At 62.3% G+C, this 66549-nt stretch overlaps 4 protein-coding genes across 4 annotated transcripts; all 4 read right to left on the bottom strand.

Annotated features, from left to right (window-relative positions):
* Nucleotides 1–2762: 2762 nt before the first annotated feature.
* KLK4 (kallikrein related peptidase 4) lies at nt 2763–4987 on the bottom strand. Its single transcript, XM_062175906.1, has 6 exons — nt 4921–4987; nt 4497–4589; nt 4194–4398; nt 3760–4007; nt 3543–3676; nt 2763–3088 (listed from the first exon to the last, which is right to left on the bottom strand). The coding sequence occupies exons 1-6, from the start codon at nt 4985–4987 to the stop codon at nt 2936–2938; spliced, it is 900 nt and encodes a 299-aa protein (XP_062031890.1). The 3' UTR covers nt 2763–2935.
* An 11521-nt stretch (nt 4988–16508) lies between these two features.
* LOC133747576 (transmembrane protease serine 9-like) lies at nt 16509–46912 on the bottom strand. The gene is made up of 17 exons (XM_062175905.1): nt 46792–46912; nt 46342–46389; nt 45911–46067; nt 43963–44210; nt 43069–43205; nt 42284–42434; nt 37315–37398; nt 35126–35393; nt 34486–34742; nt 34272–34405; nt 32658–32800; nt 19407–19459; nt 18884–18974; nt 17952–18098; nt 17478–17728; nt 17240–17376; nt 16509–16812 (listed from the first exon to the last, which is right to left on the bottom strand). Exons 2-17 carry the CDS (start codon nt 46379–46381, stop codon nt 16660–16662), a joined length of 2451 nt encoding a protein of 816 aa, XP_062031889.1. The 5' UTR covers nt 46382–46389; nt 46792–46912; the 3' UTR covers nt 16509–16659.
* On the bottom strand, nt 32639–37700 carry KLK5 (kallikrein related peptidase 5). Its single transcript, XM_062176561.1, has 6 exons — nt 37643–37700; nt 37315–37401; nt 35126–35393; nt 34486–34742; nt 34272–34405; nt 32639–32800 (listed from the first exon to the last, which is right to left on the bottom strand). Exons 2-6 carry the CDS (start codon nt 37385–37387, stop codon nt 32648–32650), a joined length of 885 nt encoding a protein of 294 aa, XP_062032545.1. The 5' UTR covers nt 37388–37401; nt 37643–37700; the 3' UTR covers nt 32639–32647.
* A 7611-nt stretch (nt 46913–54523) lies between the features above and the next one.
* Nucleotides 54524–59716, bottom strand: KLK7 (kallikrein related peptidase 7). The gene is made up of 6 exons (XM_062176562.1): nt 59658–59716; nt 59074–59179; nt 57861–58023; nt 57506–57753; nt 56302–56438; nt 54524–54991 (listed from the first exon to the last, which is right to left on the bottom strand). Exons 2-6 carry the CDS (start codon nt 59141–59143, stop codon nt 54836–54838), a joined length of 774 nt encoding a protein of 257 aa, XP_062032546.1. The 5' UTR covers nt 59144–59179; nt 59658–59716; the 3' UTR covers nt 54524–54835.
* Nucleotides 59717–66549: the final 6833 nt, after the last annotated feature.

Below are 66549 nucleotides of genomic sequence, written 5' to 3'. Positions count from 1 at the left end.
GAACTAACTTCTGTTTTGGTTGGTTTTTTCTACTGATTTCTTGTCTTTGGTTTCATTCACGTATGCTCCATTTTGTCATTTGTTTTCTGCTGCTTGTTTTGGGCTTAAAGTGCCCTCTGAGGTCAGGGGAAGTTGGACAGGAGGCTGGAGGCAGAATAGGCGGCCGGGGCTGGGCCCAGACACAGGATGCGGCATCTGCTTCCGTCCTGGGGAGGGAGAAGATCCAGGGCAAGTGGGCTGTGGCTGGGGTGGGACAGGCTGTGGGGTGCCAGGGGGGTCTGTCCTGGTGCGTGGGGGATGTGGAACCCAAGACCAGTGGCAGGTGGGGGACGGGGAAGGACAGGAGTGGTGAGAGGAGGCTTCTTAAGCAGCAGGCGGCGTGACTTTGTCTCTGGAGGGGAACACTGGGAGCTGGCAGGGTTCAGCTTTGTCCCCAAAGTGCCGCTAAGTTGTGGTCCCTCCCCCACCACCTGGCTCTGGCCAGCTGGGTCCCCCTCCTACCTCTGACTCCAGCTGGCCAGGGGCAGCCTCAGTGCCCGAGCGTCTGTCAGCGACTCTGAAGGGTTTGGGATTCTACTGATGTTTGACCACATCAGTCAGCCTGGCACAGTTTCCTGAAGGCTGCCTGGACACGTGAATGCCTGGGGGCAGACAAAGGCCTTGACTCCTGGCAGGGCAGGCTGCATGGACTTCATGTCCACGGCCGTTCCCCCGGCCCCCAGGTCCTTCGGGGTGCATGTTCACATCGGTGCACCTGCCCCTCCAGTCACTCGGGGGTGACCAGAGCAGGCCAGCGGGAGTCTGCACACCGCGGGGGATTTTTAGTTGGGAATCCTCAGTCTCACAAAAGGGTTGCCAGCAACCTTGCCCAGCCATCGTCCCCGAGGCGATGCTGTCTTTATTGTCCCAGGCCGCAAACAGAGCTGCCCTGCAGGGAGGGATTTTATTTCTGTTTGTTGTCCAGGACATTAAACAAGTGAGTTCTGGGGACACGCTACCCTTATTATCTTGGACGGTAAACCAACCCTGCCTGTGGAGATAGCTATCTCGCCAGACTGCTTTCCGGGCAGCTCTCCGCGGTAGACACCTTGAGCAAAATGGTGTAAGGCCTTGTTTCAGAAGTCACGTCAGAAGGCAAGAGCCCCGTGGAGAACTGTGGCCCCTTCTGACCCTCGGGACCACCCACGGGCCTGTCTGAGTCACTCTGGCCAGAGTTGTATCCCAAACCTGAATGTCCACACCTAAGTGTCTGTGAACTCGTTATATAAATTACTTACAATACTTGATATTTATTAGCGGTGTCCGGATGTCAGTCCCCCCTTCATCTCACCTCTTCAGAAGTCTCCAGTTTACCCACAAGGCAAGGGAAGCGCACTGCGAAATAATTTGTTTAGTCAACGCGGGTGTGTCTGAGCCCGGGTGGGCAGGCTCTGGATACCATCACCCCACTATAGACCCCTGTCTGTGTGCCAGTGTGGGGCCCGAGTGCCTCGCCCCGTGTGCCCTTATTAAGGCCCCCACCTCGTCTGCCCAGGCCCTGTGTGCAACTATGTTCATCTGTGGCCTTGTATATCCAGACCCACGCTGGAGAGTATGAATTTGGCTGAAACTCCTGTGTCCCAGTGTGTGCATGAGTGTGTGTGTGCACCTGCATGACTTACACACGCATGACCACGCGTGCCTTCGCTGCTGAGGCACACCCATGCCCATGTAAAACCTAAAAGGAGAGAGCTTAAAAACACCAGGGACTTCCGGACAGACGGTGGACAAACCACGCGTGAATGACACGGAGGTAGAGACGGGCACGGGGAGGGGGGGTACGGTGGTCCCCTGGGTCTCTTTCCTCTCCCAGAGGCCTAGAACGGTGACAAGGTGCTGGGAGCTGAGGCATGCGCACCTCCCCCCCCAGCCAAGGCTGCTGACCCTCTCTGTGGAAACACTTGACACGTGTTTAGCTTCTCAGATCTCCCGCCAAGGGGCTGGCATGGTGGTGGTGTCCCCAGATTCCCAAAGGGCTCGGCAAACCTCAGGCTACCCACTCTCCTACCCATCTGTCTGTGCCCTTGCAGATTGCCGCCCGCCCACACAGCTCCACGCAGGTGCGCCTGGGCGAGCACAGTCTGCGCGTGCGCAGTGTCTGGGCCCACGGAGCTCTCTCCACCACCTAGCATCCACCGCCCTGACGTCATATTGATGAGACTGGCCCCGCCCCCGCCCTCGCTCCGCGCCAATCAGGAGCCTCCCTGGCGCTGCCCACGTCTGCGCCGTGGTGGGTGTGGCCTGGTGCAGGATAGGAACCTTGAGGGTTTCCGCATGGTCCCCGCCCCCTGAGGGGCAGGTGCTGGGCCTCCTGGCGGACCCTGTCCTAGAGGGGTTCAACTTTGCTTTCCCTTTTGGCCCCTGGTTCTCCGCACCGCGTGCTCCCCGGTGCCGCCTTCTGGGACCGCGACATCCGGTCCCCTGACATCCGGTCCCCTCAGTCCCGCAGGGCCAGGCCGGGCTCAGGGCGGGGTGGGCGGCGGAGGGCACGGGGCTCGCGTGGACCCTGAGTCCGAGGGCGATCGGGGCGGAGCAGGAGGACTCCCGGAGCCCGAGGCGCCCTAGCCTTGGGAGGGGGCACCGAACAGGCCTCCTGCGAGCAAGACTTTGTGCCATCCCCACGGGAAATACAGCTCTCCCGACAGACCGCGTGCTAGCTGGGCGTCCTTTTCAAGATTTCATTTATTTGAAAGGCAGATTGACGGAGAGAGAGACACAGAGACACACACACACTCCCCGAGGGCTGCAGCAGCTGCAGCCGGGACCCCGGAGCTCCTCCAGGTCTCCCACGTGGGCGCAGGGGTCTAAGCACTTGGACCACCTTCTGCTGTCCTCCCCGGGCTCACGAGCAGGGAGCTGGGTGGGCAGTGGAGCAGCCGGGACTTCACGTCTGTGGTTAATTGTTCTGGATGATCCGCTGGATCCACTCAGTGAAGAGACAGAGGTTGGTGTAGACGCCTGGTAGGTTGAGTTGGCCACACGGGGTCGGTCCCCAGGACACGAGGCCCTGCAGGGTCCCGTTGCAGACCAGGGGGCCCCCAGAGTCTCCCTGTGGAGGAAGAGAGAGAGAGAGAGAGAGCTGGAGACAGATCGAAGGCAGCAGCCCCAGGGCGGGAGTGGACACGTGGAGGCCACCGGCCGGCAGACAGCGCTGACCCCTACAGTGAGGCCCCAGAGCAGGGAAAAACCCAGAGACTGGTGGGCAAAACTGGAGACACACCCGCGCGCACCGCCGCTGGTAGCCAGGGCCCCCCGAGTTGGGCATCCGGCTGGGGCAGGGATGCAGCCCCAGACTGCGCCCCCAAGCGGTGCTCTTGAGAACTGCACCCATTGACGTTTGGCTTTTGCGCGGCGGCTCCCCAGGGCTGGCTCCGTGCCCCCATCTTCTCTCTGGGGCTCCCCGTGTTTCCGAGTCTCAGCCGCTGCCCCCTTTCCCGTGTCGCCCGTGTGTCCCCTACCCCTCAAGGTCCATTCTGGTTCTCCTCCCTGGCCCCGTGTCTTACCCGGCAAGAGTCCCTGATGTCCCTGCCGCCCGCACAGAACATGCTAGGGTGGTACAGGCCGGGGAAGGAGTTGCGGCAGAACAGCTCGGACACCACGGGGATGGTCGCACACTGCAGGACCTGGGGTAAATTCCCTGTGACAAGGACACTGGGTCAGAAACACCAGCTGGGCCGCGACAGCCGCGGTCGGAGGCGGCCCCCCGCCCCCGGGACTCACCGTCCGACAGGCGACCCCAGCCGGACACCAAGCATTTGGTCCCGGGGACCGGGCACTGCGAGGCGACGGGGATGGTGTGGACGGTGTCGGATTCCACGGCCGCCTTGTTCAGCTTGATGAGCATGAGGTCATTGGCCAGTTGGGGGTTGTCGTAGTCCGGGTGGAGCACGGAGAGCTTGGCTTCGATCATCTGGCTGCCCGGTTCTTGGGCTGAGAGGTTGTGCAGGCCCAGCCCGATGGTGTAGGACCTGAGGACGGCGGGCAGTCGGTAACCATAGCGACCGCCGCCTCTTCTGCACCCCCAAACTGCTTCAGGCCCTACTAACAGCAGTGCCCCGCCCCGGCCCAAGGCCCCGCCCCTCTCGAGCCCCGCCCCTCGCAGGCCCTGCCCCCTCCCTCGAGCCCCGCCCCCACAGGCCCCGCCCCTCGCTCACTCCTGGAAGCAGTGGGCCGCCGACAGCACCCACTGCGGGTGCACCAGGATGCCCCCGCAGAACAAAAAACTTCCGTCGAACAGCGCCGCCTGCCAGGGCTGCGAGTGCGGCCTGCACGCATGGCCGCCGGAAATGAGGATTTCTTTGGCTTGGGAGAAGGCACTGGAGGCTGGCGCACCGGCTTCTCGGAGAGGAATGACAGCTCCTGGGGCGGGGCCAGGACGGGGCGGTGGGGGGGAGCGGTCAGGCGGCGGCGGGAGCAGCGGCCCGGGCGAGGCCGGAAGGGGCGGCTCCAAGCCTCACCCCTCTTGCCCCGCAGCTCCCCCGACGCCGTGCCGGACCGCACACTCCGGTCATCCCGCGCCCCACGCCGTCCCTGCAGGCGTCCGCGCGGTGCTGCGCACCGGGGCAGGTTCACCTAGGGCCCAGCCACCGCTTCCCGGAGACCCCACAGCGCCCCAGCAAGGTCCATGCCCCCCCCCGGTGCCACACCTAGCACGCACCGCACACAACAGGATACGCACCACGGCACCGCACGCACACGGCGCATGCATCACACGCCACACACATGTCACACGGGCGCACGCACACATGTGCGCTGGGGGCTGCGCTGGGGCCGCTCCCAGCCCTCTGAGAGAGGGGAAGAGAGAACCGAGCCCGGCTGCGCCTGCGGCTCGGACTGCGGCCTCCAGGCTCCTCAGACACGCACAGGACACACACTCGGTACCTGAGGCCAGGTGGACGGCGCAGCCCAGGAGCCAGGCCCCGAAGGCTGCTGCTGCTGCTGCTGGCATCGCTGTGGCTGCACCTGCAGGGACGGAGGGGGTGCCGGTGACTCCCCGACCTCAGCCGTCTCCGCCCCCCCAACAGACCCTCCCCATCCAAGCCCCGAGAGACCCCAAACCAGGAGCTAGGGCAGCGCTTGGCCTCGGCGCTGTGATGGGAGCGGCCCCGGGTTGCACGCACGCCCTGCTCAGGGCTCTGCCCGCTGCCTGCTGGGACCAACCCCCATCTCCCCGCGAAGAGGCACTCAGCAAGCGGCTTCCCAGACGCACTGAGAGGTTAAGCGACTTGCCCAGGGTCACACAGCCTGAGCCCCGAGACCCTGGTCTGAAAAACCTCACCACACACCGTGTGTGAAAGAGAGACCCAAGAGAGGGATCAGCAGAGTGCACGGTCCGGGGGAGGCAGTCGTCGGCGTGGGTGTCGTCGGCGTGGGCGTCTCTGGGACCCTGGGTCCTGCACTGCACTGGGCTGGTCTCCTCCTTCCGCTGCCTCCTAGGGAGCTTATGAGCACCCCGGGCTCGGCCCGCCTAGCCCCGGGCCGGCCGGTGCACATTCCATGACACTCCCCCAGGCTGCCCTGGCCTGATCAGAGGAGACCCGCAGGGAGACCCGGGGTGCATTCCTGGGGCCCCGGCCCTCAGCCCGCGGCTGTCTCTCTACCCTTCCTGGAACTCCTGTCGCCCAGGCTCTGTCTCCTGTTGCCTGGTTCTCTCTGACCCTCTTCCTCTGAGCCTCCCCTCTCCCTGGCTTTCTCTGCGCCTTGGAGACTCTCTGTGCCTCTTGGCTCTTGAATCAGAATGGCTTCTGAGCCCCCGCAGACCCCCCTGGCAGGCCCCCCCCCCGGCTGCCCCCCGTTCTGCACCCGTCTCACGGCCTTTGCACCAGCCCCTGTGCCGGGTACCCTGCCCCCGGAAGCGCACCTTTCTTTTCAAATCTCTGCACCCAAGTCCCTTTCTCAGCAAGTCTCCCTTCGCCATCTCATTCTTTCCTTTAAAAATAAAACTGTAATTTCCACAAAGTTCACCTGCTCTGCGGATTTTGACAAACACAAGGGGTCTCCAAGAAGTTCGTGGAGACACCGTGTGTGGATCCCAGAACTTCCTGGCACCAAACTACACGCGTCTTTTAATTCCGCTCCTGCACACATGTTTTGAAATCTTCTCCATGTGCGGCCGAGTTACCACTGTCACCCCCACATTCCGCGGGCCAGCCCCCAGCCCCTGGTGGCCACTGGGCTGTGTTCTGGCCATGGCGGTGTGAGTGCGGTGTCTCCATCCCGTTCGGATGCTGGGTAGGATTGCGCCGTAGCAGGTGTCATGGTTGACTTCGGTCCTCCCCCTCCCCCACCCCGAGCCCCCTTCCTGTTTATTATATATTATTTCTATCCACCCATGATGGTTTATCAACGGCATAGATGGAGGTCTCATAGGTGGTTTATTTTCATCAGACGGATGTGCTGTCCTTCGTACCTGTCCGTTCCAGCAAGGGTGAGAATCTTTGCCAGTGCTCTTATTTGTATTTTATGTTTAAAATTTATTTATTTACTTCTTGGAAAGCAGTTACGGGGGGGGGGAGATCTTCCATCTGCCAATGCACTCCCCCAAATGGCCGCAACAGCTGGGGCTGTGCCAAGCTGAAGCCAGGAGCCTGGATCTCCTATCTGGGTCTCCCACGTGGGTGCAGGGGCCCAAACACTGGAACATTAGCAGGCAGCCAGATCGGAAGTGGAGCAGCCGGGACTCGAACCTGCACTCATGGGGGATGGCGGCGTTGCAGGCTGCAGTCTAGGCCCACTGAGCCACCACGCAGCTTATTCCTGGATTTATTCAAAGCCCCAGGAACCACGCCGAGCACAGGGTAGGCGCTTGGTCAGTGCTGCGTGGGTGACCGTGAGTGAAAGGTCTCTGGCTCTTGGCCGTTGTATGCCTCCGTCCGGGTTTCTGATATTTCGGGATAGTGTGTGTCCGGATCTGGTTCTTTCAGATAGAACACACACTCGCACACACAATTCACACATACACAGAGATACACACACGGACACACACACTCACACACACTCCTGCACAGACACACAGACACACACCCCTCTCCATCTCCTCTGTGTCTCTATGGCTGGCTCTCCTGCTGCCTCCCCGCCTGTGTCAGCCTGTGGCTGGGGTTGCGCCGGGACTCTGGGCTGCAGGCTGGCGTCTCCAGGCTGGGTCTGAGGTCCAGGGGCCCCTGGGAGCCACCAGCCTGTGCTGTGGCATCCGCAGCCTGGCCCCCCTCCCACCCCCGGGGCGGAGTGCGATCTTGGGGTTTGGAATGCAGACCCAAGCTCAGCACTCACTTACGGTAAAGGCCCGGAGAGGAGTGACGTCAGCGGTGGCGGGTCAGACGCTCCCGGCCCCAATTACGCTTCTGCAGCCGCAGATAAGGCACCAACGAGCGCGCGTGCCCAGAGACAGGGGCGCTGGAGGCGGCCTGCAGGTGCGGCGTGCGTCCCCCTCCCCCACCCGGTCAGGCCGGGCCCCCGGAGCGGGACTCTCACATCAGGGAGCGCAGGGCTCAGAGTCTGGGGGTCTCGGGGCACGCGGGGGCTGCCGCGGCTTGGACGCGATTTGTCTGGAAGTCCCTGTGCTGCAAGCGCACCCCTTCACCGGCAGGTGAAGCCGAGGGGAGGAGGCTGGGTCGCTGGGGTGCTGAGCTGGTTCCCGGGGACCCCAGCATTCCCAAGGGAGGGACCGCCTGCGCGCTGGCTGCCTGTCTCCCCCTCCCGCACCTCCCGCACAGCCTGAACCCCTGGGCTCCAAAATCCCCCCGAGGCCGAGCCTGAGCAGCCTCCTGTCTCCACACGCCTCTGCCAGCCACAGGTGCCTTAGCCGAAGCGGGGAAAGCCGACCGAGCCGGGCACTCTGAACACAACAGAGGGCCAGCGAGGCCACGGCGGCCGGCCTGCCTGCCCCCTCGGCTGGGCGCGGAGACCCTTGGGGATGCGCGGGCTGTCCGCCTTTTCTTCAAGGCAGGGGGTGCCACAGGGACCCAGGTGTCACCATTTTGTCCTTGTGTGCCCCTTACGCTCAGGAGGCCACCTGTGGAGGATCAGTTGGGGAGCAAGTTCATGTCCATCCAGGTGGACGCAATAATGAGAATAGGAAGGGACTGTCGGTCCGCCCCCACGGTCCTGTGCGGTGTCGCTGGCTCATTTTTCCTCTGTTAAGCAATAAAAAGTAGGTCTCCTCCAAATTACCATATTAAGGTTGCATATTTTATTTCTATATCAAGCAGAATTAATTAAAATTTTATATGCTTCAATTAGTCATTGAGTTTTTTAAAAAAAATTATTTATTTGAAAGAGTTGCAGAGAGGCAGAGAGAGAGAGAGAGAGACAGAGACAGGGGGAGAGAGAGGTCTTCCATCCGCTGGTTCACTCCCCAGATGGCTCCAACGGCTGGAGCTGAGCTAATCCAAAGCCAGAAGCCAGGAGCCTCCTCCGGGTCTCCCACATGGGTGCAGGGGCCCAAGGACCTGGGCCATCTTCTACTGCTTTCCCAGGCCGGAGCAGAGAGCTGGATCAGAAGTAGAGTAGCTGGGACTCGAACCAGCACCCATATGGGATGCCGGCACTGCAGAAGGCGGCCCTACCCGCTACGCCACAGCGCCGGCCCCCGTAAACTAAATTACGAACTTAAATCTAACAATTATTCTAACTTAATAATATCAATTAAAATTTGTTATACTTTCAACATTTATTAAAATCTAAAATTCATATTGTAATTTAAGATGATACAATTTGCAGTTTAAAAAATTATTAGATAACCCCGATGGAGACTCAGAGTGGAGGCTCCAGGCCGGGGCTGGGCGCAGCCCGCAGCGCGCACCGCAGCGAGTCCAGCGGAGTGCGGGGTCCTAGGGTGGGGGCGGCCGCCGTGCGCCGGCTCCACCATCTTCGTCTGGGGCTGCACAGCCGTCCCTGGCTCCCACCTGCGCAAGCCCCACGGCACCTTGGGGTGGGGGCGCGCCCTGCGGCTCCTGGGAGAGGGCGGAGGCGCCCTGCGTCTGCGCAGTGGGCAGCAGCTGCCTCGGGCCTCCGCTCCCAGCGGCGTCCTGCACCTGCTATGTCGCCTCTCCCCTTGCCCCTGGGGCTCTGGGTGTGAGGGCCATTTCTCTGCTCCACGGCTCCTCTCTGGCTTCCCGTAGAGGGGCCTGGGGCGAGGAGGCTCCCCTGGTCTTCAGAGGCCAGGCCCCAGCCCACTCCCCAGTGGAGGGCGGTGCATGGCCCCCGGGACACCCACCTTCCTTCCGCCCCTCCTCTCATCCTGCCTGTACCAGCCCTCTTTGGGGTACAAGAAGAAACGGCCGGTGTTTGAACCCCTTGGCCCTCACGCTGGGAGCTGAGTGTGTATAGGCAGGCGGCAGGGTCACCCGTTGTCCGGGTGCGGCCGGGCTCCCCCTGGGGCCACCTAAGGGGGGCTGGGGCTGCACCCCCAGCCCTGGCGGCTTCCCCCTCCGCACACCGGCCCTGCCAGCCCCCTCCACGGTTCTGGTCCCGGCTTCCCTGTGCTCACACGCGACCTGTGCACAGCTGTGTGTTTTGTTCAGTGCTTCGGTCTGCTACGTTCCTCTCCACTCGAAGAGCCGCTGGCAGAGTGGGGGCGGGGGCGGCCGTGTCCATGACGACAGGTGTCCCTGTCCCGATCCTCCTGTTCTGTCGGGGAGGGGGCAGTCATTTTATGTCCCAGGCTGTCCCCCTCTGGTTTCCCATTTGCAGTTACTTGCATAAAAAGTATCTTTTTCTGGTTAAAAAATGTATTACAATGAAAACTTTATACTAAAACATTTAATTTAAAAGTTTATTATCCATTGTATATACTTGGCTTTAAAAATGATTTATTTATTTATTTGAAAAGCAGAGTTACAGAGAGGCAGAGAGAGAGAGAGAGGTCTTCCATCTGCTGGTTCACTCCCCAAATGCCAGAGCTGAGCTGATACAAAGCCAGGTGCCAGGAGCTTCTTCAGGTCTCCCACGCAGCTGCAGGGCCCAAGGACTTGGCATCTTCCGCTGCTTTCCCAGGCCATAGCAGAGAGCTGGATCGGAAGTGGAGCAGCCGTGCCTCGAACCGGCGGCCATATGGGATGCTGGTGCTGCAGGTGGCAGCTTTACCTGCTATGCCACAGCGCCACGGTCCCCCTTTTAAGATTTATTTATTTACTTGAAAGTCAGAGTTACACACAGAGAGATCATGAGCGCTTTTATTAAAACTGTTGACTTAACAGCATGCGATGTGGAAGAAGGCTAACTTCCGGGAGCAGGTGCGTGGGCTTTTTCTCAATTAAGCCGACCTCGGGCACCAGGAGGCTGTGCTACCTGTCAGGGGTCAGCGCGGACCCCAGAGGCCGCCCCCACCAGAAGTCCTGGGCGGGCCCTGGCCCCTGATGGGCTGGCTACAGGTCACTCCCACCGTCCTCTCCTGGAGCCTGGTCCCTTGACTGGACAACTTGCAAGATGGCCTGGTCGGCCAGGGCCCCGAGCCTGAGAGCTTCTGTCCCCATGGAGCTGGGGCCAGAGGTCAAGTGCTTGTTTCTTAACATTGTACCTGACAAATACGTGAAGTGATGCAGGTGTGTGTGCGTGTGTGCATGTGTGTTCATGCGCGTGTGTGCGCGCACCTGTGTGTGCGTGTGCACATGTGTGTGCACCTGTGTGTGCATGTGTGCCTGTGTGTGTATGTGTGCATGCATGTGTGCACGCCTGTGTGTGCGTGCGTGTGTGCACATCTATGTGCGTGTGCATGTGTGTGTGCGTGCGTGTGTATGTGTGTAGGGGCTTGCATTTTCCCACTGTGGCCGCCTGGGTTCTCTGGGCAGGGCAGGGCTGCAGCCAGGGCCCCTGCAGCTCTGAGAGTCTGACCTTGGGACACTGAGCCTGGGGACGTCGAGGCAGAGCGAGAGACAGTGGAGGGCAGTGTCAGTTAGAAGATGGGGTGATGGGGCCAAGAGGGGGAGAATTAGAACTGAGAAGAATCAGGGTGATGGAGACACAGAGTAGAATGTGTGAGAGCCAGCAGGGGGTACAGAGAGAGGAGAGAGAGAGAGAGAGAGAGAGAGAGAGATGGCACAGGCATCCTCACCCCCATTCACGCACCTGCTTGACCCTGGCTGGCTGGGTTCCCACCTATGGCTGCACTGCTGGGAGCCACACCGGGGCTTATCAGCGGCTCTGGCCAGAGTCCTGCCCTCGGGCTGGTGGACACACTTTTCCCAGCAGGCAGACACAGCAATGTCGCAGCTCACATGGCCGCAGCAGGGACCAGGAAGGGGGGAGATACGGACACACGTCCCAGCTGCCCTCCCTCAGGCTGGCCCTGCAGAGGTCGTTTCCCGCTTGTGCTGGGATTGCTCTGCTGTTCTCAGATGAGCGCCTCCTTTCTTGGAATATCCTAAAACCCCCGATCTGCTGCTCCCTGCGAACGTAGCTGTGCACACTTCCCGTGTGTCTTTCCGTTCTAATGATTTTGATACTCCCACTTGGATGTCTGGATTCACTCTTCCTATTATGATCCAGTTGTCATCATGGAGTCCTGAGATGGTGTTTTGGAAATGTTTAAATTTATTTATTTCAGAGAGAGAGAGAGAGAGAGAGAGAGAGAGAGAGAGAGAGAGAGATCCCTTCTGCTGGTTCTCTCTCCAAATGCCCACAAAAGCTGGAGCCGCACCAGGGCCACAGCTGGAGCCAGGTTCTCCATCCCATTGCTCGAGCTGCCACTGCTGCCTCCTGGGGTCTGCACTGGCAGGAGCTGCAGGTGGGAAGCCCAGGTGTGGGCCGTGGGCAGGTGAACCTGGCGCCTGCACCCCTGAGCTGGACCCCAGCCCTGTGTCTGACTTCTGATCACACTTTTTTCTGTTCTTTTTAAAATTTTTTTGACAGGCAGAGTTAGACAGTGAGAGAGAGAGAGACAGAGAGAAAGGTCTTCTTTCTGTTGGTTCACCCCCCAAATGGCCACAATGGCTGGCACGCTGCACCGATACAAAGCCAGGAGCCAGATGCTTCCTCCTGGTCTCCCATGCGGGTGCAGGGCCCAAGCACTTGGGCCATCCTCCACTGCCTTCTCGGACCACAGCAGAGAGCTGGCCTGGAAGAGGGGCAACCGGGACAGAATCTGGCACCCCGACCGGGACTAGAACCCGGGGTACTGGCGCCACAGGCGGAGGATTAGCCTAGTGAGCCATATCGCCGGCTGCCCCTGATTTTTTTTAAAAGGATTTGTTTATTTGTTTGAGAGGCAGAGTTATAGACAGAGAGAGGGAGAGACAGAGAGAGAGAGAGAGAGAGGTCTTCCATCTGCTGGTTCCCTCCCCAAATGGCTGCAGTAGCCAGAGCTGGGCTGATCCAAAGCCAAGAGTTTCTTCTGGGTCTCCCCAGGACTTGGGCCATCTTCTACTGCTTTCCCAGGCCACAGCAGAGAGCTGGATCGGAAGTGGAGCAGCCGGGACTCGAACTGGCACCCACATGGGATGCTGACACTGATTTATTTATTTATTTAATCATGCACGTTCATCTTAACCAAGTCGAGAGTGAAAGAACTCTTTACTGCTTGCTTGCTTTGCTCAACAGTCGAGGACCTGAGAATACATTAATTTTTTAAAAGTTTTTATTAATTTGAAAGGCAGAGAGAGAGGTCTTCCATGTGCTGGTTCCCTCCCCAGATGCCTGCAATGGCCAGGGCTGGGCCAGGACTCCACCCTGTCTCCCATGTGGGTGGCAGGGACCCCCATACCTGAGCCGTCCACGGTGCACATCGGCAGGAAGCTGGAATGGAAGCCGAGCTGGACGGAAGCCGCCCCCGCCCAGGACCCATGGCAGTCATCTCCTTGTTGACTGGCGAGCTGCTGCTCCCCAGTACAGACTGACATACTTATTGCTTTAGAAATTCACACAAGGCACCCTTAGCCACTGTACAGCCAACACTTGGGTGGCGTTTGGGGCACTCATAGCACTGAGAAATGGCCACCGTGGCCGGGCTCCTGGTGCAGGCTGGGAAGCTCACGCCTTGGATGTCGCAGGGGCAGCTGGGAGTGCCCAGCGCCTTCCCTGCTCTCGCTCGCTCGTGCATTCCAGACGATGCTCTGGGGTTTACGCGTGCTATTCCTTAGTGTGTGTCTGAGCAGGGATCAGGTGTCTGAGCAGGGATCAGGTGCCCGGAGCGGGGGCAGGGGCAGCGATGCCGCCTGCACCTCCAGGCTGCCCTGGTGGTCTCCCATGCCGGGAGCTCTCGGAGCTCACTCCCCGGGGTGGGATTCTGTGCTGTGCTTACTCGATACCCCAGTGCACACTGACTTTGGGTGCCTTTGGGACCCGTGGCACATAGCTTGCGCATTTGCAGGTGTCTTTGCGTGCAGGCATCTTGGCGGCAAATCCCCACGGTTTCTGTTTCTTGCAAACGACTGCGTCTCTCACCCTGGCTCCCGAAGGCTCGCCAAGGACAGGGTGGGGCTTGGCAGGGAGCTCCTGGGACCGGTGATCCTGCTCTGCTGCCGCCTGGAACCTGAGTGTTTGTGGTTGCTCCTCCCTGTACCTGAACTGTTCTCTCTCCCATCCCTTCTCCTGCCTTCTCTTTGGGGCACTCTGTAATTTATCTGCTATGTGTCTAGACAACGGTTTGCATTATTACCTTGCTTGGAATGCATTAGGCTTCCTAAGTCCACACTTTCAACCGTTTTGTCCTGGTTTGCAGTCTTGTTTTCCCTCTGCTCTCTTTGTCCCCTCTGGGGGAATGACCCCTAAATAAATAAAGAAATATTTTTTAAAAGTCCACAAATATTGATTTTTATAAACTTTGAATCTTGATTTTAATAAACTTGGAATTCCACGTGCCGCAAACTTTTTGCAAGTACCTTCTTGTGTAAAATTGATGTATCTGATTCCACGAACATTTGTCAGAATATTTTCTGATTCCCGTTCCAGTTGTTGGGTGAGCTGTGGGTTCTGCAGAAATGCCCTTTTAAAACCAGACCCCCTGGGAAGTTTCTGGGCTCTGTCGTGGTTTCTAGCTTGATCACCTGCGGGCAGACAAGGTGCTGCACGTAGCGGAACCCTGGAATGTGTGGGCATGTCCTGCATAGCTCAGTGCCTACCTCATTTCTGCAAATGCTGAACGTGGTTTGTTAATTGAGGTGTACTTCAAAACATTCCTAGGGGCTGGCGCTGTGGCACAGTAGGCTAAGCCTTTGTCTGCAGTGCCAGTATCCCACATGGACACCGGTTCAAGTCCTGGCTGCTCCTTTTCGGATCCAGCTCCCTGCTAATGCTCCTGGGAAAGCAGTAGAAGATGGCCCAAGTGCTTAGGCACCTGCATCCACAGGGGAGACTGGAAAAGGCTCCTGGCTTTGGACTGGCCCAGCTCTGGCCATTGCTGCCATTTGGGGAGTGAACCAGTGGATGGAAGCCTCTCTCTCTGTCTGTCTCTCTCTGTCTCTGTAACTCTGCCTGTCGAATAAATAAATAAAAATCTTTAAAAAAAAGAAGAGAAATAAATCAGGAAGGGACATGGGAGAAGTTCCCAGAGTGCCTGGATCTTTTTGTAACTTTACTGTAAGGAGGGCTCCTGTGGGCATCTGGGGAGGGAACCAGTGGATGGAAGAACTCTGTCTGTCTCTGACTGTCCATCTTTCAAATAAATTTAGAAAGTTTTTTAAACCTTTTTTTTTGAGATAGAGTTACAGATAGAGAGGGAGAGAGAGAAAGAGAGAGAGGTCTTCCATCCACTGGTTCACTCCCCAAATGGCAGCAATGGCTAGAGCTGGGCTCATCTGAAGCCAGGAGCCAGGAGCTTCTTCCGGGTCTCCCCCACGTGGGTGCAGGGGCCCAAGCATCTGGGCCATCCTCTGCTGCTTTCCCAGGCCACAGCAGAGAGCTGGGTTGGAAGTAGAGGAGCTGGGACTCAAACGGCGCCCATATGGGATGCCGGCACTGCAGGTGGAGGCTTAGCCTACAACGGCACAGCACTGCCCCCCCCTCCCAATCTGCTTCTCTACCTGCTCCCGCTCATCCCAGCAAGCAGGCATGTATGGCGCCTGCCCTGGAGCTTCACACGCAGGGAGCACAGGGTGCACGCTCTCCCGTGTGGTCTTGACCCAGCACTGCAGTTCTGAGAGCCGAACACCAGTCGTTGTGTCTCTGCAGAGCGTGGATGTCAAGCTCTGTTTCTCCTTTTGCCTACAGATGCGCGTTTCTTTGGACGCTATTTGGGTATTGGGAGCAAAGCTACTACAAACCTATTCTTAGGCAAGTTTTTTTTTTTTTTATGGCTCTTATCTGGATGCCTAAGAGTGGACTTGCTGATCGCCGGGCAGAGCAGGCTTCAGAGAGTTCATGGAGAAACGGAATTCAAAGATAAGCTTATTTCAGTGCAAACAAAGTTTTGAAATTCACACACAGGTTTTTTTTTTATTTTCTGCATTCCCATAAACTTTTTAAAAAAGGTTTATTTATTTATTTGAAAGGCAGAGTCACAAAGAGGCAGAGGCAGAGAGAGAGAGAGCGAGCTCATCCCTTGGTTCACTCCCCAAATGCCCACAATAGCTTCAGATTGAACCAGAGCCAACACCAGGAGACGGGAACCCAATCCAGGCTTCCCAGGTGCGTGCCAGGGACCCGGCTCCTTGAGACATGACCCCACCTGCTGGGATTGGCCTTAGCGGGCTGCTGGCCTCACACCCGGCAGCTCCCATGAGAGATGTGGGTGTCCCAGACAGCATCTTAGCCGCTACGCCGGGTGCCTGGCCCTGTCCTATCAGGTTCTAAGAATCCCACTGGGGCTGGCGCTGTGGTGTAATGGGTTAATCCTCCAGCTGCAGTGCCGGCATCCCATATGGGCAACAGTTCGAGTCCCAGCTGCTCCTCTTCCAATCCAGCTCCCTGCTGATGGCCTGGGAAAGCAGTAGAAGATGGCCCAAGTGCTTGGGCCTCTGCACCCACGTGGGAGACCCAGAGGAAGCTCCTGGCTCCTGATCGGCACAGCTCCAACCACTGCAGCCATTTGGGGAGTGAACCACTGGATGGAAGACCTCTCTCTCTCTCTCTTTCTCTCTCTCTCTCTCGGTCTCCTCTCTGCCCATGCCTGGCTCTCTCACTCTCAACAGCCTTCTCCAGGGCCCTCCCACCAGCCCCCCAGGCACAGCAAACTGAAACCCCTTAGAATGTGGTTAAGAAGAGAGACGGGAAGATGGGCCAACCAATGCCGCATAGCGAAAGCAAGCAAGAAACGTCCAGAAGTTCAGCGTGGGCGGCGCGGGCTCACAGGAGCTGGACGCCGTCCTCAGAACTGTTCTCTCGGAACTGCCCAGGGGAGTGGCTGCTCTCCGGACACCTGTGGCCCTCCTGGTGGGCATTCCTGTTTCTCAGATGTGGACACTGAGACCTGAGGAGGGGACGCCTTTTCTGGAACCCCTTGAATGGGAGAGGAGGCAAAGAGGACGCTGCGACCAGAACCTGTGCTTCTGTGAGATTTTTATTGTGGGATCCAGGGAAGGCCACCTTCTCCACGCTGTGCTGACGCTGGGCCACCAGGGGGCACTGTGCACAGGACCAGAGCCCTGGCGGTGTGGACTCTCGGGCTGAGGGAGGCAGGGCGGGCATCCCCCTGAATTCCTTCCGCGGCCTGTGTCTGGGGGTCGGTATCACAGGTCCCAGCCCCCGTGGCTAGCTGGTCCGGATGACTTCCTCTATCCAGGTTCTGAACTTGTGGAGGTTGGTGTAGACGCTTGGGAAGCCTGGCTGGCCGCACTGGGCTTGGCCGAATGACACCAGGCCCTGCAGGGACCCATTGCAGATCAGGGGCCCCCCAGAGTCACCCTGTTGCACAGAGAGAGAGAGGGAGAGAGGGAGAGAGACGGGGCTGGACGTGGGACTAGGGAGGACCCCCATGAGACCAGGGAGAGACACAGGTGTGTAGAACCTAACAGTGCCCCGCCCCCCGCCCCGACCCCCCGGTCCTGGCTGCCTCTCCCTGGGGGTTGCTGGATCTGTCTCCTGTCTCCTTGTGGCTCATGGCCGCTTCTCTGGCTCTCAATCTCTCTGTGCCTCTTCCCAGGGTAGGAGGTTCCTCTTGCGGTTCCTGCCTGTGTCTCTCTCTGCTCCTGCCTGCTCTGGACCTGCACCCCCCTGCAGTGTCTCCCTGTTTCTGTCTCCCTGCCCCTTGCTCCCCGTCCATCCTCCCCTCCCCTGTCGCCGTCCCCTGGGTCTGCCCCCGAGTCCCCTGTGCTGCCCGTCAGGGTCTCACATTGCAAGAATCCTTGTGGTCCAGGCCCCCGCCCGCACACAGCATGCTGGGGTGGTACACGGAGCCGTAGAAGGACCGGCAGATCTCCTCGGAGACCAGTGAGATGTTCACACACTGCAGCACGCCGGGCAGCCTGCCTGGGACACACAGCCCGGCCTCAGCCTCTCTGGCTGGGCGGGGGACCCCTGGGGAGGCGGGGAGGGGGGGTGGGGGCGCGTGCGAACCCTCAGGGGCTCACCGTTCCGCTGCAAACCCCAGCCCGAAACAAGGCAGGAGTCGCCCGCGGCCGGGCACCGGGAGGCGACCCCGACGGTGCGGATGGTGGGAGACTGGAGCACCGGCCGCTGCAGCTTGATGAGCATGAGGTCGTTGGCGAGGAAGGGGCTGTTGTACTGCGGGTGCTGGATGGACAGTGTGGCCTCCATCATCCGGCTGCCCGGCTCTCGCTCGGCCTCCAGGCTGTGCAGGCCCAGCCCCACGGTGTAGGCCCTGGGGACCAGGGCTCCGTAAGCTCAGCGCCACGTCCATCCTCAACCACAGCCCCACCCCGGTCCCGGCTGCATCCGGGGAACAGAGCCCGCCTGGGTACCCGGGGGGGGGTTGGGGGGGTGGGTTCCCCGACCTGGGGCTCCTGGGCTCTTCCCGGGGCACAGCCCCCCCAGTTCTCTGGCCCCCTCCCCTGGGAGCGTGGCCACCTCTGCCCTGCACTCACTCCTGCACGCAGTGCGCGGCTGACAGCACCCACTGCGGGTGCACCAGGACCCCCGAGCAGAAGAACTCGTTGTCGGCGAACAGGGCGGCCTGCCAGGGCTGCGAGTTCGGGTGGCAGTCCTCACCGTTGATGATCTGACTTCCGGTGCTGGTGCAGGAGACCTGGGGTGCTGGGGGCGGAGTCAGGGCTGGGGGCGGGGCCGAGGGTGCTGGGGGTGGGGCTAGAGGACGGGGGGGGCAGGCCCAGGGCCTCTGGGGGCGGAGTCTCGGCCTGGGGGCGTGGTCTCCATCAGGACCTGGGGCAGAGCGGGCCTGGGCTCCTGGTTTTGGGGGTGGTGTTGGAGGAAGGGGGCGAGTCCCGGGCCTCTGGGGGCGTGGTCTTCGGCAGGATCCTGGGGGCGGAGCCAGGGGTTGGGGCGGAGCCCTCTGCAGAGGCGTGGTCGGGGCTCTGGGGTGGGGGTTAGGCTCAGGGGGCTGGGACTGCGTGCGGGAGGCAGGCTCACTGGTCGCAAGCAGCGCTTCAGCTCCGAGTCACAGACCCGTCAGGGGGCCTCGCTCCTCTTCTCTCGCACACCGGGGCCGCTCCGGGCACAGCCTCGCAGGCCGGCCCCCCGCGCGAGCTTAGGCACAGCCGGGTCGCGCGGCGCGGTCCCCTGGCCCTCGGAGTGGCTCCTTCCCCGGCCCAGCCCGACCCCAGCCAGGAGCCGGCGCGCCCGGTCAGCCGCCATGGCGACCCCCACCCCCACTCCGTACAAGCCCCCCGCTCCCATCCCCCCTCTCGCTTCCCCTTCGCCTCAGCGTCACCAGCGGCCGCCTGTCCCCCGTGTGTCCCCCGCCGGCTGCACCTGTACGCACGCACCGTGACCGTGGAGAGCGGGGCTACCCCGAGTCACACCCGAGCACTAGCAAACACTGCGCCCCGGGGCGAGACGCGCACACGCACAGATACCTGTGACACCAAGGGCGAGCAGGTACCCCAGGAGCCAGCCCCAGGGACGTCCCAGCGTGGCCATCGCGTCAGCACCTGGCGATGAGGACCGGACTCAGATGCGTGCGAGCACTCGCAGCTGGGGCCTCGCCAGCCCCCTCGCTCTCCCTCCCTGTCGCTGGACCTACAAGAACCTACAGGAAGCCCCACCCCACCCCACCTGGGACCGGGAGCCCAGAGAGACAGATCGAGAGAGAAAAGGAGAGAGGGAGAGGGAGAAAGAGAGCGAGAGTGAGCGAGCTGCCGAGAGTGTGCGGAATCCAAGAACAGAGGAAGTGGGGGAGTGGTGCCCAGGGAGCCAGGGCGTTAGGGAGGTGAGACCCCGGCCAGGCTGAGCCCGAGACAGGGGGAGACTCAGAATCCGAGACACTGCTGAGCAGAGAGACCTACAAGCAGAGAAGTGGCTGCTGGGTGGTAATGGGGCCGGGGACCCTGCAGCGTCCAGGCGGGGGCCAGCGGGCCTCTTACCTGGCACCCGGCTCTCGGCTTCTGCGGCGGAGCTGAGCGGAGCCTGGTGCCTCCTGCTGGCACCCCGTGGGGCTTATAAGCACCCCGCCCGGGCTGGCCTGCCCCCCGGGGACGCATTCCAGGGGTCAGGCGCCGGAAACTCCAGCTCAGCTCTCTGGGGCTGCCCTGGTCCTGGGCGGGGTCCGGGGCCCAGGGAGGAGACAGACCCCTGCCCAGGCCTTGGGCCTCTCTCTCTCATCCTTTCCGAAATTTTCTTTTGTTGTCTCTTCCTGTCTCATGCTTTTTCCCCTCTAATTCTCTTTCATTACATCTCTCTCTCGCCCTCCGTCCCGGGTCCACTCCTCCCTCTCCCTTTCTGAGCAGGACCCCGGGGGTCCCAGTCCAGCCTGCATCCCGCACTACCTTTGGGATCTCGGGCAGGGGGGCGCACCCGCCTGGTAAACCTGTTTTCTGACTATTAAAATTCAGGGTAAGTAATTCTGTTCCCTCCCGGAGTGGATACAAAGTCACAATCCCGGGCAGGCAAAGCGCCCCCGGCCGGGCACAGGCGCTACCTCCAGGAGCACTGGTCCTGCTGCAGACCCTGCTGGCGGCACGGAAGTGACCTGTCGAGCCCCCTCCTCCATGGGGCGCCCTCCTGGGGCGGGGGACATAAGAACAAGGCTCAATGGGGCGGTGGTCGCGGTCTTGGGCTGAGGGCCAAGGGCGGTGAGGAGCAGAAAGGAGGGCACAGGCCGAGCGCGGTGCAGGGCCCCGGGGCTGCGGGAGCGGGGAACTGCCGGGCAAGGCCGGGGCTGCGGGGTTTGGGTTCCCCGTTCCGCGCGGCGCGGGAGGGGCGCGACACGATCTGTATTTGCTTTCAACAGCACCCCGCGCGGAGCGGGGTGTGGGGAGAGGCCGTGGCGGAGCGGGGTGCGGGGAGAGGCCGTGGCGCACCGAGCAGGCGCGGGGTCTCTTCCGCAGGCACAGCCACGGAGCCCGTGCGCGGGGGTCGTGGGGGCCAGGGGGAGCAGGCGGCTGCGTCGCAGGGCCGGGGGCCCCCGGGGAGGCGTCGCCGGGGGTGGAGGGGGTAGGGGGATGACGCCACCGGGGAGTGGGCGTGCGGCAGGGCCGCGCCCTCGAGGGGCGCCGCGGGCGGTGGGGTGCGCGGGCTGCGGCTCGGCTCGGCCTTTCCCCTTGGCCTGCCTCTCGACCAGGGGCTCCCTCTTCCCCTGCTGCCCCCTGCCCCCTGCCCCCTGCCCCGCCTCTCTCTCTGCCCCATCTCTCTCCTTGGCCAGCTCTGGCACCCTGCTGTAGCTCCACCCCTGAACCTGTCCATCTTTCGCTAGCCTGCCTGCCTTCTTATTTCTCTCTCCCCGATCCCGGCTTCTGCGTCCTGGTCCCGTCTCCAGCTCTTGGGGTCCCTCTGCTTCCCCGCTGGGCTCTCCACCCATCTGTCTGGGTTCTGCCTCCTGGTGGCACTCGGACCCCGCCCGGCCCCGGGAGCAGCCGCTCTGACCGCGGGAGGGGCCGGGGTGGTGCGGGTGGGCTCAGTCCCCGCAGCCGCCAGACATGACTTAAGTGGGAGGTGGAAGGCGGCGGCGGCGGCGGCGGCAGGAGGGGAAGGGTCTGGGTCCCTGCCCCCGTCGGCGGCGGTGACTCAGCTCCTGGGGTGCGGATGCGGGGGTGGGGGTGGTGGTGGGGCTCCGGGTGTGGGGATCCAGGCCAGGGTGGGGGATGGAGAGATCCAGAGACAATGAGAGACGGAGAGAGAAAGTCTCAGAAGGGGGGGGGGGAGACCTGGAGGAAGGGGTGAGGGGTGGTGGGGGGAGGAGGTAGGCAGAGGTTGGTAAGTGTTCCGGAAGTCGCTTTAAAAAGAGACAAAGCGCTGTTTTGATGGCCTCTGCTCGCAGTAGGTGGCACCCCATCCCCCATATCCCTGGGGGGGGGGCTCGGCTGCACCCGGACAGGGGACCCCACGCGGCCCCCGCGGCCCCCTCGCTGGGCTGCCCGCAGTCCCTGTCCCCAGAGCTGGGCTCCTGACCACAGCCCCACTCCCACCCCAGCCTCCTCTTCCTCTGGGCCCCGGTGTCATTTACGGAGTGGCCGTCGCCGGCCCCTCCCCCAACACACTTCCTCTCCCGTGGCCGCCGCCCTGCTGCTCGGAGCCCCGGGTGCACGGGACACATGTGTCACCGTGCGCGTGCGGGTGCATTTCTCCCACCCCTTCCCTCGCTGGTCTTGGACTCCTGGGGCACAGAGCCCTCGGGCGTCAGGTTCCAGATCTTTCCAGACGTGGGAGCTCCATGTGCATCTAAGGAGATCGCTGGTGGGAACAGGATTCAAATCGCACGCAGAAGTTCACTTACTGTCCGAGCGCACCTTAGCGCCGGAGCCTCCCCAGCCGGAGTTGCCCCGGGGGTGGCACCGCAGATGTCAGATTTGGGGTTTTTCACATCTAAGGCGCTCGGCCCTGTCCCATGCGCTCCTCACACTCTGAGTGGAAGCTCACGGCAGACAGAGGCGCAGGGAGAGGCCCAGAACCTCATGCAGGCCCACAGAGGGCCGGAGGCCGACAGGCACAGAGCAGGAAAGGGCTGGAAGCACATAGGGTAGGAAGGCCCTGGAAGGGCACTGGGCTAAGAATTAGCTAAACATCAGGAGCAGGTGCAACACTTATCCATGACCTGGGCATGTCTCGGGGCCACTGGAGCGCTTCTGCTGTGTTAACTGCTTTCAGTATCCATCATGGGGGCCGGTGCTGTGCCGCATGGGCTAAGCCAGAGCCGGCATCCCGTATGGGCACTGGTTCGAGTCCCGACTGCTCCACTTCCGATCCAGCTCTCTGCTGGGGCCTGGGAAAGCAGTAGAAGATGGCCCAAGTGCTTGGGCCCTTGCACCTTCCGGAGACCCGGAAGATGCTCCTGGCTCCTGGCTTTGGATTGGCCCAGCTCCGGCTGTTGTGGCCATCTGGGGAGTGAACCAGCGGATGGAAGACTCCCACCCCTGTCTCTCTGCCTCTCCTCACTCTATGTAACTCTGACTTTCAAATAAATAAATAAATAAATGGATAAATAAATCTTTTAAAAATATCTCTATAATAATAGCCCCACAAGGTACTTATCATTTTAAAGATTGATTGGTTTGAGAGAGAGAGAGAGATCTTCCATCTACTGGTTCACTCCTGAAATGGTCATAACAGTCAGACCGAAGCCAGGAGGCAGGAGCTTCCTCCGGGTCTCCCACGTGAGTGCAGGGGCCCAAGGACTTGGGCCATCTTCTACTGCTTTCCTAGGCCATAGCAGAGAGCTGGACTGGAAGTGGAGCAGCTGGGACTCGAACTGTTGCCCATATGGGATGCTGGCACTGCAGGCAGCGGCTTTACCACTACACCACAGCGCCGGCCCTGAGGTACTTATTATTATTCCCAGTTTTGTGAAAGAAGAAATGCAGGCACAGAGGTGCAGTATCGTGGCGGCAGCCCAGGGGCCCTGGCTTTGGGGCGCATTTCCAACTCTGCCAGGCTGCCTTGCGCCCGTGGGGAAAAAAATGGAATGAAATGAGAAGTCCTGTGTGAGAGATCTTTGAAAAATTCATGAAAAATGTGTAGCAGGGAAAAGCTGCACATGGGGTGGGGGTGTATATATATATATATATATATATTTTGGCACTGAAATAAACTTTTATTTCCATTTTTTGCAGCAAGGAAGTTTGGAAGCGCCGTCTCGGATGCTGGGAAGTGGGAGCAGCAGCCAAGGGGCAGGTGGGCCACCCCGCAATGGACACAGGCCGGGGACCCCAGCTGCAGGGGAGCTGGGGCTGGTGGGGAAGACTGGGGGCCCCCAGGAGGCTGCAGAACGGGCAGAACTCCCCGGGCCGCTCCCTCCCCTGGCCGTCCCCCCCTCCAGGCTGCCTGAGGGCTCCTGGACACCAGCAGCTTAGGAATGCGGTCTGGCCTGGAGTCGGCAGCCCTGGGGGAACGGACCCTTGGGTTTGGGGTCAGCTCAGGGAGCACCTGTGAGCTGGACCTGAGTCAGTGTGTGTGTGTGTGTGTGTGTTGGGGGGTTCCATGGAAAACCCACAAAGCCTGGTGTGAGCGGTCCCCCACCCCCACCCCACGAAAGGCGCAAACAGAGTGGCTGCCATCCTGGGTGGGGGGATGGAGAGAGGGGCTGGGGAAGGCGTGTGGTGGAGCCGCCTCCAGCCTGGCCGAAATGGCAGATGTGTGTGTGGGTGGGGGGAGGCCCAGGGAGCACAGGGCAAGGGGGGTGGGCAGCTGTGACCTGTGCAGGGTCCTCCCAGGGGCGTCTCCCGGACTCTGTAGCTGATACCCAGGGAGCTGAAGTTCAGACGCGGTCTCCTTGGGAGCCAAAGGCCTGGACCCTGACCTTCCAGGCGCCACCCCAGCGTCTGTGGGTGCCCTGCCAGGTGGATGCACCCCGCCGAGGACCGGGCACGCGGACCACTTCCTGCCAATCCAGTCGCAGCGCCCACCACCGGAGGCGGCTGGCAGGTGCTCTCAGGGAACCAGGGAACCGGCATGTTCGCACTGCATTTCCTTTGTCTAGATGTGAGCAAGGGGCGGGCTTGTGGTGCCCACATCCCACACGGGAGCTCCTGGGGTCGAGTCCCCTCTCTGCTTCCGATCCGGCTCCCTGCCGACGCTCCTGGGAAGGCGGAGGAAGACGGCCGAAGTGCTTGGGCCCCTGCAGCCGCGTGGGAGATCGGGATGGAGGGCAGACCTGTAAGGAAAATGCAAACCTGACGCTTGGTTGAGTCCCAGGCTGGCATCTCTGACGTGGGCTGTTTAGGGCCGGAAGCGTTTGGGCTTTGTACCTTGTGTTGATTTTGGAACATTTGCATACCCAGAAGGAGCTAGCGTGGGGGGGGCACATCTATGTAGCTGTTTTAGAGACTTGTTTACTTATTTGAAAAGCAGAGCATCAGAGAGAGAGGAGAGAGGGGAGAGAGAGAGGTCGGTTGGTCGGTCTTCCATTTGCTGGTTCACTCCCCAAATGGCTGCAACAGCCGGGCCAGGGCCAGAACTCCATCTGGGTCTCCCACGTGGGTGCAGGGGCCCAAGCACTTAGGTCGTCTTCCACTGTTTTCCCAGGTGCATTAGCAGGGAGCTGGATCAGAAGTGGAGGAGCTGGGACTTGAACCATTGCTCTAATACGGGATGCTGGTGTTGTAGGCAGTGACTTAACCTGCTGTGCCACCACACTGGCCTCAGGACCCAGATTTAAACCCCAAATTCATTGATGTTCTATATAGGAGAAAATTTTTAAAAAGTTGCGGGGGGACCAGTGCTATAGTGTAGCAGGTATAGCTGCCGCCTCCAGAGGTCACCAGCATCCCTCGGCTCCTGGCCCCTTCCTCTGCCCTCAGCACAGCCATGGTGCCTCTGCCCAGCCCTCCCACCCCCCCAAGGGTCTTTGTGGTTTCCTTGGACCTACCAGGGTCACTTCCCATATCAGGCCCCCCGACTTCATCCCCATCTGCAGAGCCCCCCCCCCGTCAGAAGTTCTGACTCTGGACTCACTCACGGGGGGATCTTGAGAGCAAATGACTATGTGTCTCGGCCTCAGTTTCTCATCTGTGGAATGGGGATAATTATAGCCCTTGTCTCACTGAATGCTGAAAGGCTCGATGAGCCAACACCTATAAAACAGTCAAAGCAGTGCCTGAGGGGCAGGTGTCATGGGGCACTGGGTTAAGCTGCCCCTTGGGACACCTGCATCCTACCTGAGAGCACCTGGGTTCGAGTCCTGGCTGCTCCGCTTCCGATCCAGCTCCCTGCTAAGGCACCGAGAAGGCAGCAGAGGATGGCCCGAGTGCTTGGGCCTCTGACACCCACGTGGGAGACCCGGATGGAGTTCCTGGCTCCTGGCTCCCTCCATGGCTGCTGCAGCCATTTGGGGAGTGAACCAGTGGATCGAAGATTAACCTCTCCCGCTTCCCCCCTTTCAAATAAATAAATAAATAAATAACCCTTGTGCTTGACACCCGAGAAGTGGTTCTTTACTCTTTGATTTCCTCGTTGTCATTAACCAAAAATCATTTATTTATTTATTTGAAAATCAGAATTACAGAGAGGAAAAGAGAGAGAGGGAGAGGGAGAGGGAGAGGGAGAGCGGTCTCCCATCTGCTGGTTCACTCCCCAGATGCCCACAACGCCAGGGCTGGGTCAGGCTGAAGCCGAGATCCTGAAACTCCTTCCGGGTCTCCCACGTGGGTGCAGGGGCCCAAGCACTTCGGCCGTCTTCCTCCGCCTTCCCAGGAGCGTCGGCAGGGAGCTGGATCAGGACTGGAGCAGCCGGGACTGGAACCAGTGCTCCAGTATGGGATGCTGGCGTCGAAGGCGGTGGCTTTAACCACTGTGCGGCGCCAGCCCCTACATTTTTCTTCCTCAAAGGGCGCTTCTGCTGTTTGCCAGCCCCTCTGGCCGCAGAGTAAGAATTGTTGCCACTGCCTGGGATCCACCGAGAGACATCAACAGAGATACATCTGACTGGCTTCCGAGAGCCTGCCCAAGGTGCGCGCGCGCGCGCGCGCGCGCGTGTGTGTGTGTGTGTGTGGACAGGGCTCCTGTTGTAAAAGGTCAGGAGACCACAAGCTCCTCATGAGAAGGCCATGGCACGGGTCAGCCTCACGCCCGCCTGGCCACGTGGCCCTGAAGCATCCCTTATCAGCAGCTGTGAGCGGCCGCAGCCCAGGGGCATCCTGCAGTTTTCCTGGGGCGCCCTGGCTGCTTCCCTCTTTTGCATTTCCTGCAGGGCCCCAGGAGTGGGCCGGAGTGCGTGACCCTGAGCAGAGAGCGCAGAGAGAGACGGCCTGGGAAAGCATGGGCGCGAAGAACGTTACCAACGATAACGCGCTGATTTCCTAGGTACCAGACCCTCTTCTGGGCCCTCGAGGGTGTTACCCCGCCGCGCAGGGGGTGGGAGCTGTCCTCACCAGCGCTTTACAAGAGCGACGATGGGCTATGGGCGCCCGGCTGCACCTGCTGTGGGCGGAGCCGGGCCCTGCTCTCAGCGCTGTGCAGCAGCGCCACCGCGCGGCGCCAAGGAGACTAGCAGGGAGCGGCGCAGGTGCGGCGCTGGTAGCCTGCCTGGGAGCCAGGTCCGCAAGCCGAGGGGGCAGGCAGGCGGGCAGAGTGAGCGGCCGGCGGCTACCTGCGCCTCCCGCCCGCCGAGCTCACGTGTTGGCCGCTCAGTCAGAGCCTGGCAAGTGGCGGCTCCGGCTTAATACGTCGGAGATGTCACTTTCAGTGTCTCCCCTCCTTCCTGGTGGTGGGGTGGAGGGTGGGGGTCCTGCCTGCAAATTGCGACCGCGCTGGTGACCACGGGGAGCCCGACACGAGCACATTTACAGCCAGGGCCGGTCAGGCCCAAGCCGGGAGTGAGCAGCCCCAGGCAGGTCTCCCCCGTGGGTGGCAGGGGCGAGCACCTGCTAGCCTCAGCAGGAAGCTAGAGTCCAAAGCAGAGCTTGGAGTTGGACCCACGCCCTGGGACATGGCATGAGCACGTCCCAAGTGGCATCTTCACCGGAGCACCGAATACTGGCTCCGAGAGAGAGCGAGAGCGAGCGAGAGAGCCTCCGTCCACTGGGTCACTGGAACACTCAGGGCTGGGCCAGGCCAACAAAGCCAGGAGCCTGGAGCTCCATCCGGGTCTCCCATGTTGGTGGCAGGCACCCAGGTGCTCGGGCCACCCTCTGCTGTTTTACCAGGTGAATCGGCAGCCAGCAGCTGGGACTCAACATGGCGCGCTGACGTGGGATGCTGGCGTGGCAAGCAGCGGCCTAACCCGCTACACCTCAGCGCTGGCCCCCAGCTGCTGTCTCCTGTCCCCGCCCCTTGGCCACCAGTGCTGTCCCCTCCCCCGTCCTCCCTGACTTAGGCTGCTCGCAGACTCCCTGCGCACCTGGAGCCCTGCTCCGGCCCTAAGGGCTTCATCAAAGGGAAGAGGAGAGAGTGCCCACAGCCCCCTGGCTGTGGGGGGAGGGGGTGGGGGGGCTGGGGGCACTGCTGGGACCCAGGCCCTGCCCCGAGCCCAGGCGAGGCTGGTGGGAGGCTGAGGCAGGGCCCCCTGGGGCCACCCCATCTGCCCTGTAACCCCGGCTGCCAGCTACGGGGCCGGGGAGGGGCTGCCCGGTGGCGCTCAGCCTCTGGCCATGGTGCTGAGAGCCGTTCTGCCTGACACGCCCTGGCAGGTGCACACACACGCACACGCGTTCTCCCGCACACACAGCTCGCACACTCGCACACAAGCACGCGGGACCACGGAATCACAGACACGCAACGCCCACTCAGCTCCTGCAGGCGTGTGCGAACCCAGGTGCCCACCTCACATGGGCTCACGTGAGCTCCTGCTCGTGTGGACACGGCCACACACACTCTCACGCTCCGGCCCAGGTCCATGCAATGCATGTCCACACCCCAACATGCGTGTTGCCTCATGGGATCTCACACACACGCATCTGCACCCCACACTGCACTCTCTCGTGTGAAGACCCACAGCTCGGGGTCCCCGAGCAGAGCCACCCCACCTGCCCCCTCTGCCTGCTGAGATCCTGGGGTCCCAAATGGTCTCCTCCCCCTCTGGGCTCCAAACGCTGCTGGAATCCGGCCCTCGCTGCCGCGAGCAGGCACCCAGGCCATGTGCGGCCGGAGGACACGAGCTGGGCGGGAGGGTGCCTTTGGGGATAGAGGACACTGGGGAGGGGGCTCCTTCTTCTTTTTTTTTTTTTTTTGACAGGCAGAGTGGACAGTGAGAGAGAGAAAGGTCTTCCTTTGCTGTTGGTTCACCCTCCAATGGCCGCTGCGGCCGGTGCATCGCGCTGATCCGAAGCCAGGAGCCAGGTGCTTCTCCTGGTCTCCCATGCGGGTGCAGGGCCCAAGCACTTGGGCCATCCTCCACTGCCTTCCCTGGCCACAGCAGAGAGCTGGCCTGGAAGAGGGGCAACCGGGATAGAATCCGGCGCCCCAACCGGGACTAGAACCCGGTGTGCCGGTGCCACAAGGCGGAGGATTAGCCTAGTGAGCCATGGCGCTGGCCAGTTTGCTGTTCTCATGGGCGCAACGTGATCAGTAGCAGCGTCTGTCCTTCAGCTAGGCTCCGGGTCTCTAGGCTCTGGGCGTCTCTGTTTTGGCCTCCCTCCTCCTGCTGGTGCGGCCGGTGCTGCGGGAGCAGCGGCCCCACCCCCTCTTGGCAAGCCAGGCTCTGCCAAGCACCGGGTGCAGAGACGCAGCCCAGTGCGGCCAGCCTGCCTGCCTCTGAGCCCCTGGGCTCGGGGGCGCCTTCCCTTGTGGGCAGGGGGAGACAGCACGCCTCGGACGAGCAGCCAGGGGCCTGGCACTCACCAAGTGCTGGCTGTGTGGTCACCACCACCACCAAAGGCTCACCCACAGCGGCCTCGCCTCAGCCAACAATGAGATGCTTATCTGTGGGTGGAATGCACGGGGAGGGAGGGAGGCCCTCCCCTCCCACCAGCGAAATCGGGGCCACTCCCTGGCCTGGGTTTCCGACAGGGATCCACCAGCCGGGGAGGAGGGCGTGGGTGGAGGAGGCGCGGGCTTTGTCAGCCCCACCTGAGGTCCAGTCCTGTGTTGGCAACCATCAGCATTGCTGAAAAGCACCGGGGGGGGGGGGCGGTGCGCGGTGACCCCTGGGGGTCGCGGCCCCAGGACAGCTTGGCAGCCAGGCAGGGGCAGCTGGGGTGTCAGTGCCTCGTGGTCACCTCTGCTTTGTGCAAAATCCCTCTCTTCTTTCTTCCCCTCCCATCCCCCCTCTCTCCATCACTCCCGCCTTCCCTCAGCGCTGGCCTTTGGTGCTTGTGTTTGGATGGCAGCTCGCTCTCTCGCTCTCTCGCTCTCTCTCTCTCTCTCTCTCTCTCTCTCCCCTTGCCCCCTCTTGTTCCGGGCTAAGCCACTTTTCCCCCAGCCCTGGGGTTTGGGGGCTCATCTGTGTTTGTGCACCTCTGGCTGTGTGCACCTGCTGCACCGGGGAGGGGGATCTCCATGGTGACAGCCTCCCCAGCTCCTCCAGCCCTCAACCCCACCACCGTGTGCTTGAAATCGCCCTAGTGAGGGAGGCGCCCGGCCACCGGGAGGAAGGCACGGCCTCGTACGTGCCCTGCTGTGGGTGTGCAAGGATTTCGTTGGCACTGAGAGTGTGGCCGAGTCATAGGGCGGATGTCTGTTTGCTGTGGTGAAATAGGGCCAAGCCTCTTCCTGGAGACGTGGAGGCAGCAGGTGCGCCCCGTCCCACCGCGCCCCTCGACCTCCTGAGTCTCCCTGCCCCCCCCCAGCGCAGTCCGTGACCGCCGACGCGTGCGCCCGTCTCCAGGGCGTGTGGGTTCTGCAGCTCTGTTGGCTCACCGGCTTCACGCCTCTCCCTGCACGGGTGCCCCCTCCTCTTATTTTTAAAAATATTTTATTTATTAATTTGAGAGAGAGAGAGACAGAGAGAGAGACAGAGAGAGAGAGAGACAGAGAGAGAGAGACAGAGAGAGAGAGAGAGGTCTTCCATCCGCCGGTTCACTTCCCAGATGGCCCTACGGCTGGAGCTGGGCTGACTCCATCCAGGTCTCCCACGTGGGTGCAGGGGCCGAGCACCTGGGCCGTCTTCTGCTGCTTCCCCAGGGAGCTGGATCGGAAGAGGAGCAGCCGGGACCTGAACCGGTGCCCACGTGGGATGCCGGCACTGCAGGGGATGCACCTGGCTCTTCTTACGTCACAGGTGTTGGTCCTCGGTCAGTTTTGGGGTTAGCCAGGGACCCAGGCAGGCCTGCTTTTCTGTGCCAGTGTGCTGGCTTCCCTGCCAGCATGTGCCAGGCTCCCACTGTCCTGAATGTTATGTGTTACATAGGTGTCACACTCCCTGCGTGTTGTATTACACATCTATTACACTCCCTGCCTGTGATATCGCTCTCCTGGGAGTCTCCTGGAGGCCTCTCTCGGCCCTCGCTGGCCTGCTTGTCCGTTCTCGCCCCTGTCCCACGCGTGCCCGCACCATCGAGCCGGGAAGGAGCTCCTGTCACACACCAGCACAGTCCCATCTGCCCATCACTCCCATCATGGTCTGGGAGAGAAATTCCAGAAATTCCTTGTTCCGAGTGGCCCTTGAAGCTGGGCCTCGACCCCGAGACCGTCCCCAGCCTTTCTTTCCTAATGAAAAGATCTCTGCCAGCGGAATCTCTCTCCTTCCTGCCTTTCGTTGTGGCATTAGAGGATGTGATGCCTGGAGCTGCCGCAGCCCTTTTGCCACCAAGAGACAACCAGCCTGAAGGAGAAGGCTGACTTGTTTTCCTCTGCCTGCTGGAATGTAGGCGTCTGTTTTATGCGTTTTGCTCATTACTCTGTCGGCAGTGTCTAATGGCACCTGGCTCTCACGGGCGCTCGTAGTAGCATAAATGATGATGGAGGGAAGGAGTGGATGGTACAGAGGGTGGTGGAGAAAGCAGGTGGGCCCTTAGTGACATGGTTTAGGGTCACACTAATCACATCACCCCTAGTAATAACAATAATAATAATAATAGGAATACTCTCGTGTTATTTAACCCAGGCTTACTCACAAGCAGAATTCCGGGACGTAATTCCTTCTCTGGCTGCCATGGTTTTCCTGGTGTCCGCCCGCCGGCTCGCTGTGGGATCTCAGACCGGACAGGCACACGGGCGCTGTCCCCCAGCCCTCCCGTCATCTTACAGCTGGGGTAGCTGATGTCAGAAAGGAGCCGGCGCTTTGCAGGGGCCACGGAGAGCAGCCACAGACGGAAGCTTCCGGCTCTTGCTGGACCCCAGCCTCACGGATCTTTTTAGGGGCCCTGTGCTGTGGATGAAGGACTGGGGGTGGGGTGGGGATGGGCCCGCGAGGCCCCAGTCTTCAAGGTCAGAGCTGACTGGACCCAGAGTCGGCCTCTGACCGAAAGGTGGCCAATCAGATCGTCCGTCTGTAGGAGCTGTGGACTGAGAGAGGGCAGTGACGGGGGGAGGCGGCCCCTGGCCACATCCCGGCCACACCAGGGCCACACCAGGGCCACACCAGGGCCACACGGTGACAAGGAAGCAAACAGCAGGGGAGAGAGAGTCCCAGGCCCTGCCTCTGCCCTGCCGCTCTCCAACGTAGACCAGTGGACCCGCTCCTGCTGCCTTGTTTTTTTTTTTTTTTTTTTTTGACAGGCAGAGTGGACAGTGAGAGAGAGAGACAGAGAGAAAGGTCTTCCTTTGCCGTTGGTTCACCCTCCAATGGCCGCTGCGGTCGGCACACCGTGCTGATCCGAAGCCAGGAGCCAGGTGCTTCTCCTGGTCTCCCATGGGGTGCAGGGCCCAAGCACTTGGGCCATCCTCCACTGCACTCCCTGGCCACAGCAGAGAGCTGGCCTGGAAGAGGGGCAACCAGGACAGAATCCGGTGCCCCGACCGGGACTAGAACCCGGTGTGCCGGCGCCGCAAGGCGGAGGATTAGCCTACTGAGCCACGGCGCCGGCCTTCTGCTGCTTTTAAAAGATCATTTTCATGTATGTGAAAGGCAGAGACGTGGAGAGCTCTCCCACCTGCTGGTTCACCCCTCAAATGCCTGCAGCAGCCAGGGCTGGGCCAGGCCAAAGCCAGGAGCCCAGAGCCCCACCCAGGCCTCCATGTGGGTGCAGGGACCCAGGCACCCCAGGATCACCTGCTGCTCCCGGGGTGCACGAGCAGGAGGCTCGGACGGGAAGCGAAGCTGGGGCTCGAACCCAGGCCCCAGGACGTGGGCTGCGGGCAGCCGAGCCGCTGCACCTGACCGTCCACTCCACCTCCTGGCCCACAGCCAGCTCCATTTCGTTCTCCACAAAGAACCAGGGAGAAGCCACTGGCTGCCCTCCCAGCTTCCGGAAGTCACCTGTCACCTGCACGCCCCCGCCCGCCCCTCCCTCCATCTCCAAAGCCCTCATCCCGCCCCTCCCTCCATCTCCAAAGCCCTCATCCGCCCCTCCCAGCTCCCTCTTGGAGGGACCAGCGACGCCCACGGCCGCAGGTGCAGGGGGCAGAGGCGCGCCCAGGCCCTGGCTGGTGTTTTATTTCCAGGGCTGCAGGGAAGGGAGAGGCTTGAGGGTGGGGTCGACGGGGGGGGGGGGGAGGGCGGACGGGGACGCAGCCCCTGCCATGGGAGTGGTGGGGCCAAGCCACCCCGGAGACCCCCGGGAGTGGGGGCTGGGGAGAGGGAGGGGCCGGTGGTGGGGTTGGGGGGGTTGTCTCTGCAGGGCGTGGGGCCGCTGGTGAGTTAGTTGGACCGTATGGTGTCTTGGATCCACTTGGTGAAATTACAGAGGTTGGTGTAGACGCCCGGGCGGTTGGGCTGGGCGCAGGGGTAGTCTCCCCAGGACACGAGGCCCTGCAGGAAGCCGTCGCACACCACGGGGCCCCCAGAGTCGCCCTGCAGGGGAGAGAGGCAGAGAGGTGATGAGAGGGAGGGCCCGTCCAGGGCTGAAGGGAGGGGGCGGGGCGTGGCCGGCGCTGACTCGGGGAGTTGAGTGACACGCGGCCCCGCCCACCAGACTCACGCTGCGACCCCGCCCCCCGCCCCTGTCCCTAGTGCTGACTGTGCCCCCAATTGCCCGCAGAGCCGGCGATCACCCTCCTGCCTCAACACTCGCCCTCCCCACGTCATTTCTCCTTCACGTTCACGCAAAAATACAAATACAGATTTGCGTGTTTATGCAAAAACATGAATGCAGATTTGCATGTTTATGCAAACAACAAGTGCATATTTACATGCTCATACAAAATAAGGACACAGATTTGCATGTTTATGCAAAATACAAATACAGGCTTGCATGTTCACGCAAAAATAAAAACACAGATTTGCGTGTTTATGCAAAATACGAGTGCGGACTTGCATGTTTATGCAAACCACAAATACATATTTACATGTTTATGCAAAATAAGGACACAGATTTGCATGTTTATGCAAATCACGCATACCTATTTGCGTGCTTATGCGCAATGCGACGGCACAGAATCCTGGGCTCAGTTGCAGGGACACCTGGGCCCTGGCTCCTCCCCTGTCTCCCCTGTTCTGGGGGAGCCCGCATGGCTGCTGGAACCTCTGACTTTCCAGCTTCCTGTGCCTTCATCTTTCTCGTGAATTTTTGTCTACTTTCGCTGTGTTTTTTTTTTTTTTTTTTTGCTTGCTCACACGCCGTCAGTTATCTGCTCTGAGCCTGGGCTCCCGTCTATGCGGTAGGACTACGGGTGACAATGACGTGAGTGAATGAGCCGATGCAGGTACACGACCTCTTGAAATTAGTGGGGAGGGAGGCTTTAGAGATGCGCTGGTTCGGATGGGAGATGGTTGTGGGATCCAGGCGTGGGGTTTCACGCCTTGGCCTGGCTAAGTCTGGCTCTCGCGTCAGCTCGCTCCAACGCCACCTCTCTGCAGCCAGCCTATCTGTGGACGTTCTCCACCACGAGCATTTTGCTTTGTTACCTCGTGGCTCCTCCATGCCTTCCAACCACTTTCCGCGTCCCATCCCCCGCATTAAATACCCTTACAAATGCCCAGCACAGATTTCCCTTTTATTCTTTGTTGGGACATTTTTCTGTCATCTGCTGGGGGAGCTGACATAGTACAGATCTTCTCAGAACAAGACACGCACCTGCCACACGCCTGCAAGCCACAGAAATAGACAAGACCCAGACGTCTGCCATGGGAAGGGTGGCCCCTTCCATAGCGTCCTGTTGCACAGTGCACAACCCACCCAACTGTACAAAACAGCCTTGACTGCTCCTCGCTTTCTGATGCACCTACGGCTCCTGCTGACCCGCACCCTGACTGCGCTGACGGCAGCATGTTCTGTGCTAGAGGCTCCCCACGTGCGTCTGTGTGGAAGCGTCGGAAGCCTCACCTGACAGGAGTCCCTGCCCTCCTCGTCGCCGGCGCAGAACATGCTGTGGTCTATCTGCCCCGGGTAGGCCTCCTTGCACCGCTCCTCGCTCAGCACGGTGATATTCAAGCACTGGAGGACCTTGGGGAAGGCATCTGTGGAATGGGACCGCAGTGAGAGGCGGGGCGAGCCGGAGAGCCTGGGGGGGGGCACGGGGAGGAAGCTGGGCGCTCACGCTGGGAGTTGTTGGTGGTCCCCCAGCCCGACACCGTGCAGCGGGTCCCAGCAGAGGGGCAGCAGGAGGAGATGTTGATGGCCCTGACCGTGCGGCTCTCACGGACTTTGCGGTTCAATTTGATGAGCATGAGGTCGTTGGAGTGACCGGGGTGGGAGTAGCCGGGGTGGGGGATGGACTTGACTCCCTTGAACATCTGCTGCCCGGATTCGTAGACGGGTGACATGGAGTGGTGGCCCAGGCGGACCCGGAAAACGCTGAGGAAGAAGGTGCCACCCCCAGCCTCAGCCTCAGCCCCTCACCCCATGCCGATCCCCAGCCTCACCCTGCACCCACGGCCTCGAACACCACCCGAGCCCGGCCCAAGCCCACCCTGGGCTCCCAGTCCCAGCGCCGTCTTATTCCCGCCTACCCCGCCCGCACTCACCCTATAAGCGCCAGTTCTAACTCCATCTGCACCCCGAGCCCAACCCCAGACCAGCTTACTCCAACCCTAGCCTGCTCCCCGACTACAGATCAACACTTGTATCCCCAATCCACATCCAGCCCCCGCCCCCAGATCCAGCCTACCCCAGCCCTAGCCCCGACCATCCAGCTCTCCCTCCTCCAGCCCCCGCCCCGCGCAGTGAGCCCCACTCACGGCTTCCTGCAGTGGGCGGCCGTGAGCAGCCACTGCGGGGCCACCAGCACCGCCCCGCAGTACAGCTGCCCGGGCCCCAGCAGCAGCGCGCCCTGCCACGGCTGCGTGTCCCTCTCGCAGTCCGACCCGTTCACGATGCGGCTGCTGCTGCCGCTGCGGTCAGAGCCGGCGTCCTCCTGCGGCCCGGCTCCCAGGTCCCGGTCGCTCCCGGGCGGCCCCGGGTCCGAGGGGTTGTCGCAGGAGACTTCCTCGGTTGCAAGAACAAGCTCTGGGGACAGAAAATGGGCGGGGCCTGGACTCGGGGCGGAGCTTGGGCAAGGGGGAGGGGCTTAGGCTCTGGAGGCAAGACCAATCAGAGGAGGGCTTGGGCTTTGGGGGCGGGGCCTGGAGAAAGCCTGCTGATGCGCTGAAAAGTGAGCCAGGCCTGGGCTCAGGGACAGGCCTCAGGCCCAGGTGGGGACACTGGACTCTGGCTGGACCTTAAGGGTTCCTGGGATTGGCCAGAGCTCGGTGGGCAAGACCAGGGGAGAGCGACATTGGGTACAGGAGCACAAGGAGAGAGCCAAGGCTGTGGGGGCAGGGCCCAGGGAGGGGACCTTGTCCCAAGAAGCAGGGTCAGGCCCTGGCGAGTGGGGCCAGGACAGGAGGCTGCAGAGCCCGAGGCAGGGGAGGGGCGTAGAATCCACGGGGGTCACGTGGGGGAGTCCATCCTGCAGGGTCCTAGCTTTTGGAAGGGAGGTGGGGCCTGAGTGGCATCGAGGACAAAATAGGGGTGTGGCTGAGGAAAAGGGGCGGAGTCACACCTCCTGGGGAAGGGCTCAGCAGGGCTGGTTTTCTGAATTCTCAAACACAAATTCGTTTCCTGAATCTCCCTTTGCACCCCATCCTCCCACATGAGACCTCCAGACAGGGGCAGCACTGTGGCTCAGCGGGTAAAGCCGCTGCCTGCAGTGCCGCCATCCCATATGGGCGCTGGTTCGAGTCCTGGCTGCTCCACTTCCAATCCCACTCTGCTATGGCCTGGGAAAGCAGTAGAGGATGGCTCAAGTCCTTGCGGCCCTGAGCCCATGTGGGAGACCTGGAGGAAGCCTCTGGCTCCTGGTTTCAGATCGGTGCAGCTCCGGCCATTGTGGCCATCTGGGGAATGAACCAGCAGATGGAAGACCTCTCTCTCTCTCTGCCTCTCCCTCTCTGTGTAACTCTGCCTTTCAAATAAATAAATAAATCTTCAAAAAAAAAAAAAAAAAGGGCCTCCAGAAAGATACAGATACTGTATGTCCTCATCAGTCCCCCCCCCCCCCCCAAAGTCCACTTATGGCTTCCTTCCCCTGCTGATGACCCAGAGAAGCCCTGACATGGCCAAGAAACACGGACACAAGCATTGTCAGCCCAGCTCATATGCACGGCGGCACAGGCCCTCCCCGGAGTCGTGGCCACGCGCACATGCTGCGTGTTTCTTAGACATAAGGAGCCACATGTGCGCCGACATGTGACGTGGTGACAAGGTCACACTCAGGGGACGTCTGCACACACACACACCCAGCATGCTGTCACGAAGTCACCTAGCACCGCCGTCACATGGCCGCCATCTCACGGTGACAGCCGCTCTGCCCCCTTGGTCCCCTGAGGCAGGAACAGGAACTCGGGGAGCACACTCAGCCATGCCGTTGCACAGACCGTGGCATTCACGCAACCGCACAGCCACACACAGCTGCACGTATGCAGAGCCGTGAGCAAGCACTCACCCCTTCACAAACCTGGGCACCCCTTACGTCACACCCAGCCACTGCCGCTCAATCACAAATGGCCGCCCGCACGTGTGGTGCCATGCATTTTTGTGGTGACAGCCACTTTTGTCGTGCACGATCCCGTGGCACGGGAAGAGGCGCCCCCGACGCCTGTGGTTCTACACAAAACCGCCAGGCAACAGTGGTGTTCACGCTCACGCTCACCCAACCGCACGTTCACTCGGCTCCACCCACCCCTCACGGTCACCTATGTGGACAAGGCACTGCACACGCGTGTGCACACACACAGCCGTCACAGGGTCCCAGGCAACGCCTCAACCATGCTGGAGCCATACCCAGCCTCATGCAGTCCCCAGGGATGACTCTCCAGTGCCACATGACTGCCGCCCCATCCCAGGTGCACACACGCACACACACACATGCATGCTGGGTTCTGGTTACCTGCAGCTCCCAGAATCAAGGCTGCAGCCAGGGCACTGAGCAGCCACACCCGGGGGCCTCCTGCAGGAGCCATGGCCACTGCACCTGCTGGGGAGGGCCAGAGGATGGGGGCCGGGGTGAGCCTGGGAGCCCTTAGCCCCTCTCTCTACCCTGTCTCCCACAGGACATTGCCCCCAATAGTGCTGAGCTGGGGCCAGGTGCCTTGCAGCACGGGAGGGCGTGTCCAGCACCCGCAGTCCATGCGAGGAGGGAGGACATAGAGGTGGGCGCATCCAGGACCAGAGCCACAGGTGAGCCTGTGAACCAAGCCCCCTCCCCCCCGCCTCACCTGCTGCGTCCCCCAGGCTGCGGTGGTGGGGGGAGGGACCCGCTCTCGGCTTGGGCCGCACGCTTCTGAGGCTTGCGCCGCCTGCCTGCCGCCTCCTCGGCTCTGGGCACCGGGCCTGGGTTATAACCACCCACTGGTCCCGCAGGCACATTCCCGGGGAGTGAGGCGCCCTGTCTGTGGGCCTTAGCAATCGCTCCTCCTGCCCCCTCCCCCCGCCGCCTCCACCCCCAGAGCACCCCCCACCCAGTTCCCAAGGCCACTCCCTCCCTCCCTGGCCCCGGGGATGGGGAGGGTCTCCGGGCCAGCCTCCGCCACCCTGGCTTCTCACCAGCTCTGGCTGGTTGCTCTTGGCACAAGGGTGTCTTCCTGTCTCCTGTGCCGCTCTCTCGTTCTGCCTCCCTGTCCCCGCTTCTTCACGCTCTGTCCAGTTCTCCGGGCTTTTCCTGTCCCCTCAGAACCTTCCTGAGCCTCCGTCGGGATTTGCTAGCCTGCCAGTCTCTCTGTCTCTCTCGCTCCCTCTGTTTCTGGCATCTCCGACTTCCTCTCCCTCCATCCGTCTGCCCCTGCTGTGCCCCTGCTGTGCCCCTAGTGTGCACCTGCTGTGCACCTGCTGTGCCCCTGCTCTGGGCACCTGTACCTGCTCTGCCCTGGTGGGCGCCTGTACCTGCTGTGCCCCTGCTCTGGGCCCCTGTACCTGCTGTGCCCCTGCTCTGGGCACCTGTACCTGCTGTGCCCTGCTGGGCACCTGTACCTGCTGTGCCCCTGCTCTGGGCACCTGTACCTGCTGTGCCCCTGCTCTGGGCACCTGTACCTGCTGTGCCCCTGCTCTGGGCACCTGTACCTGCTGTGCCCCTGCTCTGGGCACCTGTACCTGCTGTGCCCCTGCTCTGGGCACCTGTACCTGCTGTGCCCCTGCTCTGGGCACCTGTACCTGCTGTGCCCCTGCTCTGGGCACCTGTACCTGCTGTGCCCCTGCTGGGCACCTGTACCTGCTGTGCCCCTGCTCTGGGCACCTGTACCTGCTGTGCCCCTGCTCTGGGCACCTGTACCTGCTGTGCCCCTGCTGTGCCCCTGCTGTGCCCCTGCTCTGGGCCCCGTCTCTGCGGTGCTCTCTCCAGCCCTGCTGTTCCCGTCTCTGCACAGCCCTTGCAGGTCTGATTGAGGCACTATAAACGGAGCCTGCTTAGGGCACACAGGCCGAGGAGCTCTCACACACGTCACACCATGCCTCGGGTCCAGAACATGACGTAGCCGTAGCAGCCCCTTGTGAGCATCTTTGGCTCTCTGTATCCTTCCCTCCACGCCTACCTGACGCCTCCCTCTCCCCTCTCCTCCTTGGTCTCTGTTTCCAGCTCCATCTGCACCACTGGGTCAGCTCTCCACACCCCCCCCCCCCCGCCCTGGTATCTCCCTGTCTCTCCATCTCCCTCGCCCCGCATTTTGGGCCAGGGAGACCCAGGCCCCTTTGCAGAGGACCCCCCTGCCCCATTTCTCCTGCCCCCACCCTGGGGCCCAGGGTCACAGCACAGAGAGAGCCCGGATCCAGTTCGGGCGCCCCGGCAGGGGCTCGGCCCAGCTGGCACACGCAGGCGTGGGTGAGAGAGCTGGGCAGGGCCGATCGTCAGGAGGAAAAGAGGTCAAGAGGCCAGGATGGGGGCGGGCAGCTCCTGGGCTTCTGGGAAATGGGGCACTGGGTGGGGAGCCCAGGCAGCGGCTCCCCCGCCCCCCGCCCAGTGCTGGGCTGTCAGGGGCGGCCTCGCTGGGTTCTTTCTCTGCACCCGCCGTCTCCTGGTCTCAGGTCCCAGGAGGAGGAGAGGGACAGACACCCATCTGCAGTGCCTGAGGCGGGCGAATCTGTGAGCCAAGTGACAAAGGCCTGCAGGGGCTGCGCTGGGGGAGCTCTCGGAGCTTCTGCCTGGGAGGGAAACCCAGCCCCCACTCAGCAGGGGGGATTCACATCCCTGGAGCTGGGCCTTAGTGCACAGGAAAATACAACACCCAAAACATGGGGCCGGTGCTGTGGCAGTGAGTAAAGCCGCTGCCTGCAGTGCTGGCCTCCCATATGGGCGCCGGTTCGAGTCCCGGCTGCTCCACTTCTGATCCAGCTCTCTGCTATGGACTGGGAAAGCAGTAGAAGATGGCCCAAGTCCTTGGGCCCCTGCACCCACGTGGGAGACCTGGAAGAAGCTCCTGGCTCCTGGCTTTGGCCTGGCCCAGCCCTGACCCCTGCAGCCATTTGGGGAGTGAACCAGTGGGTGGAAGACCTCTCTCTCTCTCTCCTTCTCTCACTGTGACTTTGTCTTTCAAATAAATAAATACAAATATTTAAAAGAATCTACTCTGAGGTTAATTTTGATTATGAGAATTAATATTTCATGCACTAAAGGGACAAAACAAGCAATCAACTCTTCCTTAGTCTTTTCTTAAGATTTACTTATTTACTTGAAAGGCAAAGTTACACAGAGAGGCAGAGACCGAGAGAGAGAGAGAGAGAGAGAGAGAGAGAGAGAGGTGGGCGCAATGGCCAGAGCTGCGCTGATCTGAAACCAGGAGCTTCTTCCAGGTCTCCCACGTGGGTGCAGGGGCCCAAGGACCTGGGCCATCTTCTACTGCTTTCCCAGGCCACAGCAGAGAGCTGGATCGGAAGTGGCACAGCTGGGACTCAAATCAGCGCTCATATGGGATGCCGGCACCGCAGACGGCAGCTGTACCCGCTACGCCACAGTGCCGGCTCCTGTAGATCTTTTTTTTAAAAAGAGTCCAGTACAGAGGAGCAGTCGGGAGCCCACAGTAGGGCACTGGCCCTCTGCTGTCAGGATTCCGTGACATCCACCGCACACCCTCCCTTTCCCCGTCTGTAGAATGGGAGTGATAATGGTACCCACGCCCACAGGCTCGGCCCGAGCGCCCGATGTGCTCACGCGTGTTCACGGAACATTCCGGGGAGGAGAAACTCTGGCCGGATGTCAGAATAAACTTCCCTTTTGATTCTGTTTTTCCATGTTCTGAAATGCACAGCCTTGCGCAGGGCCGGGCCTGCTGGCGTGGGGAAGTCGCTGTTGTGTTGTTGCCATGGTTGCCGTGACCGTTCCCAATTACCTGGGTTGATCTTGGCCTGCGGAGTTACCTGCTGGCCTCCACCTGGTGACCTTGGAGGCCGGCCCGGGCCTGTTTATCAGTTGTGACTTCTGGGGAAGACTGGCCCAGGCGGGGCAGACGCAGGCCACTCCCACAGCCACTTCCTCCCCACGCTATTTGCATTTCTTTGATTCAGATCTTTCCTAGGCCTGCACCCGAAGCCACAGGGCCCCCCGGAGCCTGCACCAGCCGGGTGGCCTCACTGCCCCGGCTTTTCTATGCGCTCCCCGTCCTGTGAGGCTGTCAGACCCTGTCCCTGCCCACGTGGTGAACTCCTGTCCAACTGGCTGCAGCCCCGGCTCAGGCCTGCACCACCGCCTCAACTCCTCTGGAGCCCTTGGCTCCAGTCTCCCGGCTCTGCTCGGTCCTGTGCATGGCCCCAGCGCTGCTCCTGCTCACAACCCTGCCATGGCTCCCACTGTGCTCAGGAGAGAGCCCTGGCCTCCTGGAGCTGCCGTCCAAGGCCCTCTCCTATCTTATTTCCTGTCACTCCCACACCCACACGGTGGTCTTGCCCCCGCCCCGTCTTTGCTACCATAAAGGGAGCCTAAGGAAGAGCAGCAGCCAAGCAGGGGGTGTGCAGGTGACTTCCTGGGAGTCAAATTTGGGGGCTGGTGTTGTGGCACAGTGCTTTAAGCCACCACCAGTGACACTGGCATCAGAGCCCTGGTTCGAGTCCGGCTGCTCCACTTCCCAAGTAGCTCCCTGCTAATGTGCCTGGGAAAGCAGTGGGAGAGGCCCAGGTGCTTGGGTCCCTGCACCCACGTGGGAGACCCCGATGGAGGTCCTGGCTCCTGGCTTCTGACTTGGGGCTGGCTCAGCCCTGGCTGTTGTGGCCGTCTGGGGAGTGAACCACTAGATGGAACCCCCCCCCCCCCTTTGTAACTCTGTCTTTCAGCGAGAGAGAGAGAGTGAGAGAGAGAGCTCTTCCATCCACTGGGTCACTCCCCAAATGGCTTCAATGGCTGGGGCTGGGTCAGGTTGAGGCCAGGAGCCAGAAGCTTCTTCTGGGTCTCCCGCACAGGTGCAGAGGCCCAAGCACTTGGGTCATCTTCTTCTGCTTTCCCAGACCATAGCAGAGAGCTGAATCAGAACTGGAGCAGCCAGGACTTGAACCAGAGTCCATATGAATACCGGCATGGCAGGCAGCGGCTTCACCCACCGCACCACAGCGCCAGCCCTGGGGTATCCTCTTCTGAGTCCAATTTCCAGACCAGGGACACACACCATGAAGGAAGGACTTCCTGGGATCCGGAGCTGGAACACCAGCCCTGACCGCTCCTCTGTGGGGGGCACTGGCACCACAGGACGAGCCGATGGGACGGAGACGATGGGAGAGACGCTCACTGCCCCCGCTCGGGCGCCGCCGGTGCATCAGGGAGACCTGGACTGCAGGCGTCACTATGTTTATTAAGCACCAGGGGTCAGGTCTGGGCAGGTGGGGACACAGGGTGAGGGGTGTTCTGGAGCCAGCCAGCGAGGTCAGAGGTCAGAGGTCGGGTCAGTGGATGTAAATGGTTCTTTGAATCCAGCTGATGTATCTGCAGATGTCGGTGTAGACGCCCGGCTTCTCCTTGGAGCCACAGGGGACGTTACCCCAGGACACGAGGCCTCGCAGACGGTCTCCACACACCAGCGGGCCCCCTGAGTCCCCCTGTGGGAAAGAGGGAAGAAATTAGGTGTGGAGGCTCAGAGAGAGGGAGGGAGGGAGAGCAACAGGTCCAAAGGGAGACAAGGAAGAGGAGGAGGGGAGGGGCAGGGGGAGGGGGAGGAGGTGGGCGGGGTGTGGGGGGGAGACCGTAGGGAGATAGTGCTGGTGTGTGGACCCCGGGAGAGACATGGCTGGCGGCTTTTCCTCCAGGGAGCTCTGGTCTGCCCGCCCCTCCTCCCTCCCCACCTGCTGTGTCCTGCCGTCTCTGCCTCTGTCCCCCTCTCCTGCCCCTCATTTTGGCACAAAAAAGGGGAGCCTGCAGGCGGATGGTGGCGGAACCCAAGATAAAGGAATTTGGGGGCAGGGGTGGGGCCCCCTCTGTCTCCAGCTGCGGTCCCCAGAGCCTGGCTGTCTTCAAGCAGGACTTGAGGGGGCCCTGTCCGAGGAGGGGCGTCCCGCTCCCCGCGTCTCCGCTGGGCCTCACGTCTCTGCGTGTCGGGCTGCTTCCCTCCCGCCCTCTCTCTGTCTCTGCCAAGCTCTGCTTCGCCCTGCGTGTCTCCCCCTCTGCCTGTCCGTGGCTGTGCGCGGCGGTCCCTGTCTCTGGCTGAGCGCAGGCCGGCACCCCCGGGCGCCTCACCTGGCAGGAGTCCTTGCCATACTTCTGGTCCCCAGCGCACAGCATGTTCGGGGTGATCTGGCCCGGGTAGGCGCGCTCACACTCCTCCCGGGGCACCAGCTGGATGTAGGCACATTGGATGGTGTCGGGGAAGTCGCCTGTCCGTGGAGAGACACCCCAGACTTAGCCCAGGCCCCAGCCTCCCTGCAGCCCCTGGAAGCCCCGCCCGCGCCCTGTGGGTCTCTATCTCACATCCCCTGCCCTCTTTCCTCCTTAGAACCCAGCCCACCATCCCTGCCTCCCGATTGGTTCTTTCCCATCACGCTGTGCTCTCATTGGCTCTTCCTCCTCATTCATCACCTCTTCTTCACACGCCCTCCTTTCCTATTGGCTCTCCTTGTCTCCTTGGTCCCGCCTCTCCCCGTCTCTCCCACTGACCGCCAGGATTTTCTTCTCTATCAGTCCCCCACCCTGCGGTACCCTCTGGCTCATCATCCACCCACCACTGGACGCTTCTAGGCCACTGGTTCCTTCTGATTGGTGCCCCCTTGACGGACATGGTCCTTTCCTGATTGGTCCCACCCCCCTCCACTGGCTCTCCTTCCTATTGGCTCTGCATCCACTGTCCCTTCTCTCCTGCTGCTCCGCTGGGCTGGCTTCTGCCTCCTGTCTTTGCCCTGGAGACCCCTCTTGACCACTGACCCTCTCCCGGTCCATCTCCCCAGACCTCTCTCTGCCGCGCCTGCTGGCCTCCCAGCTGTCTCTCCTCCCCGTATCCCTTCTAGCTGCTCCCACCCCGTGATGCGCTGCCCCAGCGGCTGTCCCCCAGGCCCACAGCCCACTGTCCCACCCTCCTCTTTGGCGCCTGGGTCCGTGGCCCGCCTGCCCCAGCACCCACTGCCTCCCCCTGCTGACCGTCGGCTGTCTTGCCCCAGCCCAGGATGTGGCAGCTGGTGTGAGTGGCCGAGCAGTCCCTCTCCAGGGGCAGGGGCTGGATGTGTTCCGAGAGCCTGGCCGGACGTGCCAGGCGCAGCAGCATGATGTCCTGGTCGTGGGTGGCGGCGTCGTAGCCCGGGTGGACCACGGCGCGGACGACGGAGCTCTGCTCCTGCGAATTCTCCCTCTGCTGAAGGTTGTGCTTGCCCAGGTAGACCTGGAGCTTCCTGGGGACGGCGAGGAAGGCTGGGTCTCACCCGGAGGGATGGCTCCCCGGCCTGCTCTCCCACCTCCGCCTCCCGGGGGGGTTGGCTTATCCCGGTCCCGTGGACCTGCAGTGCTAGGCACTGTCCAGTAGGGGGCTTTCCGCTCATTCCCTGAATCCAAAGGGATCCGCTGCAGGTGAAGGCCTTAGCGCTCTGGGAGTCAGGGCGGGGGGTTTTGGCCTGCTCTGGCACGGGACAGGTGTCTGTCACTCTGCTCCCCAGAAGTCCCCCACGGCTTCCCAAGGGAGCCCCCCCTGAGGCTCGGCTCCACCCACAGTCCAGGCTGAAGTCCCTCCACCTTTGAAAGCTTGCTTGCTTACATCTCCCATCCACCGGTTTACTTCCCAGGTAGCTGCAACGGCCAGGGCTGGACCAGGCCGAAGCCGGGAGCCAGGAGCTTCATCCGGGTCTCCCACACGGGTGCAGGGGCCCAAGGACTTGGGGCCCATCCTCCACTGCTTTCCCAGGCCACAGCAGAGAGCTGGATCAGAAGTGGAGCAGCTGGGACTCGAACCGGCGCCCATATGGGATGCGGCGCTGCAGAAGGCGGCTTTACCAGAGCGCCGGCCCCAGCCTGGGAGCTTCCTTAGAAGACCCAAGATGGCTCTCCCCTTGGGGTGGGGGTGAGGGGGTGGGAAGTGGGTTCTTGCACTCCCTCTACCTCTCTAGCTCCGCCCCCTCGCTCATTTTCAGGCCTAGAATTCCTCTCACCTAGAATTCCTCAGGGCTAGAATTTCCTCTCACCACCATGAACCTCCTCTTTCTGAAGTGGGTTCCCCTGTCCTTTGCCCCCATCACTGGCTCTTGGGGAAGGTGCGATTGTGTGAGTCATGGCGGGGGGCTGTCTCTTAAAGGGACCACGTTCCTGCCCTTCTATCCCCAAGGGCAGGGACTGTGTGTCTCCCTCACCCATGGCTGAATCTTCGCTGCCCAGAGGTGATGCTTGGGGCGGGACGGGGGGGGGGGTCCTTGAGTCCCTGCCACAGCACGACAGTGTCGTCCCCCCAACCCGCACTGCGGGGGGTGGGCACCTGTCAGCTTCCAAACACTTGCACCGTCGCCTGGCACTTTTCTTGGAAATGGCACCCAGAGTCTCTAGGGGGAGCCCAGCCACTGCTTCTCTCAGCACCTGGCTGGCAGTCGGCGCTCACAGGGGCGGCTGTGATGACCTGTGCCCCGGTGCCCTCACCCGGGCCCTGCTCGCGGCGGCTCTGACCCGCGGCTCCCACTGCCCGACAGCGTCTCAAGTCCACCTGCGCTGGTGCTGTCCCCATGCTGAGCCTGCGTCTCCTCTCCTCCCGCTCCCCTTGGAGAGTCTCCCAGAACCTGCTCACTCAGGGCAAATTCCTGGAGGTCAGCGCGGCTTCCTCCCGCTCGCTCGGCCTCAGAGTAGCTGCCAAGGGCTCCAGCCTGTCTCCGAGGCCTCTGCCACCCTCCCGCGTCGCCCAGCCTTCTCCCCCAGCCCCGCTCTCGCTCTGTCTGCTCCCCAGGACACTGACCCCTTCATCAGAAAGGAAGGTGGGCAGAGAGCAGTTGGGGTTCTCTCTCTGTCTCTCTCTCTCCTGCATCCCCAGGGCTGAATGAGCACGGGTCTGGGTCAGCCTCGGCTGGGGTGGGGCAGGTGCGTGTCCCCCGCTCCCCGCCCGGGGCATGGGACTCACTCTTTCTTGCAGTGGGCGGCCGTGAGCACCCACAGCGGGTGGATGAGGACCCCGCCGCAGAGCAGGTGGCCCGAGGTGTACAGCGCTGCCTGGAAGGGGTGCGAGGCGTTCTCACAGGGCCCCCCATGCACCACCTTGTTCTGCTCCTCGGCCCAGGCTGCAGGGGGACGGTGTCAGGGTCAGAGGCGGGACCCTCTCACTCCCATCCCTCCCTCGCATCTCCCTAGCCCCACCCTCAACCCCCCAACCTGCCTCCTGCCGCTTCCCTGTCCAGGCCTCCACCCCTCCTCCCCTTCATTTCTCGGCCAAGACCGAGTCTGACCCTTAGCTCTTTCTGACCTTTCGACTCACCCCTCCCCCTCCCCGCCTGTACCCCTCCCCACCGCACCCCACCAGCGGCCCCCTGCTGCCACCCATCCCCCGCCCCGCACCTGCAGCCAGGAGGATCAGCGCCAGCGTCAGCTTCTTCATGGCCGTGCCTGGGAGGGAAGCCAGGTGCCCGTTCCAGTGCCGCAGCCTCCAGGGGACCGCTGCGTCTGTGCCCTCCCCCCGACCTTGACCTCTGCCTTTCCCATCCAGCCTCCAGGGGACCGCTGCGTCTGCGCCCTCCCCTCCCCTCCCCCCATGACCTTGACCTCTGCCTTTCCCATCCAGCCTCCCTAGCCCCCACGAAGGCAGGTGCAGGGGGAAGCCCCAGAGCCAGCAGTGAGGCCTGGGCCAGTCTGTTTCTGGAGGCTCCATCCATCCTGCCAATCGCGGTGGGGCTGAGCCTGGGGGGCCTGCGCTCCTGCCCCCCCAGGGAACCCCTCTCCTGCACCCCGGCTCCGTGCTCCATTCCCCCACCCCTGCCGCCCTGCCCTAGCTCGGGGTCTCTCCCTTACCGGCTGCGACCCGCTGCCTCCTGGCCCGGGGCCTCTGCGGTTAGGGGAGGGAGGCAGAGAGCCAGGCCTGCAGGGTGCTGTGGGACAGAGCCGCCCAGAGCCGGAGTGAGCTGGGCCAGGCTGCAGGGGCAGACTCCCTGTCCTCAGTGGCTCCTGGCACTTCCTTTTAACCCTTGTCTCCCCAGGTCCCCGAGCCAGGAGGCTGCCCCACCCTCTTCCTCCTCACCCAGGCCTCCCACACACATTCCTCCTTCCCCACCACCCCCTCCTGCTGACCCCTGACCTGCTCCAGGGAGGGAGCACAGCCCCTGCCTGCACAGAGGGCCCAGACTGCTGGTCTGAGGGAGGAGGCTAGGGCTGGACCCCTGGGGCTGAGAGAGGAGGCTGAGGCTGGACCCTTGGGTCTGGGGGAGGAGGCTGAGGCTGGACCCCTTTGAGGGAAGAGGCGCTGGGGCTGGACCCCTGGGTCTGAGGGAGGAGGGCTGGGGGCCTGGACCCTTGGGTCTAAGGGAGGAGGACTGGGTGCCTGGACCCCTGGGTCTGGGGGAGGAAGCTGAGCCTAGACCCCTTTGAGGGAGGAGGCGCTGGGGCTGGACCCCTGGGTCTGAGGGAGGAGGGGCTGGGGCTGGAGCCCTGGGTCTGAGGGAGGAGGCTGGGGCTGGCCCCCTGGGTCTGGGGGAGGAGGGCCGGGGCTGCATTCCTGGGTCTGAGGGAGGAGGGCTGGGGTTGCACCTGCTGGGGGAACAGCAGATGAGAAATTACATCCTTGCCCTCTGTCCTGCATGTCCTTGGAGGCAGTGCACTGCGACTGGAATCCCCCACTGACCCCAGAACCCCGGCCAGTGTCCAGGGCCCCCAGCATCCCAGGCCTGGGCATCCAGGCAGCCGCAGGCCCTGGGAACCAGCTGCCCTGGGTCAGAGGGGTTGGGTGACTCACCTGCCCGTAAGTCCGTCCGTGGGTGCCGCTGGTCTCCCAGTGCCCAGCACACCGTGAGCAGCCAGCCAGGGCCATCGGGTGTTGTCACCAGCTGTCCCCGCCCCGGCCCCGGGCTGCTGCACAATCACGCTTTGTCTGCCCAGCACCCGGTGCCATGCCCCCCGCGGCTTCCCTTTCTCAACCTCTCTTCCCGGCACCGGCACCGGGGTGGGCGGGTGGGCGGCGCCCTTTCAACACCCTCTTTGTGCCCTCTGGCTGGCTGGCAGCCTCCTGGGGCGGCCCTCGAAGCCCACCTGGCTGGCCCGGCCCTTCCACACACTGGACGACGCTGGTCCCTCTCCTCCAAGCCGGCCCCCATCCACTCCATCTCTCCCTGGGCATGGAGGGGCTGTCTCCATCCCCCCCATGACCTCCCCCCTCTTGCCCTGCTCAGCTTCTGTGCGGGTGCTGGGGCCCCGTGTGTGCGCAGAGGGGACTTAGCTCTCCTCCCTGGGGAGCCGGCACCCACAGGTGGATTTAAGGAGGTCCTGGGAGTTCAGGGATGGATATGGGCAGGAACACAGGTGACTTGGGGGTACGGTGAGGCATTGGGGGTGCCCACAGGGGCCTGGGAGGACTCGGGGAGTGACAGCTGCTACTGGTCAGGAGAGAGTGAGAAAAGCCACTGGGGATGCGAGGGAAGCAGTGGGCGGCGTGGGGACGGGAGGGGCGGGCGTGCCAGGCGCCGCGCAGTGGCATGATGGAGCCTGTGGGGCACGAGGAAGGCGGGGCTCCTGGGAAGTCGCTGGGCGGCAGGGAGGATGGGCACGACCCCTCTGTGGTCCCATGCTCGCCTGGGCCTGGCTGTGCCGTCTCGCTTCTCGGAGGGCTCATTCTGCATCAGTGGCCGGACAAGAGGCCCAGGAGGCCTCCACGTGCTCTGTGGGGAGACCCCTCCCTGGACCTTACCTCCTGGACAGGAGGTGGGACCTTCCCCCTCCAAGACCCCACAGGCGTTGGTCCCCACCCCCGAGCACTGTCCCACGGGGTCCTCACGTCCCTGCCTTGGCTCAGACCCGCTGCTCGGCCACCTGCGCACTCACCCCTGCCCTCTCCCCTCTCCCGCGTGCCTCACCCAACCCTGGCTGTTCCCGGCCCAGCCCTCGGCCTCCGGGATCACACTCACGCACACGCACACGGGTGTTTTCCAGGATCCAGGATTTTCCTTACACCAGATGGATTTTAAGTGTTCTTATCACAAAGCAAAAACAAATATCTGAGGGCCATGCATGTTTTCAATTTAATTTTAATTTTTTAAATTTTTTTTTTTTTTGCCAGGCAGAGTTAGACAGTGAGAGAGAGAGAGACAGAGAGAGAGAGAGAGAGACAGAGAGAAAGGTCTTCCTTCCATTTGTTCACTCCCCTAATGGCCGCTATGGCTGGTGCACCGCGCTGATCCGAAGCCAGGAGCCAGGTGCTTCTTCTGGTCTCCCATGGGGTGCAGGGCCCAAGCACTTGGGCCATCCTCCACTGCACTCCCGGGCCACAGCAGAGAGCTGGCCTGGAAGAGGGGCAACCGGGATAGAATCTGGTGCCCCGACCAGGACTAGAACCCGGGATGCCGGCACCACAGGCGGAGGATCAGCCTAGTGAGCCGCGGCGCGGCCGGGCCATGCCTGTTTTAAACAGCTCCTTAGCCATTTCACAAAGTATGCAGGCACAGGAAGGAGGGGCTTCAAAACGTGCACGGTGACATGGAATGAAAGGGTCAGTTTATCTGGGGCCAAAAAGAATTGAAGTCCTAATGTGTATCTTCCACAGATTTTTTAAAACAAAAAGTAAAAGATTTATGTATTCTCATGTACTTGGCAGGCAGAGAGGGAGAGAGAGAGGGAGAGGGAGAGAGAGAAGGGGCGGGGGCAGAGATTGGAATCTTCCATCTGCTGGTTCACTCCCCGAATGCCCACAACAGCCAGGGTTGGGCCAGGCTGGAGCCAGGAGCTCCATCCGGGTCTCCCACGTGGGTGCAGGGGCCCAGCCACGGGCCCCATCTTCTGCTGCCTCACAAGGTGCATTCGCAGGGAGCTGGATCCCAGGCAGAGCAAGCAGGGCTCAGATGTGGGCTGCAGGTGTCCCCGCCGCTGGCTCCCCCCACTGCCCCACGACGCCCGTCCGGGCAAACCCTGCGAACTTTGGTTGGACCAGAGCGGGTGGCGAGGCACAAATACACACGTTTATAAAGCACAAGTGAAAGAAGAGAAAGAAAAAAGGAAAACGAGTCAAAAAGACAGAGGGGGGGTTGAGTCTAACGTTTGAGCCTCCTCTACCAAAACAGTAAGTCTACCCAAATCAAGCCTCTATCCAAAGTCCTGACTCCGTCCGACAAGCCGCCGCCCCCGGGGTGGCCGCTGGGCCACTGCTCACGACGTCGTGCCCAGAGAGCCTGGGTGGGAGTCGGGCGCCACTCCCAGCTCCAGCTTCCTGCTAAGACGCTCCTCGCTGGAAGGCGGCAGGGCGTGGCGCAGGTCCTGGGCCCCTGCCTGCCTGCCGCATGGCAGGGTTTCTGGGGAAGTGAACCAGCCCTGTACCCTCCCTCCCCATCTCTCCGCCTCTCAAAGACGCAAGAGGAGCCGTGGAGGGGTCGCAGCGTCTCCGTGGCGCCTGCCCGCTGCCAGCCGCCAGGAGCATGCGCAGGAGCGGCCGCTGTGCCGCAGGTGCAGCTCTGCCCCGCTGTGCCCCAGCCTTCAAGATCCCTTCAGGTTTCCCTGAGCCAGGCCGTGCCCGCGGCCTCTGGGTCACCCCCGCGGCCTCCTGTCCTTAGAATGCCCTTCCCGACAGCATCTACCTGCCCTTCAAGTCCTTGCTTCCACAGCCGCCTCCTCCAGGATGCCTTCCCTGAACACCACCCGCCTCCGCCTGCTGCCGCGGGCTTAGTCACTCTCTCGTGTGGGTTCCCACGGCAGGTGCCTCTCCCGGGTTGGGCCCGGCGCTCCCTGAGGGCAGGCAACGCGCTGAGTCACCCCTGGCCCACACGATCCGCCTCTATTGTGACAGGGAGATCGAAGTGCACCCGGGGAGTGGGTTACCCAACGTGGGGCACCCAGGACATGGTGGGGCTCAGCGCTCAGTGACCCCAAGGGGTCTGCTTCACTACAGCCCTAGGTGGGCGGCAGGAGGGGGGCGGCTGGCTGGGGGTGGAGCCTCTGCCTCTCTCTTCCTCCTCCTCCCCCTTCCCTTCCCCCCACTCCTCTCCTTTCCTCCTCTTCCTCCCCCTTCCTCCTCCTCCTCCATAGCAGCCTCTCTGCATTTTTTATTTTGCATATTACTTTCTTTAAAGATGTATTTATGTGAGAGGCAGAATTACAGAGAGAAGGGGAGAGACAGAGAGAGGGGTCTTCCATCTGCTAGTTCACTCTCCAGATGGCTGCAATGGCTGGGGCTGGGCCCATCCGAAGCCAGGAGCCAGGAGCTTCTTCCCGGTTTCCCACGTGGGTGCAGGGGCCCAAGGACTTGGGCCATTTACTGCTTGACCCAGCACATTAGCAGGGAGCTAATCAGAAGTGGAGCAGCTGGGACTCGAACCGACGCCCGTATGGGATGCCGGCGCTGCAGGTGGAGGCTTAGCCAGCTGCACCGCAGCACCGGCCCTGTCATTAATAGAAAATGAACAGCTTAAGGCAGTTCATAGAATTCTAAGAACATAAGATACTTCCCTGCCTCCCTCCCCTCTCTCTCTTCCTTGTTCCTGTTTTACAAACTCTGCAATGATATTTTTCCCACTCGCTGTGCTTCTACTTTATCTTACAGCCAAAGGCTGAGGCTTGGAGTGGAGGAGCCAGTGAGGGGACCGTGTGCCGGTCACCGGCGACCGTCCTGGCTTGGCCACACTCGCTCCTTTCCACCATGTCTTTCTCCAGTGCGCTTGCTCCGAAAATGTCTTCCGTGGAGAAAGTGTTTTGTGAGGAAGCCTCGTGGGCACGTGAGCCGGAGAAGCAGCGGAAGTCACTGACAACGTGGGGGGCTACTCTGTGCGAGGCCACAGCACCCCCTGTCACTGACCCTCCCCGGCACCTCCAGCCCCACACGCAGGACAGGGCTCCAGAGTGGGCGGTGGAGCGGGTTTCGGGACCTGGAGCTCATCGCTCTCACACATGCTTCCTGCTCGCAGGCGAATCAGCCATGAGACACAACTGCAGGGGGCGCCCCTCAAGTCAGCGCCACGGACCTGCCCCCCGCCAGGTGTCTCCCCGATGGTCTAGCCCAGCTACAGTGTGGGCTCACTCTGGATCGAAGATCACTTCGTGTGTGCAGGAGAGAGAGGTGGGAGAGAAGATGAGGCTTTGTGGAGGTGGGTGGACCTTGACCTTCCTTAACCTGGACACAGGCCCAGAGGCAGAGGGGGCAATGGGCTGGGACCCCTGAGTCTGAGGGAGGAGGGCTGGGCTGGATCCCTGGGTCTGAGGGAGGAGGGCTGGGGTTGGACCCCTGGGTCTGAGGGAGGAGGGGCTGGGGCTGGACCCCTGGGTCTGAGGGAGGAGGGCTGGGCTGGATCCCTGGGTCTGAAGGAGGAGGGTCTGGGGCTGGGCTCCTGGGTCTGAGGGAGGAGGGGCTGGGGCTGGGCTCCTGGGTCTGAGGGAGGAGGGGCTGGGGCTGGACCCCTGGGTCTGAGGGAGGAAGGGCTAGGGCTGGACCCCTGGGTCTGAGGGAGGAGGGGCTGGGCCTGGATCCCTGAGTCTGAGGGAGGAGGGGCTGGGCCTGGACCCCTGAGTCTGAGGGAGGAGGGCTGGGGCTGGACCCCTGGGTCTGAGGGCGGAGGACTGGGGCTGGAGCCCTGGGTCTGAGGGAGGAGGGCTGGGGCTGGACCCCTGGGCCTGAGGGAGGAGGGGCTGGGCCTGGACCCCTGAGTCTGAGGGAGGAGGGCTGGGGCTGGACCCCTGGGTCTGAAGGAGGAGGGGCTGGGGCTGGGCTCCTGGGTCTGAGGGAGGAGGGGCTGGGCCTGGAACCCTGGGTCTGAGGGAGGAGGGGCTGGGCCTGGACTCCTGGGTCTGAGGGAGGAGGGGCTGGGGGCCAGGACTCCCGGGTCTGAAGGAGGAGGGGCTGGGGCTGGAGCCCTGGGTCTGAGGGAGGAGGGCTGGGGCTGGACCCCTGGGTCTGAGGGAGGAGGGGCTGGGCCTGGATCCCTGAGTCTGAGGGAGAAGGGGCTGGGCCTGGACCCCTGAGTCTGAGGGAGGAGGGCTGGGGCCTGGACCCCTGGGTCTGAGGGAGGAGGCTGGGCCCCTGGCTGTGAGGGAGGAGGCTGGGGCTGGACCCCTGGGTCTGAGGGAGGAGGGGCTGGGGCTGGACCCCTGGGTCTGAGGGCGGAGGGCTGGGGCTGGATCCCTGGGTCTGAGGGAGGAGGGCTGGGGCTGGACCCCTGAGTCTGAGGGAGGAGGGGCTGGGCCTGGACCCCTGAGTCTGAGGGAGGAGGGCTGGGGCTGAACCCCTGGGTCTGAGGGAGGAGGGCTGGGCCTGGACCCCTGAGTCTGAGGGAGAAGGGGCTGGGCCTGGACCCCTGAGTCTGAGGGAGGAGGGCTGGGGCTGGACCCCTGGGTCTGAGGGAGGAGGGGCTGGGGGCCAGGACTCCTGGGTCTGAAGGAGGAGGGGCTGGGGCTGGAGCCCTGGGTCTGAGGGAGGAGGGGCTGGGCCTGGACCCCTGAGTCTGAGGGAGGAGGGCTGGGGATGGACCCCTGGGTCTGAGGGAGGAGGCTGGGCCCCTGGGTCTGAGGGAGGAGAGCTGGGGCTGCCCCTGGCTGTGAGGTAGGAGGCTGGGGCCGGCTCCTGTGTGTGCTGGGTGGGCTTCCTGTGTGCACAGCTCTGGTGCCTGCAGGATTTCTACAACAGGACGTGACCGGGTGAGGTTGGAAAGGCCCCCGGGGGAGTCCCTGGAGCAGAGGAGGATGTGGAAGGAGTTGGGCGGGAAACAGGAAGGACAGGTAGGTGGCCAGGGCCAGGTGCGGGCCGGGGCGCCTCTGTCAGCAGCGTCTGAGGTGTGACCGCCCAGAGATCTTAGAGAGCAAGTGGCTGGGGGAGGAGCCAGGCTCTGAGTCACAGGGGACGCCTCCTTTCCATGGGCTCTTCTCCTGCCTTTTGGGGTACAGTTGCCCACCTGCAGGCTCCCAGTCGGCATTTTCTGTTGCCGGGAACGCAACAGGCAGGCCTCATGGTGCACCTGCCACCTGCTGCACTCCTCCTCCCCTCCTTGTCTGTCCCTGGGGAGTGCTCAGAGCCACTCCACCTCCATCTCCACCCAGGGGAGGTGAGCCTGTCCTGCCTCCCCCCTCCCTTCCCTTCTCCTGCACCTCCTTTTACAAACGGGGGCATGGAGGCCTTGGGGAGGAACGGAGCCCTGTGGCCGTGCGGGCAGGCAGGACAGGGGCTCAAGACCAGACCCGCTTTTCCCTCCAGCCTCCCTCCCTTAAGGTCACCTCCAACCTTGGGTCGCCAAAGCCTTTCCTGGTTCATGTCCAGGTTATAAAAATGCACGACCAGGGAGATGCGGCTGGAGGAAGGGGGACCCCCATCTGCAGATCTGCAGCCAGCCTTGCAGCTTTGACCCTGCGAGTGTTTCATTGTACGTGGAAAGAATCCCATGCATCCATTTTCCCGTATCTCTCTCCCCATTTCCCATCCGGGAGCCTGAACGTTCTTCTGTAACACGCACGACCCTGCCCCAGCGTGACGTCGAACGGCGTGGCTCGGGGTTTAAACAATCCACTAGTGCAACATGGATTATGCAATCCTAGGATAAACACTATTCTGCCAACTTCAACCTCGCTGCGCATTTTGTATTTTTATTTGCTGACGCTCTTCCTCAAGGAAATGGAACGATGGAGTCCGAGGTTGTCCGAGTTCGCGGTTCCCTGCCGACAGGCACCTGTGCCCGCCCTCAAGGGTTTCGGTGCCGGGTCCTTGCTAATTTGACTCTTCTGTGAACGTGACGTGTTGAAGTCTTTCCACTTCACCCTTGAGGAAGGGTGAAGCCAGAGGTGGCAGGATCAGCCACAGAGGGCCGTCCGTGTCCTCCCGTGCACCCTCTGCCTCCAGGGCACGCCTGGTGCACGCTCGGCGGTGGGCTAGCGGGCTAGCGGGCTAGCGATGCATCCTCATGGTCCTGTTTATCCAGTCGGTGAACTTGCACACCTGCGTGTAGACGCCTGGGTCGTTGGGCTGGCCGCAGGGGTACGTCCCCCAGGACACTATACCTTGCAGGGTGCCTCTGCACACCAGTGGTCCCCCCGAGTCACCCTGCAGGGAACAGAACAGGGGATGAGCTCAGTTCACGGCCTTTGCAATGGTAGAGCGCGGAGTTCCACCCCAGCCAATGAGAAGAGACTCATTGTCTCTGGGAACCAATGGGAGGGCGGAGATTAGTACCATCAGGGGCCGGACAAACCAGGCTCTTGGAAGACTGGAGCCCTGGCCAATCGCATCAATCTGAGGGAGGGGGCGGGGCTTCTGGGGATCCAAGCAAGGCTTGTCCTGTGAGCGCCAACCCGCAGTGGGGACGTGGCGCTCTGGCAACCATTACGCCATTGGCAGGAAGAAAATATGGAGCTCCTGTTTCAAAAATTAAGAACTTAGGGAGCTGTTCCTGTCATGTAGGTTAAGCTGCCTGCGGGGCTGGCATCCCATGTGGGCGCTGGTTCTACTCTCAGCTGCTCCACTTCCGATCCAGCTCTCTGCTGTGGCCTGGGAAAGCAGTAGAAGATGGCCCAAGTCCTTGGGCCCCTGCACCCGCATGGGAGACCTGGAAGAAGCTCCTGGCTCCTGGCTTCGGATCAGCTCAGTTCCAGCCATTGCAGCTATTTGGGGAGTGAACCAGCAGATGGAAGATCTCTCTCTCTCTCTGTCTCTCCCTCTCTCCCTCTCTGTAGCTCTGCCTCGCAAGTAAATAAATCAATGTTAAAAAAAACATTTAGAATTTCAAGACATGTCATACCCAAAGCCCCACCTCATATCCAAATTTTAAATAAAGCCAGCACGGTACAGTGCTGTGCCAAGACATTCAATCCAATAAAGACTGAGCCACTCTTCATTTAAAATTGTGATAAAGCAGTGGCATTTCTTCCTTTATCACAGATTTTTGCATGGCTTTTATTTAAAAATAATTACTGCCTTGGAGGGCTGGCATTGTGGCCCAGCTGGTTAAGCCACTGCCTGCAACACCGGCATCCCATATCAGAGCAAGGGTTTGAGTCCCAGCTGCTCCACTTCCGATCCAGCTCCCTGCTAATGTGCCTGGGAAAGCAGTAGCAGATGGCCCAAGCACCTGGGATCCTGCTCGCACGTGGGAAACCAGAATGGAGTTCCAGGCTCCAGGCTTTGGCCATTTGGGGAATGAACCAGTGGATCGAAGACCTCCCTCTCTGTCTCTCTCCCTCTCACTCTGCCTTTAAAAAATCTTTTAAAAAATGCCATGTTAGATTTTGTTTCCCTGGGCGAGCGCCCTCCTGCCTCCCCGGCCCCACCCCGCCTTGCACAGCGAGGCCGCCCGGGGGCTCCCGCCAGACGCCGGCAGAGGGCGCTGGCGGTGCGGGGCGGCGGGTGGGGCTCACGTTGCAGGCGTTGGTCTTGGAATCGGGGATGCCGGCGCACAGCATGGACTTCCCCAGCAGGTCCTTGTAGACCTTCTTGCAGTCCTCGGCCGAGATGAGCTTCACGTCCGTGCACATCAGCCTGGAGGGGAAGGTCACTGCGGGGCGGGGAGCCGTCAGCCAGGGCCTGGAGCCCGGAGCCCCGCGCAGGAGGGGGGCGGGGCTGACCCTGGGGCTGAAGGAGGAGGCTGGGGGTGGACTCCTGGGTCTGAGGGAGGAGGCTGGAACCTGGACCCCTGGGTCTGAGGGAGGAGGCTGGAACCTGGACCCCTGGGTCTGAGGGAGGAGGCTGGAACCTGGACCCCTGGGTCTGAGGGAGGAGGGGCTGGGCCTGGACCCCTGGGTCTAAGGGAGGAGGGCTGGGGCCTGGACCCCTGGGTCTGAGGGAGGAGAGGCTGGGGCTGGACCCCTGGGTCTGAGGGAGGAGGCTGGAACCTGGACCCCTGGGTCTGAGGGAGGAGGGGCTGGGCCTGGACCCCTGGGTCTAAGGGAGGAGGGCTGGGGCCTGGACCCCTGGGTCTAAGGGAGGAGGGCTGGGGCTGGACCCCTGGGTCTAAGGGTGGAGGGCTGGGGCTGGACCCCTGGGTCTGAGGGCGGAGGGGCTGGGCCTGGACCCCTGGGTCTGAGGGTGGAGGGCTGGGGCTGGACCCCTGAGTCTGAGGGCGGAGGGGCTGGAGCCCTGGGTCTGAGGGAGGAGGGCTGGGGCTGGACCCCTGGGTCTGAGGGCGGAGGGCTGGGGCTGGACCCCTGGGTCTGAGGGCGGAGGGCTGGGGCTGGACCCCTGGGTCTGAGGGAGGAGGGCTGGGGCTGGACCCCTGAGTCTGAGGGAGGAGGGGCTGGAGCCCTGGGTCTGAGGGCGGAGGGCTGGGGCTGGAGCCCTGGGTCTGAGGGAGGAGGGCTGGGGCTGGAGCCCTGGGTCTGAGGGAGGAGGGCTGGGGCTGGAGCCCTGGGTCTGAGGGAGGAGGGGCTGGGGCTGGGCTGCTGGGTCTGAGGGCAGAGGGGCTGGGGCTGGACCCCTGGGTCTGAGGGAGGAGGGCTGGGGCTGGACCCCTGGGTCTGAGGGAGGAGGGCTGGGGCTGGACCCCTGTGTCTGAGGGCAGAGGGCTGGGGCTGGAGCCCTGGGTCTGAGGGCGGAGGGCGCCGGCTCCTGTGGGGGCGGCCTCACCGTCGGGGCTGGTGGTGGTGCCCCAGCCGGACACGGTGCACATGGTCCCGGGGGCCTCGCAGCCGGCGGGCAGCTTCACTTTCCTCACGCTGGGGGACAGCCTGGCGCGTTGGTTCAGCTTCACGAGCATGATGTCGTTGACGTGGGTCTTCGTGGAGTACTGGGGGTGGCGGAAGGATCTGGAAGCCTTGATCTTCTGCGCGTTCTTGTCGTCCAGCCGGTCGCTGCCCAGGTGCACGGTGTACTCGCTGTGAGGGGGGACAGACGCTCAGAGAGGGAGCCCCGCAGCGGGGCGCGGCGGGGCTGGGGCGCGGGGTCCCGTAGGTGCAGGTGCACGGCCGGCGGCGGCGCCCACCTCATCTTGCAGTGCGCGGCCGTGAGCACCCAGCGGTCATTGAGGAGGACCCCGCCGCAGTGCAGCTGAGTGCCGCTGAGCAGGGCCACCTGCCACGGGTGCGAGCCGGTCTGGCAGGGGACGCCTTCGATGATCTTGTCTCCTCCGCTCTTGTCGCCCTGGGCTGGAGACAGGACACTGCGGCTGGGGGCTCCCAGGCAGAGGAAGGGGAGACCGGAGAGGAAGGAGGGGAGGCAGGGGAGGGGGCCTGCGGTCCACCTGCTGAGCCCGGAGGCCGGCTGAAGCCAGAGGGCCCCTATTCACTTAGTTACTGCTTCTGTTCCTTTAGTCATTTTTAGTTCTTGGAAAGGCGAGTGACAGAGAGGGGGCGAGATGGAGAGAGTTCCCATCTACCCCAAATGCCTGCAACCACTGAGCCTGGGCCAGGCCAAAGCCGGGATGGTGGGACTCTATCTGGCCTCCCATGCGGGTGGTGGGGACCCAGGCACCAGGGCCATCTGCCGCTGCTTTCCCGGGCACAGAGGCCGACGTGGGACTCAAACCCAGGCCCTCTGATACCGGGCGTGCCCCCCGCCCCCCCAGGCTGCACAGCAGTGTCCAGCCCTTTCAGGGTGAAAGCCGGGAGACAGAGACGCCGCGGCTGCTGGTTCACTCCTCAGGTGCTCTCAGCCACACGGAAGCTGGGGGCTGGAACTCGGCCCGAGTCTCCCCGGCACCGGGAGCGGGGCTGGGACGCAGCCCAGGCCTTCGGGTGCGGGGTGTGGGCGGCTGAAGCAGCCTCACCACCAAAAGCTGTCCCAAGACAGAAGCTGCGTTAAAGCCGCCACCTGCAGCGCCGGCATCCCATATGGGCGCCGGTTCGAGTCCCGGCTGCTCCACTTCTGATCCAGCTCTCTGCTGTGGCCTGGGAGAGCAGCAGAAGATGGCCTGAGTGCTTGGGCCCCTGCACAACTGTGGGAGACTTGGAGGAAGCTCCTGGCTTCTGGCTTCGGATTGGCCCAGCTCCGGCCATTGTGGCCATCTGGGGAGTGAACCAGCGGATGGAAGACCTCTCTCTCTCTCTCTCTTTCTCTCTCTGCCTTTCAAATAAAGAAATAAATAATAATAATAATAATAAAAAAAGACGAAGATTTCTGACACAGGGAGGCCTTGGGGCAGGGAGTGGGAACACAGGAAGCCGGGGCGGGGCCCAGCCTCCTAGGCCGGCACTCACCTTGCCCATGGGTTCGCAGGGCTAAGGACAGCAGCAGGATCAGCAGGGCCGGCAGAAGGGACCCGGGCATGGTGCCTCTCAGCCTCTCAGCAGCAGCCAGATGGAGCTGGGCCAGGGGAGGAGTCAGCAACCCGGAGCCCAGCCCGGCCCTCCTCCCTCAGACCCTGGAATCCAGGTCCAGCCCCTCCTCCCTCAGACTGGGAGTCCAGCCAAGCCCTCCTCCCTCAGACCCAGGAATCCAACTCTGCCCTCCTCCCTCAGACCCTGGAATCCAGGCCCAGCCTCTCCTCCCTCAGACCAGGAGTTCAGCCCCAACCCCTCCTCCCTCAGACCCAGGGTCCAGCCCCAGCCTTCCTCCCTCAGACCCAGGGTCCAGCCCCAGCCCCTCCTCCCTCAGACCCAGGGGTCCAGGCCCAGCCCTGAACTTAAAAGTCTGGCTTTTCAGTCTTTTTTCCCCAAGACACCCCAAGTCTCAAGCCCGCAGCCCCGCGTCTCTCGGGAGTCGCAGTGCGCTGCGGAAGCAGCCCTAGCCGCCCAGCCCGCATCTCCGGTCCTAACCACACGTCCTGTCCGGCCCGGCTCACCTCCTCGGGAGGGTCTGACCTGACCACAGCCACCCGCGGACTCGGGAGGGCACCGGGCGTCTGCAGCCCTCGGCCGGGGGCCCAGCTCTTATAGCACCCCCGCCCCCACGCCCGCCCCTGGCGCCCCGGGGTGCAGGCGGAGCCCGCTGGGGGACGCCCCCTCCCTGCCTTTGCCGTTGTGGTTATCTGGGAGCCTCCCGGCGACTGGCACCGCACCAGCCTCCTTGCCAGAGCCGGTCGGGCGGGCGGGACCCAGCGCTCGCCCCCGCACATTCTGGCCGGGTCGGGTCCCTCGGGCTCGCTTGTGGGGGTGGAACCGGGCTCTGCAGGGCGAAGCGGGGTTCGGGACGGACAGCGCTGGGGGGCGTGGCCGTGCCTGCACTCCCTCAGCCCCCACGCCCTATTCCTCGCAGCCTGTGCGCTCTTGCCGCTGACCCTGAACTCATTCTGTACCTTAAGGTGGAAATAACACAGAAACACTTTCCTGCCCCACCCCGCTAACTGCTGGCTGTCGTCAGCTCAGTCTGAGTTCTCGCCTTCCGTTGTCGTTGTATCACACGCAGGTTTCTCTCTGGTGTAACAGAATTGTGTACCCGAACACTCCCTACTGCAACCCTTTGCATCTGTATGTCCAGGGGTTCCCCACGTCCCACGTTTAGGTCATTTGTGATGGCCGTGTAATATTCCTCACTACACATGTACGGCTTCTGGTTCAGGTTGAAGTATGCTTTGGCTCGTTTTTCTTTTTTTCAAAGATTTTATTTATTTATTTGAGAGGTAGAGTTACAGACAGTGAGAGGGAGAGACAGAGAGAAAGGTCTTCCGTCCGTTGGTTCATTCCCCAAATGGCTGCAATGGCCAGAGCTGTGCCGATCCGAAGTCAGGAGCCAGGTGCCCCTTCCCGGCCTTCCACATGGGTGCCGGGGCTCAAGGCCTTGGGCCACCTTCTACTGCTTTCCCAGGTCATGCAGAGAGCTAGATCGCAAGAGGAGCAGCTGAGACTCGAACCGGCACCCATATGGGATGCTGGCACTGCAGGTGGAGGATTAACCTACTGTGCCATGGTGCTGCCCCCCCCCCTTTAGGATTTATTTATTTATTTATTTGAAAGGCAGAGTTACAGAGAGAGAGGGAGAGAAGTCTTTCATCTGCTGGTTCACTCCCCAAATGGCCACAATGGTCCAAGCTGGGCTGATCCAAAGCCAGGATCCAAGAGCTTCCTCCCGGTCTCCCATGTGGGTGCAGGAGACCAAGCACTTGGGCCATCTTCTACTGCTTTCCCAGGGGCGTTAGCAGGGAGCTGGACTGGAAGTGGAGCAGCCGGGACTCGAACTGTCATCCATATAGGATGCGGACACTGCAGGCGGAGGCTTAACTCAACTCACCGCAGCTCCGGCCCCTGGCTAGTTTCACTTATCAGAGGCTGAACCTCTGCCTGCAATTGTCATGGCTCTTGGCAATTCAGTCTTCAAATATCGGCTGGTGCTCCCCTCTGCCGGGAGGAACTCTGGCTCCCGGAGACACAGCTGTGAGGCAAACACCAGCCCTCCTCCCGCCCGGATAGGGGAGCTCCTTCTACGGAGTGGGGGCCTCAGTGCAGAGATGAGCACAGGGAAGGTGTTGGTGGTGCAGCCAGCGCGCAGGAGGAAAGCCAAAGGGGGGAGGGGGGGAGAGGGGGAGGGGGGGGCAGGAGGGAGCCGCCGTCCCCCACCGCAGGACTCGCGGGGGCCATGGCAGCAGAGTCCTGCAGCGGGAGATGGAGGGAAGCCTGTGGCTCCCGGGGCTGCTGGGTCCCCGGCAGACAAGTTAGGCTGGGAGCATGTCTGGCCGTTCCAGGAGCAACAGCTGTCGGGACTGGGAATGAATGAACCAGAGAGGGAAGGGCGGGCAGTGTGGCCATGGCTCTGTCAGTGTGAGGACATGGGGGCCAGGACTCTGTCAGGATGGGAGGACGTGGGGGCCGTGGGTCTGTCAGCATGGGAGGACGTGGGGGCCGTGGGTCTGTCAGGATGGGGTGACGTGGGGGCCGTGGCTCTGTCAGTGTGAGGACATGGGGGCCAGGACTCTGTCAGGATGGGAGGACGTGGGGGCCGTGGGTCTGTCAGCATGGGAGGACGTGGGGGCCGTGGGTCTGTCAGGATGGGGTGACGTGGGGGCCGTGGGTCTGTCAGCATGGGAGGACGTGGGGGCCGTGGGTCTGTCAGGATGGGGTGACGTGGGGACCGTGGGTCTGTCAGGATGGGAGGACGTGGGGGCCGTGGGTCTGTCAGGATGGGGTGACGTGGGGACCGTGGGTCTGTCAGGATGGGGTGACGTGGAGCCGTGGGTCTGTCAGGATGGGAGGACGTGGGGGCCGTGGGTCTGTCAGGATGGGAGGACGTGGGGGCCGTGGGTCTGTCAGGATGGGGTGACGTGGGGGCCGTGGGTCTGTCAGGATGGGGTGACGTGGGGGCCGTGGGTCTGTCAGGATGGGGTGACGTGGGGGCCGTGGCTCTGTCAGGATGGGGTGACGTGGGGGCCGTGGGTCTGTCAGGACGGGAGGACGTGGGGGCCGTGGGTCTGTCAGGATGGGGTGACGTGGGGGCCGTGGGTCTGTCAGGATGGGGTGACGTGGGGGCCGTGGGTCTGTCAGGATGGGAGGACGTGGGGGCCGTGGGTCTGTCAGGATGGGAGGACGTGGGGGCCGTGGGTCTGTCAGGATGGGAGGACGTGGGGGCCGTGGGTCTGTCAGGATGGGGTGACGTGGGGGCCGTGGGTCTGTCAGGATGGGAGGACGTGGGGGCCGTGGGTCTGTCAGGATGGGGTGACGTGGGGGCCGTGGGTCTGTCAGCATGGGAGGACGTGGGGACCGTGGGTCTGTCAGGACGGGAGGACGTGGGGGCCGTGGGTCTGTCAGGACGGGAGGACGTGGGGGCCGTGGGTCTGTCAGGACGGGAGGACGTGGGGGCCGTGGGTCTGTCAGGACGGGAGGACGTGGGGGGCCGTGGGTCTGTCAGGATGGGGTGACGTGGGGGCCGTGGGTCTGTCAGGATGGGGTGACGTGGGGGCCGTGGGTCTGTCAGGATGGGAGGACGTGGGGGCCGTGGGTCTGTCAGGATGGGAGGACGTGGGGGCCGTGGGTCTGTCAGGACGGGAGGACGTGGGGGCCGTGGGTCTGTCAGGATGGGGTGACGTGGGGGCCGTGGGTCTGTCAGGATGGGAGGACGTGGGGGCCGTGGGTCTGTCAGGATGGGGTGACGTGGGGGCCGTGGGTCTGTCAGGACGGGAGGACGTGGGGGCCGTGGGTCTGTCAGGATGGGGTGACGTGGGGGCCGTGGGTCTGTCAGGATGGGAGGACGTGGGGGCCGCGGGTCTGTCAGGATGGGATGGGGTGGGGGCCGTGGGTCTGTCAGGATGGGAGGACGTGGGGGCCGTGGGTCTGTCAGGATGGGGTGACGTGGGGGCCGTGGGTCTGTCAGGATGGGGTGACGTGGGGGCCGTGGGTCTGTCAGGATGGGGTGACGTGGGGGCCGTGGGTCTGTCAGGATGGGAGGACGTGGGGGCCGTGGGTCTGTCAGCATGGGAGGACGTGGGGGCCGTGGGTCTGTCAGGATGGGAGGACGTGGGGGCCGTGGGTCTGTCAGGATGGGGTGACGTGGGGGCCGTGGGTCTGTCAGGATGGGGTGACGTGGGGGCCGTGGGTCTGTCAGCACGGGAGGACGTGGGGACCGTGGGTCTGTCAGGACGGGAGGACGTGGGGGCCGTGGGTCTGTCAGGACGGGAGGACGTGGGGGCCGTGGGTCTGTCAGGACGGGAGGACGTGGGGGCCGTGGGTCTGTCAGGACGGGAGGATGTGGGGGCCGTGGGTCTGTCAGGACGGGGTGACGTGGGGGCCGTGGGTCTGTCAGCATGGGAGGACGTGGGGGCCGTGGGTCTGTCAGGATGGGAGGACGTGGAGGCCTTGGGTCTGTCAGCATGGGAGGACGTGGGGGGCCGTGGGTCTGTCAGGATGGGAGGACGTGGGGGCCGTGGGTCTGTCAGCATGGGAGGACGTGGGGGGCCGTGGGTCTGTCAGGATGGGAGGACGTGGAGGCCGTGGGTCTGTCAGGATGGGAGGACGTGGGGGCCGTGGGTCTGTCAGGACGGGAGGACGTGGGGGCCGTGGGTCTGTCAGGACGGGAGGACGTGGGGGCCGTGGGTCTGTCAGGACGGGGTGACGTGGGGGCCGTGGGTCTGTCAGCATGGGAGGACGTGGGGGCCGTGGGTCTGTCAGGATGGGAGGACGTGGAGGCCTTGGGTCTGTCAGCATGGGAGGACGTGGGGGGCCGTGGGTCTGTCAGGATGGGAGGACGTGGGGGCCGTGGGTCTGTCAGCATGGGAGGACGTGGGGGGCCGTGGGTCTGTCAGGATGGGAGGACGTGGAGGCCGTGGGTCTGTCAGGATGGGAGGACGTGGGGGCCGTGGGTCTGTCAGGATGGGAGGACGTGGGGGCCGTGGGTCTGTCAGGATGGGAGGACGTGGGGGCCGTGGGTCTGTCAGGAAGGGGTGACGTGGGGACCGTGGGTCTGTCAGGACGGGAGGACGTGGGGGCCGTGGGTCTGTCAGGATGGGGTGACGTGGGGGCCGTGGGTCTGTCAGGACGGGAGGACGTGGGGGCCGTGGGTCTGTCAGGATGGGGTGACGTGGGGGCCGTGGGTCTGTCAGGATGGGAGGACGTGGGGGCCGTGGGTCTGTCAGGATGGGGTGACGTGGGGGCTGTGGGTCTGTCAGCATGGGAGGACGTGGGGGCCGTGGGTCTGTCAGCATGGGAGGACGTGGGGGCCGTGGGTCTGTCAGGAATGGGAGGATGTGGGGGCCATGGGTCTGTCAGGAATGGGATGGGGTGGGGACTGTGGGTCTGTCAGTTCTCGGATCTCTGATTTGGAGTAAGAGGGGAGCCACTTCCGGATTCTTCCAGGCCAACTCCTCAAAGCGGAATGAGCTCCCATTTCCACCTCAGGCTAAAACATGTGGTTCATTCCTCATCCCTGAGCCCAAACCTGGTCTTGCTCCGACCCCTGACCCAGTCCTCGGACCCTGTAATTTGGTGCCTGATACATGTTATGCTGCCCGCACCAGCGCTTGGCCCTCGGCCCTGCTCTCGGATCCTGGACGTTCCTGGACATTCTTGCATCCTCACCATGCCTGACAGCCGTGGGGAGCTGAGTGTGGAGCTCACGGCTTGCAGGGTTGGGAAACGGGTGTGTGGCGCCGTGCAAGGTGGCAACACAGGCGTGCCTCGATGTGCGGGGAGGGCCCTCTCTGCCCCTGCCGCTCTGTGCAGATTCTGGAGCGGCCCCAGCCTCTCTGGGACCATGGCAGGGAGTGGCTGGTGGCCCCAGCCCAAACGTGGCAGGTGGCCAACCCGAGAGGTGGACACCATCTGGGCCTTGGGTGAGTGGTGGAGCTGGTGAGTGTACCACCATGGAACCCCTTCACCTACTATTTTTTAGGGTTCCTTGCTGTATCATGGTTGCTTGGTCCTTGTCAACCACCCTTAGTAAGACCTCCACACTGAACCCGAATCTTGACTCAGACCCCAGACCATGAATCCAAGTCCAATTCCTTTTTTTTTTTTTTTTTAACAGGCAGAGTGGACAGTGAGAGAGAGACAGAGAGAAAGGTCTTCCTTTTGCCGTTGGTTCACCCTCCAATGGCTGCTGCGGTAGGCGCGCTGCGGCCGGCGTACCGCGCTGATCCGATGGCAGGAGCCAGGTGCTTATCCTGGTCTCCCATGGGGTGCAGGGCCCAAGCACTTGGGCCATCCTCCACTGCACTCCCTGGCCACAGCAGAGAGCTGGCCTGGAAGAGGGGCAACCGGGACAGGATTGGTGCCCCGACCGGGACTAGAACCCGGTGTGCCAGTGCCGCAAGGCAGAGGATTAGCCTAGTGAGCCGCGGTGCCGGCCCAATTCCTTTTAAAAAATATATTTGTTTAAGATTTATTTATTAGAAAGACAGAGTTACAGAGAAAGATGGAGAGAGAGAGAGAGCCTTCCATCTGCTGGTTCACTCTCCAAATGGCCACCATGGCCAGGGCTGGGAGCCAGGAGCTTCTGGGCCTTCCATATGGGTATGAGGGCCCAAGCACTTGGGCCATCTTCTGCTGCTTTCCCAGGTGCATTAGCAGGGCGCTGCAGCAGTATTTGAGTTGGCACCCCCTATGGGATGCTGGCATTGCTGGCCATGGCTTAGCCCACTGTGCCCCAACGCCGGTCCCTCAAGGCCAATTCTAACTGAAATCCATACCTTGAAGGCACATCGATCCACAAACCCAACCTGGCCCCCAGGCCCAGCTCTCCCCAGCCTGCAGCTCTTGCTTGTCCTTTGTGCACGTAACACACACATTGGGCTCCCGCGCTCTGGGGCTGAACTAGGCACTGAGGATACAACGATACATAAACCTGGGTCGAGTTCCTTCCCCCAGGAGCTGCCACTCTCCTGTCAAAGAAAAATAAACAAAGGATTCATGAACACCCGTCGAATTACAGTGCTGATGGACGGGCGGTAGTGATGGACCGAGAGTGGACAGCAAAGCAAAACCAGCTACAGGAAGCTCCATGGGCACGGAGACAAAGTAGCACGGGCAAAGCAAAACCAGCTACAGGAAGCTCCATGGGCACAGAGACAAAGTAGCACGGGCAAAGCAAAACCAGCTACAGGAAGCTCCATGGGCACAGAGACAAAGTAGCACGGGCAAAGCAAAACCAGCTACAGGAAGCTCCATGGGCACAGAGACAAAGTAGCACGGGCAAAGCAAAACCAGCTACAGGAAGCTCCATGGGCACAGAGACAAAGTAGCACGGGCGAAGGACCTGGGCCTGAGGGGACTGAGACCAGGAGTTGACTGGGATCAGATCAGAAGTTGAAGAGC

This window comes from Lepus europaeus, chromosome 19 (assembly GCF_033115175.1).
Source record: "Lepus europaeus isolate LE1 chromosome 19, mLepTim1.pri, whole genome shotgun sequence".
NCBI lineage: Eukaryota > Metazoa > Chordata > Mammalia > Lagomorpha > Leporidae > Lepus > Lepus europaeus.
The sequence above is the reverse complement of the archived record's forward strand: the minus strand, read 5'-3'. Positions and strand labels throughout refer to the sequence as shown.

Coding starts and splice junctions, on each gene's coding strand:
- KLK4 (XM_062175906.1), bottom strand. CDS start 4,987: ATGCCAGCAGCAGCAGCAGCAGCCTTCGGGGCCTGGCTCCTGGGCTGC. Junction 4,008..4,193: donor GCGGCCCACTGCTTCCAGGA/GTGAGCGAGGGG, acceptor CGCCGTCCTCAG/GTCCTACACCATCGGGCTGG. Junction 3,677..3,759: donor CTGGGGTCGCCTGTCGGACG/GTGAGTCCCGGG, acceptor TCCTTGTCACAG/GGAATTTACCCCAGGTCCTG.
- KLK5 (XM_062176561.1), bottom strand. CDS start 37,387: ATGGCTCCTGCAGGAGGCCCCCGGGTGTGGCTGCTCAGTGCCCTGGCT. Junction 35,394..37,314: donor CTTGATTCTGGGAGCTGCAG/GTAACCAGAACC, acceptor TTCTGTCCCCAG/AGCTTGTTCTTGCAACCGAG. Junction 34,406..34,485: donor GACCACCAACAACTCCCAGC/GTGAGCGCCCAG, acceptor CCCATTCCACAG/ATGCCTTCCCCAAGGTCCTC.
- KLK7 (XM_062176562.1), bottom strand. CDS start 59,143: ATGCCCGGGTCCCTTCTGCCGGCCCTGCTGATCCTGCTGCTGTCCTTA. Junction 57,754..57,860: donor GCCGCGCACTGCAAGATGAG/GTGGGCGCCGCC, acceptor CCCCCCTCACAG/CGAGTACACCGTGCACCTGG. Junction 56,439..57,505: donor CACCACCACCAGCCCCGACG/GTGAGGCCGCCC, acceptor CCCGCCCCGCAG/TGACCTTCCCCTCCAGGCTG.
- LOC133747576 (XM_062175905.1), bottom strand. CDS start 46,381: ATGAAGAAGCTGACGCTGGCGCTGATCCTCCTGGCTGCAG. Junction 37,399..42,283: donor AAGAACCATTTACATCCACT/GACCCGACCTCT, acceptor CCTCCCCAGCAG/GTGCAGTGGCCATGGCTCCT. Junction 16,813..17,239: donor ACCACAAGGATTCTTGCAAT/GTGAGACCCTGA, acceptor TCTGTGCAACAG/GGTGACTCTGGGGGGCCCCT.